The 71798-nt window shown below is 34.3% G+C and overlaps 1 protein-coding gene across 1 annotated transcript; it reads right to left on the bottom strand.

Annotated features, from left to right (window-relative positions):
• Positions 1-32997: 32997 nt before the first annotated feature.
• LOC120077111 (plant/protein (DUF789)) lies at positions 32998-36551 on the bottom strand. The gene is made up of 6 exons (XM_039030997.2): positions 35525-36551; positions 35243-35445; positions 34938-35169; positions 34555-34640; positions 34367-34458; positions 32998-33613 (listed from the first exon to the last, which is right to left on the bottom strand). Exons 1-6 carry the CDS (start codon positions 35591-35593, stop codon positions 33360-33362), a joined length of 936 nt encoding a protein of 311 aa, XP_038886925.1. The 5' UTR covers positions 35594-36551; the 3' UTR covers positions 32998-33359.
• Positions 36552-71798: the final 35247 nt, after the last annotated feature.

The following is a 71798-nucleotide window of genomic DNA, read 5'->3' as shown; positions in this document are numbered from 1 at the left end:
ACATTACAACCTAAAATGAAATACACCATCTAATCAGTGAGGCCTATCGGAGTGACAACAAAAATACAAGCTAAATAATACAATTCTAAGCATGCGAGACCTATTATAAGCAGATAAAGAACTTAAGTGTGCATGAAAAGAAAGAGAATTTTTTAAAAAGTCTAAAAAATCATGATTATTTCATCTCAAACATCATTTCATGCAAGTCAAAACACAAGGGAGTATGTCATCAACTAATCATAATACTGTACCACACAACATGAGCAAACATGCAATTAAACATACACAAATAGCCCAAGCTCAAATACTTAAGAGCTCCAGCCAGAACACAGACACTGCCCATCCTTAACTTAGAATCTAACATTGTCTTCAATGTGATAGACAATGAAAACAAGGGACAAAATGAAGAAATTTTCCCTGAAATTTTGGCACAAGGATGGCGATGATATCTGGCTCATCTAAAAATATAATTCTCTTCATCTTCTCATTGGGCTACGAAAACCTAAATATTAAGAAACATTGAAAGAATTAAGCTCAATAAGAAATAAAAACAGACATAAAAGAAACCTACACTAAGAAAGTAATAAAAATGTAAATCCTGGTTACTTCTAGGTAATGCAATTGTTTAAGGTTATTATACTCGACCGAACTAGACTTCATCAACCATATTCATCACAACTAGTGATCCACCATATCCCACCCCCGACTTAGGAGGTTGGCCACTATCCTGGAAAAGAATAGAACTAAAATATGCAGGATAAGTAATAGTGGGTACATAAACAAGATATAAATTAAAATTTATCTTCGTGCCTAAGGGTTAAGTCCCCTTATCAACATCAATATTAGCCCTAGCAGTCTTTAAGAGGGGCCAACCCAGATAATTCAGAAGAAAAAGAATCAACATTCATATTTATCACATAAAAATCAGAAGGAAAAGTTAGACCATTGACTTTAACCAACATATCTTTGACTAAACCAACTGACATAACAAGAGAATGGTTAGCTAACTACAACAAAATATCAGCGGGAGGCATGATGTGAGACTGAAAGTCAGCATACACAGGAGCAGGCATTATGTTTATTGTAGACTCTAGATTTAACATGGCATGTTCAAATTTATGGTGCCTATCAAATAGGGCATAGAAAACGTACCTGGGTTGTCATGCTTAACAGGAAGATTACCTGACAAAAATAACTCTTGTTTGACCATCTCTTCTTTCTTTTCCTCAACAGAGACCTCAACCCAAACTTTCTTGCCCTTTCCAGTAGGGTTATTGTCACCAAAAGACTGCATCGAGTGTATATCCTCCTTAGCAATAGAAAACCTGCTAAAGAAATGTGTAACAGGTATGTAAGAATTAAAATCTAGAGGTGGATCAAAACTTACCCCACATTTTCTAGGCGATCGGGTCATCTTTTTTTACAGAATCCTCATAATCCACAACCTTAACTGGCTCAATCTCTAGCTCTGAATCAAAAGTCGTGGAGCATTCAACATAGCTCACAACAGAGATGCCATTCACGTTACGCACATTGGACATGGGTTAGGAAGGAAGCTTCCCGTACTGAGTGTCCAGCGTGCTGACCACGTCTATCAGCTAGGAGATCTGGGTCACCATACTTTACATGTGAGTGGCAATGGTCTGTTATAACTGCTTTTAGCTTTGCTTGATTTACAAGATGGACTTCACCAAGCTCTTGACCATGTCCTCCAAAGGCATACTCGAACTGATCTTGTCATGGTTCCTCTAATTGTCTCAATAGTTGTAGTTGTACATCTATCCACCTTGTTGATTCTCAACATAATTCACCTCAGCTACTAGCTCTTGAGCTTGATAAGCCTTTGTAGAACAAACCTTTTTACAAGAGTAGATAATTCAGTAATTTCAGCTTTAAGTTCATTTACCTCTTGTGAAATTGAAGAAGAGTGAGAGATGCAATCTCGTTAGAAATAAAATTTGAAAATTAATCAAAGTAGTTCTAAATCATTTAAAACAAATTAATTAACCTTATCTTAATCGCATTAGGCTAGCATGCAATCGAAACATATACATTCTGCAGTACTATTAATTGAATATAAAAATTATAAACAAAGTAATAAAATCATATCTCATGCATATCACATTTATTAACATACACAATACAACTTTTGTATTAATTTTAATGAATAACTATATAATAAGCATGCTTTTTTATCAAACATTAAAACATACAATATAACTCTTATATTATAATTGTGCAAACTATATAGTATAATCATGCATGTACATATTTTAGAAATTAACCTAAACTTTAAATATAAAATTTATTAATTAATATAACTTTTATATTAAGACTAATGAAAACAATAACCATGCTAGCACATAATATAACACATATATTAAATAAATGTGTGACATGTTTATTAAAACAAGTAACCATATAATATAACATTTATATTAAATATGATGCATGTACATGCTTATTATATCATGCAACCATATAATATAACACTTATATTAAAAATGATGCATGAATATGTTTATCCTAAGGTAGATTTTAAACTATATGACATACATTATGCAACATATAATAAACATTAATTTAATCATACATCATATGCAAAAATTTAATTAATCAGCAAAAATAGACCGAATTTTAGCATCCTAAAACTTAATTAATATATCAAATTATATTAATTTAATTAAAAAATAAATAAAACAAAAGAAAAATGAAATTGCTGCAAAAAACCGTTCCACTTGAGGCTTGAACCTACCACCTGGCAATCGCTTGTACTCACATCTCAACCTCAGAACGTAGCAATGCTCTACGTTGGCTTTTTGTTGTCGTAGCGTACGTTACGTTGCCTCAAGTGTTTCTACGCTATAAATTTCCATGTCGGATAAACAATGATGGACAACAACAGCGTTGCTACGCTATCACCTACCATTGAAATGTTGCAACACTAGGCCATTTGTATTGCAACATAAAGCATAGTGTTGCAATGCTCTGCTTTACGCTCTAGCATAGAATGCTTTTCTCTGCTTCGTTCTTCACCTGTTTTTGCTCCATTTTCCACTAATCTTTTCAGCAACTCTTGCTCCTCAATCGATACAAAGTTATAGACTCGATTACAAAATCAAATGTCCAAAACAATGGGTCCTTACATCGATCTCATCAATGCAAAATTGTAATCTAAATGCCCTTTTTTGCAAACCCAAACATCAAATGAATAGAAAGCTACTCACCTCTTCTCTATTTATAGGTGAAAAAAAAAAAATTCAAAATCACAACATGTCTCTAATACCAATTGAAAGAATCGAATTCCTCAGCGAAAGCGCATTTACGTTTGTACTTTCGAAATTCATTTTGGAAACACGTGAAAATAGACAAACAAACAAACAATACAGGATAAACATACATTTATATAAATAAGCATGCGTTTATAGAGAACCATGTATTAGAAGAACTAAAATTTGAAAACCGTCTTCAAGCAATTCTTTTCTGCAACTTACGAAGAGCCATAAACTCCTCTGCACAAACTTCTCCTTCGAACTCAACATACAAGAACACCACCACCGGGCCTTCCTTGCTATTCTTCAAAACAAGAATCATGAATGTGTGGACCGCTTGATTTTGTTAAAGGAAAGAGTAATTAAGAGAGAGATTAGATGAGATAATTTTGCAGAGAGAGTTTTCATTCCAAAACAACACTTGTTCTTCTTATTCTTTCACTATTCTACAGAAAAATTTCATCAACCTTCAACACACGAGAGAGATAGAGGAGGAGTTACAACTGAAGGAACTCTTAACGAAGCGCATCCATTAGCGCGTTCGGATCTTTCCGATTTCATTGTGACTGGAATATAACACATACATTCTAACAGATAGTTATGCAAATTAATACTAATTAACGACATGCTTTGATAAATAAAATACATAGGAATGAGTTCTCATACTAGTTGAAGACTCTCTTCAAAAACAAACTCAAACGCAGCAGAAGAAACTCTATGAACTCTATCGCCCAGCAAATCAGTCGGTTGCGGTAGCACGATCGTCTAGATGAACGGCAGCAACACGACAAGCACGAACAAGTAAGCAGTGGGGACGACACCACCAGTTAGAGCCCTTGGTATTCTCGGAATGAGAATCCAAAGTGTGATCTTTGGTGAATTTGGTAGAGGTAGGAGGCAAGGCTGATCATGTAGACGATAAGCAAGTGGGAGAGAATGCTATTGTATAGCGGAGTGCTTATCATTTAGAAAAAGTTACACGATCGTGTATGTTTTACTAAGCGATCGTCTAATAAAAGGTATACGATCGTTTAGAAAACGTGGCACGCTAGGCGATCGTTTAGGAAAGCTAAACGATTGTTTAAAGAAAGACATGCAATCGTTTAGACGCGGGTGTGCGATTGTTTAGATGATGAGACTCTATCATATAGGCTCTCGAGTAAGCGACGGATACTTTTTCGCACCGATTGCGAATTTTTTTCGAACTTTTTGCCAAATGAAACAAATTTTCAGTTTATTCTTCAGTTACCATAACCGAACATGGCTGCTCCCACTAACGCACGATTGAGGAGAATATTTCAGTCAATTATCTCATAATTAACCAATTTAATAATAAATTAATATAATCATATTATATTCTTAACCTATAGTGTGATATCATATATCTACTATAGTAATTTCTCTTCCACTTGATATAAATAATATTTATATCTTCTTTCCTCCAAAAAATAATGTATCTCATACATTTAGCCAATTATATCATATATAATTAACCAGTTCAATTATATCATATATAATCAAACTCCCTCTTGTCAATTTGAACATTTCAAACTAACCCAAATACTGATTCTCGACTTTATCCAAGCTACCTAGGGGACCTAATAGACCTGTGGCTCGAAGCTCCAACGGTACGTGAATAGCTGACTAAACTCTTTAGCCATGAGATCCACCATCCGTTAACTGTCAAGCATTCCACTAGAGACCAATAACTAACTCTTCTTACCACAGATATATTTATGTGTCCATCGAATAAAACCAATCATGAGTACGATGACCCTTCACAGATGCTCGTAAGTATAGTTGGGCAAATTTACCGTTTTGCCCCTGTACTTACATCTCACTTCTTAAGTACCACTGATTCCTCTAATGAACAATACAACATAGTTCAACTATGTTTGAACACCTCTCGGGCCAAGAGAAGGTGTGTGGTGCCACATCGTTCAAGCCTTGGAATCAACCCTTAAGGGAGCTATCTATCTACTTACCCCTGCCTCGGGGAAGGAGTGAATTCCATCTTGTGTAGCTGAGTTTCCAGTTCCCAAATCAAACGAATCCCCAAAATGGTAGGTTTGAATTGGCGACCTGGTCATTCGTACCCATACAAATTAAAGGACAACCTTCAATGACGAGAATTCCCAACTCACTCAGGATTGAGGTCATGTTACCTATGGTCATCCTAATGAAGTGAAATGAAGTCTCTGTCATGAACGGTGTTATATAACGAGACGTTAACACTTCATGGTCAGGTCTTATACAAACTCTTTGTATAAGTCGCCGCCACTCACATGTCCCCTACTCGAATGATCAGGATTAGACCATTTGTGACAAATCACAATACTTGTGACCATTCCACAAAGCGGGCTGTATCTGTAGCATTACGAGGATAAGGTTTCTCTCCTATATCCATATACTACAGACCATTTTGGTTATCACTCAAGTCATGATCCACTTATATGTCACCACCCCAACAACTCCCCTTCATACATCGACAAAAAAAATATCTCCCTGTTGTGAGTTAATTTTTAAATTTATTTCATTTAGATATAGATTAAATCCTATTTAATATATAATAATATTAATTAATTAATTATTAAATATCACATATTTAATTTCATTTAAATCATATTCAAATCATATCCTCTCACATAATCTATAGTTTTAAATAAATCTTATTCATATTAATTGAACCTACAATTATAATATGAATCTTATTTATATTGTTTAATATTTGAATCTTATTCAAATACATTATTCTCTCATATAACTTATAGAATTAATATGAATCTCCACATTAATTTTAACCTATAATTTTATGGAATCTCATTCATATAAATAATATTTGAATCTTATTCAAATATTCATCTCTCTCATATAATAAAATATAATTTTGAATCTCATTCAAAATTAACTTTATATACATTATATTAATTGTATCTTATGCAATTAATTTTCTTATTTAGTTTGAAACATTTGAATTAATCCAATATTAATTATGTTGGGTTTGATGTCCTAAATCTCGTAGGATCCTGTAGTTTGTAAACACATGTATGAACAAGCATTTGTGATGTAATAATATGAGATATTTTATTCACTACAGTCTATGAAATATGAGATATTTTAGTTGCATTAACCACAAACTAATAAACTAAGATCCCTGGTTATTGTTGTAACTTAAGCATGTATGTGGAGACATACAAGTGGATCGTGCTTTAAGTGATAACCTAAATGGTTTGTAGTATACGAATAAAGGAGGAAAATCTTATCTTGGTGACGCTACGAGAGTGGCTTGCTTTGTAGGTGTTACAACTGTTGTAAAGTGCTACAAATGGTCTGATCTTAACCATTCGTGCATTAGACATGCGAGCAGGGATACTTTATACAAAGAAGTTTATATAAGACTAGACCATGAAATGTTTAGTCTCGTTATATAACGTCGTTCATGACAGAGACTTTCATTTCACTAGAATGAGCATAGGTAACATGACTTTAATCTTGAGTGGGTTGGGAACTTCTACCTATGAGGGCGGTCCTTTGATTTGCATGGGTGCGAGTGGCCAGATCACCGACTCAAACCTACCACTTTGGGAATTTGTCTGATTAGGGAGCTGGGAACTCAGCTACAAAAGATGGAATTCACTCTTTCCATGAAGCAGGCGTAAGTAGATAAATTGCTCCCTAAAGAGCTGATTCCGGGGCTTGAACAATGTGGCGCCACACTTTTTTATGGCCCAAGAAGTATTTACTCATAGTGGGACTATGATGTATTGTTCATTAGAGGAATCAATGGTACTTAAGGAGTTAGATGTAACTATATAGGCAAAACGGTAAATTGGTCCAGTTGTACTAATGAGCGATTTGTGAAGGGTCATCGTAGTGTTGATTGGTTAAATCCAATGGACACAGAAATATATCTGTAGTGTGAAGAGTGTAGTTGTCGGTCTTTAGTGAAGTATCCAATAGTTAACAGATGGTGGACATCGTGATTAAAGAGTTTAATAGTTATTCACATACCATTGGAATTTCTAAAGGAAATCAGAACTGAGATTTCTATGAGCAGCGGAACAAGATTATTCCAAATTACAATCATGAATAAACAATGCATTTACAGTCGACTTCAATACAAACGGTTATACAATTCATATAGAGAGATTACAGCATGAAAAACAAATGAACAAGGGAGACAAACTCTACGAACAATGGCAGATTTGTCTCCACGCTTTTATGTGCACGAATGCTCGAACAACAGCGACCACGAATGCTCGATCTACATGACCGCAACATTGCACGAACATATAGTTCTGGAATTGGAGGTCCATATACTCTCCACCACGATCAGATCGTAGTGTATTTATCTTCTTACCTAACAAGTTTTCAACTTCAGCCTGTATTTATCTTCTTACCTAACAAGTTTTCAACTTCAGCCTTACTCCTTGAACTTGTCAAGGGCTTCAGACTTACGTTGCATTAGGAAGAGATACCCAAACCTTGAATAATCATCTATGAAAGATATGAAGTATTCATACCCACCTCGAGCTCTAACCTTCATCGTACCAAGAAGGTCTGAATGTACAAGCTCCAAGGCTTCCTTGGCTCTGTAACCTTTTTCAGTAAAAGGGCGTTTGGTCATCTTGCCTTCGAGGCATGATTCACATATCGGCAAGGAGTTTTCTTCTAAACTCTTTAGAAGTCCATTTTTCATCAACTTCTCAATCCCATTGAGGTTGATATGACCTAACCTTAGATGCCAAAGATGGGCATTTTCCTTTGGAGAAACCTTTGGTCTTTTAGCTGCTATTGATGTACTGAACATTTCAATGTTAAACAAGGCTTTTATGACTAACGGCTTTAGTACATATAAGTTATTTTCCATTGAAGCATAACCAATCTCCATTCCATACTTGAAAATAAACACTTTATTCTCAAAAAAGGAGACAATGTAGCCTTGTTCAATGAGACAAGAAACCGAGATCAAGTTCCTCTTAATATGAGGAACTATAAAAACATTATCCACCAATAGATAACGTTTCTTGTCAACAAATAACTTCAGTCTCCCTACAACAACAACTAAAACAACCTCACCAGTACCGACTCGAAGAGTCATCTCTCCCTGTGGCAACGTTTTCCAGGAACTAAATCCTTGGTAAGAGGAACTAACATGATTGGTAGTACCTGAATCAAGGATCCAGGCAGAATCATCATTCTCTATCAGACATGTCTTCAAGACCAATAAATCATATTTACTATATTGTCTCCTCTTTTGAAGAGTGGTGGAATAGAGGTCGTTTGCCACGAAATTCGTTTCACACGATTCTTTTCACTATAAATGATCGGTCATTTTTAAAAGTTTTAAACGGAAATACTAATGAGTTCCTGAAATTAAAAACACATTGACCTACATTAGGTTTTAAGCAAATACCTGTTGTAAAATAATACAACATCCAATAAGGTTTTAGCAAAACTAACATGAACCCCGTGTGACATTTAGTTTCGCAATGATGCTTCAAAGGTTTAGGACAAAAGCCGCCCAAGGGAGGTCAGTTATCCCTCCTCTGAACTGAGAAGTTCTTAACCAGTCATTAATACCAGAACAACTCTTGTACCTGTAATGACAAGCCATCATTGATTTGGCCAAGAGATCATTAACTTACTTACAATCTCCCGTAAGTGTGACCTGCCATTTTAAGCCCTAAAGGTCCTTTCCAAAAGGCCAATACGAAGGGAAAAAATCCGATTGGGGCAGAACCTAAAGTGACCCTATCCATTTCTGAAGTTCACCTTGATATTGACCAACTACACAAAACCCATCCGAAGGGGGACACTCTAAAGGCGACACGAGGGCGTACAGAATGATCTCACGGTGTGAACCAATGACAAAGACCATACGACGTGTTGACACACACCCTTTACCCACTTACTATAAACACTCTCTCCATCCACCTTGATATTGACTCATGCAAACACCATTCGAAAGGGATACATCCTGGGCATCTCGAGGCCAAGCATGAATCTCACGGTGTGAACATACAGAGAGAAATGTGAGTGGAATCATAGACATATCTGATACGCCTCTTCCTCCCACTGAGTATTTTATGACCTAGGGTTTAGCTTACTTAGAAAAAAACACGGCTAAGGATTTTAATTAAGTGACTTTTAGGTTTTCTCAAGAGTAACTTTTACCTTGGTAGTAAAACAACTTTTGATCATCATCCATTAAACTCTTTAACGGAGTCTTTGACCAAAATGTCGCATGCTTGTTGAAAATCTATCTAATTCACCTTTCTAGGTAGGTTCCCAGGTAGGGGTGTTACATTTCCGTCAACTTAAGAACCCCAGCCTAGCCAGAACCCACCTTAGACAAAAGGTCCCTTATAGATAGGTATACAACAAATTTAATCTTTTATTCAACCAATTTAATCCTATTAAACCAATCTTAAAAGATTAATCTAGGTTACTAAACTCTTTAGAACCATTTGAACTTAGATCAATCTCAATCCAATTTTTAAAACCCTTTTAAAAACTTGAGTTCACCCTAAGTCTACATGCAACTCTAAATTATTGATTTTAGGTCTAATTTTCTTTATAACACTTATAAATGGAAACAACCACAATGCTAAGATAACACACACAAGGCATTCATAACGCTTATAAACAGCCTAAGTGTCATGCTCAATGCATTGTCCATTCATTGCTACTTCTTTTATGTAACACTTATATAAAACAGCAATGAAACAAGAAAAACATGCTTCCATTCACTTTTAGACTATAATAAAAGGATGATTCATGATAATGCTCACTGCATGAAAAATATAACTCTTATATTTCATGATGCATGCACATGCTTTCAAGTAATTTCTTCATGCAAGATTATAACATTTATAATACATGATGCATGAATAATTGCACAACCTAAGGTGGGTTTTTAACTATATGACAAACACTTTGACATATAAGTACCATACATCACATGTATAAGCAATAAGAGTTGATGAACCGGGTAAAATTGCCTTAAAACAGGCGAACCAGGTCTTGAACCGCTCGGCAAAGCATCACTTCTCCAACCATCCATCGCGTACTAAGCACCCCGTGGTTGCCTACACAATAAAACAAACTCTTTACTCTATCGCTTACCAGTGCTCCAGAGTTAAACGATCATTTAGCATTTACTATACGATCGTATAGAAAAATCCAAACGATCATTTAGCTAGTACTACATGATCGTGTACCTTTACTAAGCGACGGAGCCTGAAGTACACGATCGCTTAGCACGCTCGGCATAGCGCCCACCTTCCGCGATCGTTTAAGCGACTACGATGCCACGAAGCACCATCGCCTAAGCGATCACTTAGCTAGCATCTCCATATCGTATATGTGCGATCGCATAGGTAGTAACTAAGCGATGAAGCTTACTAACTATGCGATCGTCTAGTGCGTGCCTTCTACTAAACGATGAGCATTGCATGCTCCCACTACGATCGTCTACCTCCAGCGCCTACGTGATCGTGCAACCAACGCCACGCGATATGGTACACGATTTACCCCATCGCTTAGCATTAGCTAAAATATCGATTAGAAAATACTACACGATTGTCTAGAAAAAAAATACCTAAATGATCGCTTACTTAAATCCTAATACTCGTTTACCTGAGGCTACATGATTCGATCAACGCTTGGTCTTCTTCTTCTTTGAGAACGGCATCGCCATGTGTCGAAGCTTCATTATGAACGGCTATACGAACTCGAACTTTCAAAATACAGCTCGATTATATTGTTAATTTCGCCCAAAAACACAGGGGCCCTTAGAATTAACACTTTGTAATAACGAAAGCTTTAACAAAAAGGAAATTTAAACCCGAAATGTTCATTATATTCATCCACAAATGCAGAAACCCACCGCGACTAAAAAATGCGTTCAATTCAGATCTATAATTTGGAATATCAGAGAACCTGTCTCTGATACCAATTGAAGGAAATCAGAACTGAGATTTCCAGGAGCAATGGAACAAGATTATTCCAAATTACAATCATGAATAAACAATGCATTTACAGTCGACTTCAATACAAACGATTATACAATTCATATAGAGAAATTACAGCATGAACAACAAATGAACAAGGGAGACAAACTCTACGAACAATGGCAGACGTGTCTCCACGCTTCTATGTGCACGAACGCTCAAACAATAGCGACCACGAACGCTTGATCTACATGACCGCAACACCCACGAACACTTCGTGCTTGTTCTCAACGATATCCTTGGTCACGAACACCTCCGCAGCACGAACGACCTCTACAGCACCACGAACGGCTGCCAGAAAACCTCGACGATGTCGAGTTGAGTCTGACACCACCAACAAGGCGACCTTGGTATTCTTGGTGTGAGAATCCAGAGGGTGGGCTCTGTAAGGACTTGGTATGAGGCAGACGAATAGAGGAAACAACGATCACATACACGACTGGGCAAGTGGGAGATGGCGAAGACCTATCGTATAGGTCGATGCCCAATCGTTTAGATAAAGCTATGTGATCGTCTAGCAAAAGCTATACGATCGTTTAGTCCATCGTTTAGCTCGGTCTGTCATCTACAGACACTACACGATTGTGTATTTTAGGCCAGCGATCATCTAGCAAAGCTATACGATCGTTTAGCTCGCACATGCACGATCGTTTAGCTCGCCCAGTCATTGTTTAGTAAATACGAATTTACTTGACGACTTCGTGAGTTTCTTTTTGCACGAGATAAAACTCAAAACCTTTTTCAATCTTTTGTAAAATCTTCTTTTGAAAATAGGAAACCACTTTTCTTTTAAACTCACGGTTACCATGATTCAATAACCACCCACTACTTTGGTTATTTAAAAGAAAAAAAAATTAATTATCCAATAATTAATATTATTATAAATATAAATGATAACCAACTTATCATACTATATTTATAACCTATAGTTTTAATATTTCATCTCATGAAACATATAAACCATAGTTCTTTTTCTATTCCATGGTGCTTAATGTAAATCTCATTTACATCAATCCTCCACTAGATGTATCTCATACATCATATCGATTATATCATATATAATCAAAATACCTCTTGTCAATTTGAACATTTCAAATCAATAGCAAGAACTGATCCTCAACTGAACCATTGTGCTACCAAGGGGACCTCATGGACTTATAGCTTGAAGCTTCAATGGTACGTGAATAACTTACTAAACTCTTTAACCACGGGATCCACCATCCGTTAATTGCCAGGCACTCCACTAAGGACCGACAGCTGAACTCTCCTTACCATAGATATATTATGTGTCCATCTTAACCAATCAGCAGTGCGACAACCTTTCATAGATCACTCGTAAGTACAGCTAGGACAATAACCGTTATGCCCCTGTAGTTACATCTGTCTCCTTAAGTACCACTAATCCCTCTAATGACATAAGTCATAGTCTTACTATGATTGAGTCTTCTCTTCCAAAGAGAAGTTGTGACCACTATGTTCAAGCCCCGGAATCAGCCCTTAAGGGAGCAATCTCTCTACTTATCCTTTCTTTGGGAAAGGAGTGAATTCCATATTGTGGATTGAGTTCCCAGCTCCCAAATTAGGCAAGTCCCCAAAAAGGTAGGCATGTTGAGTTGGCAATTTGGCCACTCCCACCCATACTAATCAAAGGACCGCCCTCAAAGGCAGGAGTTCCCAAAACACTCAGGATTGAGGTCGTGTCACCTATGGTCGTTTAGGTGAGATGCAAGTCTCTAGTATCAACAGCGTTATACAATGTCTAATCATCTCGTGGTCCAGGTCTTATACAAACTCTTCGTATAGGACACCCTCGCTCCACTTCTCTACATGAATGGTTAGAATCTACCATCTGTAGTAGTTTATAACACTTGCAAACGTCTACAAAGCGGGACATATCCATAGTATCACCAGGATTAGGTATGTCACCTTAATCCTTATACTACAGACCTATTTAGGTTATCACTTAAGGCATGATCTACTTGTATATCACATATACATGCTTAAGTTCACATAAGATAACCAAGGTGCTTTGTTTATTGGATATGAGTAAATGCTAGAATTAAATAACAATTATTTTATTCATTGAAAAATGTACATATTTACAAAACAACGAGACTTCGGGAGAATTAGGACACCAATCCCAACAGTTTCAAGCTACAGGTCCATAAGGTCCCCTTGGTAGTTTAATGGATTTAAGCTGAGAATCAGTTTTTGGGTTAGTTTGAAGTGTTCAAATTAACAAGAGAGAATTTGATTATATATGATATAATTAAATTAATTCAATTATATGTGATATAATTGATTTGATGTATTAGATACATTAATTGGAGGAATTAATATAAATATGATTTATATTAAATACCATAAAGGAGAAAAAGAACTATGATTTATATATTGCATGAGATGTGATATTAAAACTATAGGTTATAAATATAATATGATAAATTAATTATTATATTTATTTATAACAAAATAATTATGAGATAATTGTTGTTAGTTATGTTTTTCTCTATTAGTCAATTTACTGGGAAGTTATATTTAGTTTTGATAATTGATGGATAAAATGAAAAATGTTTTCATTTTTTCATAATCAATCGAGCATAAGGCAGATTGATATACGATAGCCTTGAGAGTGTAAACGATCAAGCATCGAGTTTACTAGACGATAGATCCTCACTACTCAACGATCGAGTATCCAAGTCTATACGATAGACGTTCTCCCTTCTCCCACTTGTTTGATCGTTTACTCGATCATTTAGTTCCTTCTTCCCTCTACCAAATCCATATAGAGCCCACGCCTCCTGGGTTCTCACACCGAGAATACCAAGGTAGCCTCTTGGTAGTGTTGAGTTTATTGTTCGAGGGTCAAGTATAGAGTGTTATTCGATTGTATTCGAGGATATTCCAAAGCCATTGCATTCGTGTTGTTGGATTGATGACGTACGAGAAGAAAAAGTTCTTTAAAGGTATGATTCACTTGATCCCTTTGTTTTTAGTCCTTGAAGCATGCTGTAATTTATTTGATGCATAACTGTTCTGTGTTAGATTGTAAATGTTGATGTTCATTCATAATAGGATTTGGAATGATCTGCTTCCGCTCAATGGTTCTCTTGTTTAAGAATTCCTTTAAATTGATTCTTATTTTTACGTTAGTGAGCTAGCAAGAGGACTTAATGGACCTACATATTAGAAGCTCCAATGAATTTTAACGACCCGACCTTTCGAGTATTCTGAATAGGGTCGCTACGACATAATTTACATATAAATTCAAAACATTTTGACTATTAAGGAAAATAAAATGAAATTAAAATAATAAAGACAGTTTTTCAAAGTAAATAACAAATAAGTAAAACCTTAGTTTGGGGCCCCTAAAATAATTTTTTTAAAAAAAACTTAAATAGATAAAATTTTGACCAACATTGAGTTTCAAATAAAAATTTTTAAATAGCTTGAAAATGTAAACTGAGCGTAAGTGATTTACATGTCCCATATGGTACGATCACAGTTCTCTCTCATCACCCGTCGGTCCATTCCTATCCTTACCTGAAAATATAAATTAAGAAAGGTTGAGTATAAAAATACTCAATAAGTGATCCAATTATTGAAATCAAGCTATGCATTCACATGTAGCAAATGCGTGGGCTAGAGGGTCATGCAAACTGGAACTATTTCTGAATGGGAAACTAAGAGGATAACCTATCTCGAATTAACTCGCATATCTAGTGGCCTGATGGCACACCGTCAAACATGGAAAAAAAAACATGAACGTGAACCTATCAATTCACGCATGTCTAGCTATCCGAAGGCACACCGTCAATATAAAAAAGTAACATGAATATGAACCTATCAATTCACGCATGTCTAGCTACCCAAAGGTACACCGTCAAACATGAAACTGGACACGTCGGCCCCCTGTAATAAAACATGCATCAAGAAAAGATGGTATATCACCCCTATGTTGGGGTTGATGTCTTAAAGTCTCGTGTCCTGTAGTTTGTACAAACGCTTGTGTTGTATGATATATGATATTTTACTTCACATCTTGTATTTTACTCAATTGCTTGTTTTATTTGCTTTACCACAAACCAATAAACTTAAAATCTTTGGTTATCTGTATGTAACTCAAGCATGTATGTGGTGACATACAAGTGGATCATGTCTTGAGTGATAACCAAAATGGTCTGTAGTATATGGATATAGGAGGGAAACCTTATCTTGATAACACTATGGATGCGGCCCGCTTTGTGGAATATTCACAAGTGTTGTGACTTGTCACAGACGGTCTAATCTTGATCATTCGTGTAGGGGACATGCGAGCGGGGGCGTCCAATACAAAGAGTTTGTATAAGACCTGACCACGAAGTGTTAACGTCTCATTATATAACACCGTTCATGACAGAGACTTCACTTCACTAGGATGACCATAGGTAACATGACCTCAATCCTGAGTGAGTTGATAACTCCTATCATTGAGGGCGGTCCTTTGATTTGTATGGGTGCGAGTGGCCAGGTCGCCAATTCAAACCTACCATTTTGGGGATTCGTTTGATATGGGATCTGGGAACTCAGCTATACAAGATGGAATTCACTTCTTCCCCGAGGCAGGAGTGATTCCAAGGCTTGAACGATGTGGCGCTACACACCGTCTCTTGGCCCGAGAGTTGTTCACACATAGTTGACTATGATGTATTGTTCATTAGAGAAATCAGTGGTACTTAAGGAGTAAGATGTAACTACAGGGACAAAAAGGTAAATTGGCCTAGCTGTACTTACGAGCATCTGTGAAGGGTCATCGTACTCATGATTCATTATATCCGATGGACACAGAAATATATCTGTGGTAAGAAAAGTTCAGTTGTTGGTCTTTAGTAGAATGTCTGACAGTTTACGGATGGTGAATCTCGTGACTAAAGAGTTTAGTCAGCTATTCATGGACCGTTGGAGCTTCGAGCCACAAGTTCTCCCTAGGTAGCTTGGATAAAGTGAAGAATCAGTGTTTGGGTTATTTGAAATGTTCAAATTGACAAGAGAAAGTTCGATTATATATGATATAATTGGACTGGTTAATTATATATGATATAATTAGCTAAATGTATGAGATACATTATTTTGGAGGAAAGTAGATATAAATATGATTTATATCAAATAGAGGAGAAATTACTATAGTAGATATGTGATATCAAACTATAGGGTAAAAAATAATATGATTATATTTATTAATAATCTAATTGGTTAATTATATAATAATTAACCCAAAATCTCGCTCGGACGTGCGTTAGTGGGGAATAGCGTCAGTTATTGTAACCGATGAATAAAAATGAAAGTTGTTTCATTTTGAATGTTAGGAAAAATATCAGAAGGTTTGCGTTGGTGTGAAAACGTAATCGATCGATTAAACTCGAGAGCTTATACGATAGTTGCTCAGTGCCTAAACGATCACACACTAAGCTTGGTCAACAAATCACTTTCAAGATTTCAACTCCAAAATATCCCCTAAAATTAGGTTTAATTCAAACGTACAATGGCTTTGGACCTTCAAAATGCGAGAGTAAGCTAACATTTAATCCAAGAAGTTTCAAATCTTATAGGGGAATCAAGTTTGGCTCAAAATTCAGTGTGTACTAAAGAACCAGTCAAGAAATCTAAAAAAAACCATCAACAACTCACCAAATAAAAATCCGACGAGCGGTAGTGACCGACAAACATACAACGACGAATGGCTAAAAAATATGAAAGTAACAGGGTTTTTTTTTTATCTCTAATTGACCTCTCTTTGGAATGAAGTGAATGGTTTTGAATGAAGTGGATGGTTGTATTTATAGATGAAAAATAATCCTAATCCTAAATTGTTTGGGATTCTATAGTTTGAAGTAGTAGATAGATTAGATTTTCTTTCTGAGTAAGACATTTTCTCTAATTAAGAAATCCATATTTTAATTAATTAGAAAATCTATAATCTAATTAAATTGGGAATCCATATTCTAATTGAATTAGAAATTTCACCATCTAACTAAATTACAAATTCCATAATTTAATTAATTTAAATTAAATCCAAATTTCTCTTAACAACTCAATTAAATTAATTATCTTCTCTAATTTGGATCCAAACTCCAAAATTAAAGAGGGTCAAATTTAAAACCACAATGTTATTTTTCCTTCTTAAATTTCAAATTTTTTTTAATTTCCAAAATATTAATTCTTTTCCTTTTCTTTATTTTCAAATATTTATCTAAAATAATTCAAATATTCCGAATCTTTATCCAAAATAATCCAAAAATTCCAAATCTCTCATCAAAACTTTTCCAAAGCTTTTTCCTTTTCTTCATTTTCAAATCTTTATCCAAAAATTTCAAATCTCTTATTAAATCAATCTCAAACCAATTAACTTCTTCAAATAACTTCATTTTGGTACCAAAACCAAAATTAAAGGAACATACAATCCAATAATTAAGATAAATTACATACTTTCAAATATTTAATCAATTTAAAATCACACTTTTTCCCAAGTAAATTAATCCAATTTTTCGTTAAATTGAATTAAAATTTTAATTTTTTATAAATATCTTTTAAATTAATTATCTTGCCTTCCAAATTAAATTTTTTTATGCCCCAATATATCCAAAATAACACCCAAATATTTCAAGATAATTTAAAGAAAATTACATGAAAATTCGGGATGTTACATTCTCCCCCTCGTTAAGAAACTTTCATCCTCAAATGTTTTAAATCAAAACAAATCCTTGCAAGCTAAATCCTTACCTTGACCTTTCGTCCCCAACTACCTTCATCAAACAACAAAATATTTCTAAATACTTTCATTTTCCCTTACCCCTATCTTTTTTGGGGCCAATAAATCCAAGATGCTCTTTTCCACTTTTCTAGTGAAATATATATGTATCAAAACATGTGATTATTTGTAACCATTCTCAATCTACAGTCCAATTTTTAAATTCAACCTTTCTTCTTGGGTCAATTAATTAAACTTGAGCCTTTTCATTGCCACAAAACATAGTCCAAACCCAAGTACCCTAAAAACAATTCAATCCAACAACTCATTTTCTCCCATTTAAGCCAACTATAATTTCAACCATCTTGATCTTCCTTGACCAATTCATCTTACCTAGGTCTGTAAAGAGTTCCTCATACTATCACTTTATGTTCCAACTAGTAATTCTTCCTTTTAGGCACGTAACATGAAAAACCAAAATAACATACCTTATGCGGTCCATCAACTTCAACACAATGAAAGTGATCATGACCTATTGGTCTAATCATGCATCACATACATAAATTTCATGAGTAATCCCACAACTCTTATCATAACATATCCTAGAAGCTCAATCATGCTCACACCTATAATTGTCATGCAACAAGTGTATCACAGTCAAAATCATGCTTCTAAAATCCTTTAAATAACCTGGTAAATCTACTCTAGGGCGTCTGATACGAAGACACCGGTAATACTACCACTTACCTCAAATTGGTTACAAAAATGGTCCATGTAAATAATCTCCTTAAAGCTTTTGAGTAAACTTGAATCAACCCTAAAACATAAATTACCAAATTCAATTTAGCAACAAAGGCCTAACATAAATGAGTCCAAAATTTAAATTAATCCTTCGGGGCCTAAATCTAATTAACAAAAATGGTCCAAATACCCCCTATTTAACTTACCAAAAAACGAAGCTTGATCAACAAATCACTTTCAAGATTTCAACTCCAAAATATCCCCTAAAATTAGGTTTTAATTCCAACGGACAATGGCTTTGGGCCTTCAAAATACGAGAGTTAAGATAACATTTAATCCAAAAAGTTTCATAGTCTTAATTCACCAATTATGCGTTCCAAAGCTCCAGAACTTAATAGTACACTAATGACTTTCAAAAACTTGAATCGATGCTCCAAATCTTATAGGTAAATCAAGTTTGGTCCAAAATTAAGTGTGTACTAAAGGACCCGTCAAGAAATCTAAAAAAATCATCAAACACTCACCAAATAAAAATCCAACGAGCGGTAGTGACCGACAAATGCACAATGGCGAACGGCTAAAAAATATGAAAATAATAGGGATTTTTCTCTCTAATTGACCTCTTTTTGGAATGAAGTGAATGGTTTTGAATGAAGTGGATGGTTGTATTTATAGAGGAAAAATATTCTTAATCCTAAATTAATGGTTTTGAATGAAGTGGATGATTGTATTTATAGAGAAAAAATAATCTTAATCCTAAAGTATTTGCTAAATTATTTGGGCTTCTATAGTTTGAAGTAGTAGATAGATTAGGTTTTCTTTTTGAGTAAGACAGTTTCTCTAATTAGAAAATTCATATTTTAATTAATTAGACAATCCATAATCTAATTAAATTGGGAATCCATATTCTAATTGAATTAGAAATTTCACCATCTAACTAAATTACAAATTCCATAATTTAATTAATTTAAATTAAATCCAAATTTCTCTTAACAACTTAATTTAAATTAATTATCTTCTCTAATTTGGATCCAAACTCCAAAATTAAAGGTGATCAAATTTAAAACCACAATGTCATTTTTCCTTCTTAAATTTCAAATTTTTTTTAATTTTCAAAATCTTAATTCTTTTCATTTTCTTTATTTTCAAATATTTATCCAAAATAATCCAAATATTCCGAATCTTTATCGGAAATAACCCTTTTCCAAATCTCTTATCAAATATTTTCCAAAGCTTTTTCCTTCTCTTTATTTTCAAATCTTTATCCAAAAATTTCAAATCTCTTATTAAATTAATCTCAAACCAATTAACATCTTCAAATAACTTCATTTTGGTACCAAAACCAAAATTAAAGGAACATACAATCCAATAGTGAGATAAGTTACATACTTCCAAATATTTAATCAATTTAAAATCACACTTTTCCCTAAGTAAATTAATCTAATTTTCCCTTAAATTGAATTAAAGTTTCAATTCTTTACAAAAATCTTTTAAATTAATTATCTTGTCTTCTAAATTAAATTTTTTTATGCCCCAATATATCCAAAATAACACCCAAATATTTCAAGATAATTTAAAGAAAATTACATGAAAATTCGGGGTGTTACTGATATAAGATTAATTCATTAAACTCTTTAATTAAATTAATCAGTGTACATTAACTGCAAGTCACTCCACTAAAAACCCACAGTTGTACTCTTCACACCGTAGATATATTTTTGTGTCCATGGATATAACCAATCAATAGTAAGTCAACCTTTCACGAATTACTCATAACTACAGCTAGGTCAAATTACCATTTTACCCCTGTAGTTACATCTAACTTTTAAGTACCAATGACACTTTTAATGAACAAACAGTTTATAGTCCAATTATAAACTAATCCCTCTCGAGCCAATGAGAGGGTGAGACCTCATTGTTTAAGACCCGAAATTAATCTTTAGGGGAACAATTCATTTACTTACCCTAAAAACAGGAATTAGTGAATTCCATCTTGTGAAACTATGTTCCCAATTCTCTCCGCGAACAAATCCTCGAAATGGTAGGTTTATTGAGTAGACAAATCTAGTCATCCTCACCCATACAAATGAAAGGATTGCCCTCATAGACAGTAGTTCATAACTCACACAGGATTAAAAGAGAAATTTCTTGGTTCTCCAGCAACGACGCCAATTTAACGAATAGAAAGTTTTTGTGGCCCTATATGCTTTTATCTAATAAGGGGCATTATGCCTTTACGGCACCGAGCATGGTACCATAGAGCGTTGTGGCACCGTGAAGGTAGGAAAAAATTTATAATTTTTCATTCTTTCTTTCCAATTAATGCAATTTAGCTTAGTTTTAGCCCATTTTAGCTCCTTTTCATCACCAATGCCTGATCATACCCTTATTATGCTTGAAACCTATAAAATAGTCAAATAGAGATATAAAATGCAAGAACAATCTCGAATTAAGTAGGATAAAATAGCACATTTTAAATATTATCATTCATAATTTATGAATTTTAACAAATTTTAGATTTATTGTTGTTCTTCTTTGAAACCTTATCAATTTCGTATCATGCATATTCTTTATGATTATTGTAATGCATTTGAGAACTTTTTGTAAATGATCTTTGGAAACTTGTGAGAAGATAAAAAATACAACGCTTTTTCAAGTTTAAAGTTAAAGATTGCAACACTTATCTCTGGTGCATGGTGTTTGGTAGTGATGTAGTTGAAGAAGTGATTTAAGAGAGAAAAGAAAAGTATATTTGATTTTGCAAAACTGGTTTTCGTATCATCACGTTGATATTTGGTTTCAAACTTTTAAAAGTGATTTTAGAAACCAAATTATTAAAAGCACATTTCTATTTGAGAAATTATTTAGCTAGATAATTATGAATTAAGGAAAAATTATGGGGGTGATTCTACAACAATCAACTCCACTTACCTCCCGATTAGTTATTAAAAATCAATTTTAATATTTTTCATTTTTTTTCTGAAATAAATTTCAATATTTGGAAGGAAAATCGTTTGTTAAGGAATCAAAGTCCTATACAGAAGCGTGTGATCGCTTTTGCCCCAATTTTGTTACAGGAATTATCACAGAGAACATAGAAATAAGAACAAATTAAGCATGTTTTTCTATGTTATAAAAGAGCAGAAGATTTATACCTTTGTAGATCTAAGTCTTCAAGGTCTTCTCCTGGTTTTCTAAAAACAGCACATGTGATCTTGTACATGACCAAAGATCTTCTCTGCTATTTTCTATTGGAACAAGGTGGATTGTGGAATCCTTGTGAAAGTAGTAGGGAATTTTAATTTCATAGAGAACTCTTCTCTAGTCAGCTTTTTAGAGAGAATGAGAGATTTTTCTATTCTCATTTTCACGAAAATTGAGCATGGAAAAATCAATAACTCTTTTAGTGCATATCACATCTGCCTTAAATAATGCGTGAGAGAAGTTAACTCTCCTCACCCCACTCCTCCACACTACTGTAACTGTAGGGTAGTTATTTAATTAAAATATAATTAATATATTTAATTAAATATTAATTAGATCTTATTTAATTATCAATTAAATATCTTATATTTAATTTAGTGTATATATGAATCATATTCAAATATAAATATTCTCTCATAACCTATAGTTTTAATATGAATCTCATTCACATTAATTTGATTTATAGATTTAATATGAATCCAAATTCATATTGATTTAATATTTGATTCTAATTCAAATATTAACATTATCATATTATAAAGTTTAAATTTGAATCTAATTTAAAATTAATTTTATATTATAACGTATCTATATACATAATATTAATTATATCGTTAACAAAATTTCCCTTAAAATAATTTCAACACTTCAAATTCTTTCAACATTAAATATTCTTGTTTTAACCCTTTGTGAGCTAGCAGAGGAACCTGATGGTCCTACAGTTATAGGCTCTAATGATATAAGATTAATTAATTAAACTTTTTACTTGCATTAATTAACATTCATAACTATGGGGCATTCCACTAAAGTCTCATAGCTGCACTCTGTGAACTGTAAAATATTTATGTTTCCATTGATTTACCCATTTTACGTAAGTCGATCCTTCGTAAGTTGTTTGTAATTACAGTTGGGTAAAATTACCGTTTTTTCCCTGTAACTACCTCTTATTACCACTGATCCTCTAATGAACAATCTGTTTATGGTCCAACCATAAACAAAGTTCTTCTCGAGCTGGGAGGGTGAGACCTCATTGTTCAAATCTCAGAGTCAGCACTTAAGAGAATACTACAAGAAATTTGGGATTTAATGTCGGATGGAAAAAATAAAAATGGATGTGCAATGCCGATTTAAAAAAACTAGATCTTTAATGTCGTTTTTAAACTGACATTGTAGGCATAATTATAATGTCGGTTTAAAACTGACATTGTAGGTAACCTCCTCTTTTAATTTTCATACAATTTTTTTTTAGTCTCATCTTTTTGTTTCCCTCTTCTATTTTCATTTTCCTCTCAAATTTATTTCATTTTTAATTTAGATTTTGTATTTTTTAAAGAAAAGAAAGGAAAAGCAAAAAGGAAAAGTTAAACAAACCCTAGCCTCCCTCTCATTTTCCTAAAAACGAGAATGTCTTAATTTCTTCTTATGAAGCTATGTTCTTAGCTCTACACTCGATATCGTCCCTAAAATGGTGGACATATTGAGTCGACAACTACGGCCACTCTCAGTCATACAAATCAATAAACAACCCTCACGAGCAAAAGTTCATAACTCACTTAAGATTGAGATTGAGTTATATGGTTATCATTTGAAATATTAATCTCTTCAATTAACAGTGTTACAAAGAGAAATTATATATTTCGTGGTCCAATCGTACATAGACTCACTGTATAGGATACCCCCACTTACATATCTCCACATGAATGATTTAGATCAAATCGTCTGTAATACTTATAACATTTGTAACACTTACAAAGTGAGTCATATCCTTAGTATTACTAGGGTGAGGCACCCCAACCTTATCCATAGACTATAGACCTTAGGTTATTTTTTAAACACGATCAATTTGTATGTCAAATACATACTGTTCAAATTACATTAAATAACCTTGGATTTTACTTTATTGGATTTGAATTATGCAAATAATAAATAATACTTTATTTATTTGAAAATAAATAGTACTTTATTTATTCAATAATTTGTTACAAATTTAACAATGAGATTTAGGACATAAATTCCAACAACTTGGAGTCAAAATCACTCTAAAATATAGTTTAAGTTTGAAGTGCAATTTAATAAAACCTAATTTATACTTTTTTTGGTATAAAATTTGATAGGTTTAGGGCTAAAATTTATTTTAAAATAAAAGAAAAATACATTTTTGGTCCAAAGGTTTTGGGTTTAGTTTCTATTTAGTTCTTAGGTTTTCAAATGTCATACATTTGGTCCTTAAGTTTTGACCCTTGAGATTCAAAATGTTATAATTTTACCCTTGAGATTTGAGTTTTTTTTTTTTTTTTTTTTTTCAATTTGGTCATTGTGTTTCAAGATTTTACATTTTTAATCTCAATTTTTCATTAAATATTTACTTTGGATCATTGACACCAATTTCTATTAATTAATTAAAAATAATTATGAAGTGAAATTTTAAATTTAATTTTAAAGTGATAAATAGTGAAACTTAATTAATTATAGTTCTTTTAGTGACTTTTAATTTATTAACATAAATTAATATTAAAGATGGAAACGGAGTATTTAGTGAATAATCGAAGTTAAAAATATAAATCTTGGAACCTAGAGTCTAAATTAAAGCTAGACTCAAAACTTAATAACTAAATGTGTAACATTTAAAACCCATGAACTAAATAGAAACTATACCAAAAATCTATTAACCAAAAAGTATTTTTCCCTAAAATAAATAAATTTTTTAAAAAAAATAATTACCTTATTTCCAAAATTCCTATAGGAATTTGGGCTGGACTACGACCATAAGCCCAATTTTGAAGTGGGGGCCATGTCTCCTATGACAAATCGCTCTCATCAACGCCGAGGATTTTTTTTTTTAACCAAATAAATGTCCTACATTTTGATTTATTTCGCTAATCACTTTTAATTTTAATTTTTTTTAGATAAATTATTTTAAATAGTAAAATTATTGAAAATGTTTTTAAGTATATAATTTTTTTTACTATTTTGCTATATTTATAAATAAGTTGGTTGTCCTGTCTTTTGAAAATTATATCAAATAATTGAATTAGATGTCATAATTATCTGTTTAAAAAAAACCCATAATTGCCTAAATAATGAAAAGCCTAAATAATAGTTGTTTAAATTTACTTATTTATAATACTCAATAATTTGTAAATAATATTTTTAAAAAATAATTATTAATAGATAATACGCAAATAATAGGATGCCATTTATGTTATAATCACCTAAATAATTGTTATTTGAATTTTTTTTAGAATAATTAATAAACTATACTTAATATAAACCATATTTAGTACATACAGTATACACAACTAAATATTTTTTTTCCCAATAAACGGCTGATTTTAAAAATTAGATGCATATTTTTCTTCATAAGATTTATGCTAAAATATTGTTTTGTCCAATAGTTTGGAGTTCATCCAATTTTAGTTTGTGCACTTTCAAAAGCTCAATTTTAATATTTAAAATTAATTTTATAAAAGTTGTCCAAGACAAGACCCAAATCTCATAGATGGATCCAACTCCAAAGGATATCGAGAAATAGGGTTTGACACTCAAGAGAATTGTTGATGATGATGATTATTATTACTATTTAACAATATACCTGTGTAAAGAGGATCACTAATCTCCACTTTATAACATATTTGCTATCTAATTTTTCAAAATACACGGATACAAAATTTTAAATTTGAGTTCACTGATTACAAGTTAAAACTTAATTTAATTTTTAATTTTTTTTCACATATGTAAATATATTTATATACACATAATTTTTAATTTTTAATAATTTAGTTTTCGAAAATTGATGGTACGAAAACTTAATTTTATTTTTAAATTTATCAATAAATATGTAGGTGTTATTTTGTGCTTAAATATTTATCTGAATAATTTTATAAAGTTTATAATAAATTTTTAATTAATATTATTTAATCTAGTTATGATTGGCTGAACTTTGGAGGGAGTAATGGCCTAACTGATTTAATTGCTAAGAGTGCTCTATGGGAAAATATGGCTGGAGTTTGGTTAGAGACCTTTCTAAGTGTCGATTTTGTATTTATTAAATCTCATAAAATATTTAAAAGGTTTAAAAACCAATTGTTTTGTTAGATAATTTTTTTTTTTTTGTTTCTAATTAAACCTTTATTTTTAATTTAGTAGGCAATCGATACATTATTTAAAAAAAAAGAAAAATCAGTAGCGCATATTAAACATACAAACTGAATTCAAAACCTATTATATATTTTTTAAAAGTTCAAGAGCTATATATGGACACAATTTTAGAAGTTGGGCTAAAATTTTAACCTTATATATAATTGTACTTGTAACCTTAAATTCTGGATATATCGCTGTCACGAAAGAACATAGGGGAGCACATGTCCCAAGAGGAAAATATCAATGCCTTAGAGTTTGAGCCAACCAACCGAGTTGGTAAATATATACCAATCAGAAAATCAATAAGTCGAGACTATATTGGCACACTACAACCTCAAGCGCCAGAAACGTCCCTGACACCCCTACCGTCACATGATCACTCTAAAGAGGGGAGTAAGAAACCTCCAAAGAAGAGACCCGATCTTATATCTTTTCATGTTTCGTTGAATTAGCCACTCCTAGTATTAATTTAAGCATCTGAGTAATGGGTTCGATACTACTTTCGTGCAAGGATCTCTTATGCAGGTAAGCTCAACCAAGATCAAGACTAGATTAGAGGGAAGTGAGTCGAAGCTCAAGGACACCGAGCACCCATAACAAAATTCAATGCGAATGAGATTCGAACGTAGACAATTTTCATAAAAAAGGTACAATATGTGAATATATAGTAAAAATGTCAATATATCTTTTTGTTTTTTTTTTTTAAAAAAAATCAGTAATAAACTTGTAGTTGGGACTATATTTTAGTTTATTAAAAAATTGTGCTGAAAATTGAAAAATTTCAAAATAAATTAACCAAAATAATATTTTAACAACTTTTATGTAAATAAACAATATATGACAGTATTTATAAATTATAATTTAATAATGTACACCAATCATTATATTGTATGCAATAGTTTGAAAAAATTGCCTGCCCTTAATATACTAAAAACAAATAGTTACAAAAAGTATGTCAGAAGTAAAATTCAACAATCATTGAAAACTATTAGGTGATTGTTAGGTACATTCTCCAGTACACCATTGAAAAAGTACATATTAAACAAACACTTTATTATTGGCCTTCAAATTTTGAAGAAACAAACATATATAATATGTGAAAAATGCATTTTTTTTTTTTTTTTGTTAAGTACAACAACTAAAAAGAGGAAAGATCCCACCTTTAACCTTTTAAAAAAGAAAAGAATGTCTTTCAATATATCTTCAAATTACTTTAAATGGTTTACTGAATTGAGAAATGTATTTATGATTAAATTTTAGATTAAATTACACCCAGTAGATTTAAACTATATCTAAATATAGATTCTGAAATGTTTATTTTATTATCCTTAAATCTTGAAATAAAATTTTAAAAAAATAATCTTGAAACTTTGTAATTATTCTAGATTTCTTTTTTGTTAAAATAAAGTTAATAAACGTTAAATGTTGATGTTATAGCTAATGTGCAAAGATTGAAAAGTGTATACGATAATATATTCATTTAGATATAGGAGATTATGATTGTTGTTACATTTTATTTTATCTCAAAAGATATCGTTAAAATCATTTACACAATTAATTTTTATACATCAACTGTTAATTTACATTAAACAATGTTATGAATAATGTCACATGATATCTTTTAATTTTTATATATCCTCAGTTACTGTGATAGTTTTTTCTAATCTGATTTCAATAAAAAAAAATAATAAATAATAAAAATAAAAATAAAACTCACCAATGATATATGGTTAGAAACAAATTTTGAGTTAAAAAGAAAAATTAAAGTAAATCTCTCAATAAAGTTGATACTCAATCTCTCAAAAAATTACCACACCTGACCAAAAATGTCTCACTGTTTGTTCACCATATATGCTCTCAACCCTCAAATTTCTCTTGGAATGTTTTGTAAATCTCTATTTTTCCTAGTTGGGATCATCAGTAATGGTAACTCCCATGTGACATCTCTTTTTATTACTTAATTAAATTTAGCTTTCAAACTATATCATTGATACAAAAAATAAACCAAGTTCTTCATATTGGTTTTTTAATTCTCTTTTTACTTTATATATATGGTTTTTTCTTTTGTAATTTACATTTTTTTTAGACAAAAAGATAAATTCTAGTCGTAATCCTTGAAATTGTGGTTAAGTTACTATTTAATTCTTAAAATTTCAAAACTAACAATTTAGCCCTTGAATAATTCGATAACTAAAAAGTTGCAAAGAGCATTTATGTCGAATGTGAGTGTTCTGTATTAGTTTTACGTGATTGGCGTGATAACAAGTACAAAAAAGAAAAAAGTAAGGGAAAAGGTGAATGAGAGAAGACGGGAGAAAAAAAAAAGTCAGTTTAAATTAAAATTAATAAAATATATCACTTGTCAATTCAATTATGTCATATCATTTTTCTTATCATCTGGTATAAGAAATAGGAACGATACTTCTATGGTTAAAAATGTAAATTAACCAAATTTATGATCAACCTAACATGTTGATATGATCATCATGGAGGAATTGGGTTTTCAATTTGTCAAAAATTCTATAGAAGCCACTAGCTACCATCACTATCATTTCTTAATCTAGACAATAAAAGTGAACACAACTTTATACTATTAGCATTTGTCACTCTAACGATTATTAGGGTGACAAATGCTAAAGTGTTGATATAGGATTAAATTTATCTTCATCTCTTTACTTAAATTTTTGAATCGATTGATGATTTATAGTATGATAGCTATTTGAATTAGTAGTTTGTTGTTTAATAGTTTTTTTATTTTTTTATTTTTTTATTTTTTTAAAAAAACATGTTGTGGAGTTGATTTCTTGCCAAATATAGAACACTATGTCCTCAACTACTTAAAAAAAATTAATGTTCATACTAATAATGGTAGAAAAGTATATGAATGCAATTTATGATTTTTGGGTTGAGATTTACTTTTCAATTTACATTGAATATAGAAATTTAAGTTGTGGAATAGGTAACTAGTTAGGTTTTGGCTGCATAGGTTAAAAATTATGGAAGAACTATCCAAACAAGTTGAGTAATTATGCTAAGTCCAATGAATAAAATTCTATATAAATTGGAGAATACGATGCACATCTTAGAGAATTAATTATGGCCTATATGAATGGTTAATTTTTGAAATGTATAAAATACAAGTATATGGTTGTGTTTGTGTTTGATAATCCTTTACACCTTAGTAATCATTTCGTTTTTTTATTTTTTATTTAAAAGCATATTTTCTCTTCTTTTCTTACAATGATTTGCATCTTTTTTAATTAAAATGGTCGAAATCTTAGCCAAATTCTAAAAACAAAATCATATTTTTAAAATTTATTTTTTTATTTCCAAAATTTGGCTTTATTTTTTAAACCGTTGGTAAAAAGTAGATTACAAAGAAATAAATTTGGAGGTAGAAATAGTATCTAAAAGCTTAATTTTAAATAAAAGCAAAATGATTATCAAACGAAATCCTAATTTTTTTTACCATTAATATTATAAAGACTAATTTTACCTACTTTTTTTTATCCATTTGTACATATGCTTCCAGAATACACTACGTGTACAAATGCTTTTAAAGTACAAGTCAGATTTTAAAAACTACCTTTTTTTTATCCATTTGATCATATGCTTCCAGAATACACTGCTTACCAAGTCAGATTTTAAAAATTAATAATAATAAAAATATAATTTTTAAAAAGTAGTTTTTATTTTTGAAATTTAAGAAAGAATTTAATGTTTTTCAAAGAGATGGAACATATAGTAAAAAGAAATGATTATCCAACCCGACCGATTATATTAATAACTTTATTGGTGGTTGAATAAAAAAAAGTAAAAAAAAAAAAAAACATAGTTTAAAAATACTTTTGGTCCCTTAAATTATCGTAAAAGTTATGATTTAATTTCTGAATTTTGGTTTGTAATGATTTAGTTCATTTACTTCTAATTTATAATAATTTAGTTCGGAAGCTTTATTATATAACAACTTAGTTCTTGTATTTTCAAACGTGCAACAATTTAGTCCCTAATATAAAAATAAAAAAGAAAAATCACCAAAATTAGATGTCAATTTTTTATTATTTTATGATATAGATTTTATATTTTATAATATTGAGTTTCTAATTAGTTTATTGGTTTATTAATGCAAAAAATGTCATTAAATCTTAACATTAAGTTCTATGATAGGGATTAAATTGTTATAAAATTTAAAGTATAATGATCAAATTATTAACAATAAAGTTCAAGAGCTAAATTATTACAAAATAAAAAGTAGATGAATTAAATCTTTATGGTTCAAAGACTATATTGTTACTTCTACGAAAATTTAGAAACTAAATGTGATATTTAATCAAATAATATTTACTTAATAGTTGGTTGACTATGGGAATTCAAAGTTGACCTTGTGTTCTCACATAAAAGAAACTAATTTTATGCCGATTATTACCTTCTATTGTTATTCATAACTATTTATTAGGCATTATTCTTTTAAGTTGATTATTCTTTTGTTCATCTTTAAGCAAAATTAATTAGTTAAATTTGTGGCAAATTGGAGATGCAAATTGTATATAAAAATGAGTGAATTTAATTAATTACTGGACCTCCATCATTCATATACTATGGTGGTAGGTTTTGATATTACCTCTAATTCATAGTCAACTATATAAACATTTATGAGAAATCCATAATGTGATTAAATGAAACAATAGTATTAAAAAATTATTTATGAAGAAAAATTCATAGGGTAAATAAATGGAATAATACTACTACTATAAGAATAATATAATTTTTTGTGGATATTATTATAAAACATAAGCTAGTTTTCATAAAAGCAACCTAAAGTAAAAAACCACCACGAACTATTTATCATGTGAATTAACTTAAACCACCATGAACTTAATTTCCATAATTTGTAACAATTTTATAACAATTTAATTTCTATCATAAAATTTATATTAATGAGAATACGTACACATATAGACCAATAAGTTGATTATAGATCAAATGCGTTTAACTATAAGAACTTAAATTGTTACATAATAAAAATTGATACATGATTATTTATGACATTTTCACGGTAGAAATTAAATTATTATAAGTTTTAAGTACACAACTAAATTATTACTACTAAAGTGTAAGGACTAAAATTGTTACAAGTAAAAAATAGTTTGGTAAACTATTTGATTTTTAATTTTTAGTTTTTAGTTTTTAAAACTTAGACCTACAAGCATTTCTTCCACCTCTAAAGTTCATGCTTAGTTATATACTTTTTACCAATATTTTTAAAAACCAAACCAAGTTTTGAAAATTAAAAAAAAAAAATAGTTTTTAAAAGTTTATTTTTTGTTTTTAGAAATGGGCTAAGAGTACTAACTCGTTTACCCAAGAAAGGCAAAAAGAAATTTAGAGGAAATAAACGCAATTTCAAAAATAAGAAACCAGAGACCGAGGCTCCGTTTGGTAGCAATTTGGTTTTGGTTTTTATTTTATACAAATTAAGCATATTTCCTCATAATTTCTTACAATGATTTGCATCTCACTTAAGTACAAGAGTTATATTCTCAATCAAACTCCAAAAACAAAAACAAGTTTTTAAAAACTATTTTTTTAGTTTTCAAATTTGGTTTAGTTTTTTAAAATATTTGTTGCGAATGCAACCAAAGTCCCACATTGGTTAGATAAGAGGAGGATGACTATCCCCATTGGTATGAGACCTTTTGGAGTGAAATAAAAAACAAAGTCATGAGGGTTTAGTAGACAATATCATACCATTGTGGAGATAGTTTGAGGGTCTTGTCCTAAAAATAGTTTTTCTCCATCCATCGAGATTATGTGCATCTTGGTGCTAATCCTGGACAAAGTAGTTTGAGGGTCTTGTCCTAAAAATAGTTTTTCTCCATCCACCGAGATTATGTGATCCAATTTGGAAAATCTATTTTGATAATTGGAAAATTTGAAAATAATATAAGATTTGTTATGAGTTTTGAGAAGATTACATAAAAGAATTAGCAAATCTCAGTGTGTAATCAGGTGAGAGGAACCGAGAAGGCCCAAAATAATCGATAAGTAATAAAAAGTTGATTTTTTAACTAATTCTTGGTGGTCAATCTTGTCCGAATGGACCGAAAAAAACTATTTTTATGATTTTTCAAAATACGTGCTAATTTTGTAAGGTGAAAACCTTTTGTAAGGTAAAAACCTAACCTATTATTTTTGACAATTTCTCTAGATCTTACCATCATATAGGTTAGGATTAAACCAACCATTATAGGATATAATATAAATTATTTTATACTAAACCCCAATTATCTTGTATATAAAAGTCAATATTTCAAAAAGCATTTGTTTGGAGTCATGTTTAGTTAGTGTCAATATCACCTGCATCTCAAACATGGCAATGCATTCTTACCATATCCTTGTCACTTCAACTTAGAATAATAAAATTACAATTGAATTATAAATTTGATTCTTATGATTTAGAAAAAGTTAGAATTTAGTCTTTATAGTTTATAATAAGAATATTTAGTCCTTATTTGTGATAATTTTATCAAATCATAAGGATTAAATTCTAACTTTCTCCAAATCATAGGAACAAAACTTGTAATTTGACCTAAAATTGTAGTCATCATATGTTAAGCAACAACTATCAGTTCACTAAGAAATTAATTTGATTATAATGAACATTATTCATCTTAACGCATCTTAATGATTCAAAAGAATTTTTTAGAACTCTCTTCCATTATTGATATCTTCGTTGACATCAATCATAAAACAATATTTATTCTCTTGCTAGTACAATATTCAATTTTGAAGGGAAAAAACGTTTAGAATTAGTTCTCAATTAAAACTTTCTTTAGTTAAAATTACACGTGAAATATATGGGTTTATATATATTCTTCAAATAATCACAACCTTTCTATAATCCAAACCAAACCATCGTTATATATGATTTATAACTTTGATTCATTAAGAACAATATCTAAGAGTATGAAATTGTTGGGATGAAATAATATGTTAGCCCACTTTGATAGAGTAGACCATTGGAGCCATTTTCCATGGCTACAAACCATAGCTTTTCCACAACAATTCCTATTAGTCTCGCTTTCTTTCTTTCTTTTTCTTTTTATGTTCGATATATCTCAACCAAAGTTTCTTAAGCATTTTGAAGGACCCAATGAAGAAGAAAGGAAGAAAAGGGGAAAAAAAGCTTCAACTTTTCAAAAAAAACTAGAGGGTTGTATTGTGGTGGATGACAATGATATGTGTGATTGATTCATTGAGTTAGCCACGGCGAAGACCTGTGAAGTAATTGAAGTCATGGTGTTGGACCCTCAACTGCTTTAGCCATGATTCCGCCACGCTCGACAACGACACCAACCTCTCCTGGTCCCGACCACCATTGCCCGCCACCCATAGGCTCCCCTGCATCTTGTACGTCACCACCCCGAATGCTGTCACCGATATCCCTTCCCCTACTTCCCTCCTTTGTCGCCTCTTCATTCCTCCCCCCTTCTCCTCCTCCTCCATCTCCATATCTACGATATACATACTTCCTCCGTGTTAATATTATGAATAAATGATTAAAGTTATGACCCTATTTGGTAATCCTTTTGTTTTTTGTCTTTGAAAATGAAGCCTATTCCATCCACATTTCTTACAATGATGTGCATCTTTCTTAGGTACAACAGTAGAATTCTTTGCCAAATTTTAAAGACAACACTTTTTGAAAGCGACTTTTTTTTAGTTCTCAAAATTTGGCTTAGATTTTTAAACAATTGGTGAAAAGTAGATAACAAATGAAGAAAATTGAAGGTGAAAGTCATATTCATAAACTTAATTTTAAAAAAAAAAAAAAATTACCAAACAGAACCTATACTTTTAGCTTTCTATTTTTGAAATTTATGTCGGTTTTTCTCAATTTTTTTAATGAGAGGTTTTTGCTAATCAAATTCTAGAGAAATATATATTTTTTTTAAAATTTTCAAACTTATTTGATTTCTTAAAATATTAGTAGAGAATCGATAACAAAATAAAGAGTGAAAAACTTTTATTAGGAAAGAAAAATGTTCGTCAAAAGATGATCTAAATATCTAGTGATTTGTTCTTGATTTTTTTTTTTTTGTTTTTTGTATTTATTGATTAATTAGAATGTATCAAAGCGAGAAATCATATCTAATTCATCATTTCCCCTCCAATTAATAACGATATGATATTTTTGTGCTAATTTTCATCAACTCAAGACATTTCAATTGGATCATAATTTAGAGTGGGGGAGAAAAACAGAGTACCTTGAAATGAAGATGAGAGAGTGTGATAAGTGAGGAAACAAGTGGACAAGTCCTTGATGGTTCTTCCCATGGGAATATGATAAATTGGGTACCTAAAAAATGGTCTCAAATCATCAGAAAATTATTTATTCTCTTTACAAAAAAGCAACACTCCACAAACGAAGAAAGCAGAGTAGAATAAATAATACCATGACACAGCCATCCAGCTTGCTGGCGACAGATCCACACTTCTAAGTGTCATCAAACCTGGGAATCTTCGAGCTAATCCATTGATCTGAAAAGGGTCGAATAATTCTTTCAAATCAAAGAATCTCTAAATTCTTATTCCTTCTTTTACAGTTTTGATGGACAAGACAGAACACAAGGCAAGAACCACAACATAAACAAAACAATATTAAAATTCCCCAAAACAAAGCGATACTATTCAGCACAAAAAAGGAGAAAGATTGTCAAGTTGCTTAGTTTAGTCCAATACCAAAGTTTTAAAATATTCTGTTTTCTACTACTTTATCTCTTTTTTTATCGTCAAGTTTGTCTGAGAAAAGAACAAATTAAAGAATTTAGAGGCTACCTTATCCAGTAAAGGGACTCTTCCATATGGAGTTGATTTCTCAAAGAACTGAAAGTAAAGGTACCCTAATCGATCATTTAGATGCAAAAGTGCTTCTTGTTCAGATCCTCCATCTTCAGAAGAAGTACTTCCAGTTCCATCCCATCTCCATAGTTTATCACTATCACTCTCTTCACTACAACAATCACTATAGAAATCCCTTGTATCTCCATCACCAGACTCTGTTTCCACCCTGAAAAACAGAGCAACTCTTAAAAATCATCAATTTTTCATTTTAGATTGAGAGAAAGAGATGAAGAGATTACCTAAAACCAGTGAAGATTTGAATAGCGGAGAGATAGGGGACATAATATTGAGTTAATGTCTCTCCATTGTTTAAAGTGATTGGAACTTTGGCTCCATAAGCACTCCATTCATCGAAGCATTTCCAGAGATCACCTAGAGTGAAATATTCTACTTTTTCTCTCTCCCATGGATGCCATAGACGATTGAGATTCCTGATTTCTGTCTGGAAATTGTGAAATTCAATGAAAACCCATTAAATATGATGAAATGAATTGAAGAATAAGAGGTCAAAAACTTTGTACCTTTGGGAGGAATTGGGATTGAACCACTGGTGTTGTACAATGGAGAAAACAATCCAAATTGGACTCCATTTTTACCCCTTTTGGAGATTGTGAAAAATCCAGGAAACAGAATAGGAAGCTAATGAGAGAAAAAACAAAAATGGCAGAGAGAAAAAGAGAGAGACTGTCGGGATTTGAGAGAAACAAGGAGTGAGAGATAATAATAATAAAAAGGGGAAAAAAATGCTAAATGGCAGTGAGAGAAATTTCTGTTCTTTGACGTTTAAGACAGAAATTTGACAGAGAGTATCAAAAAAAAGAAAAAAGAAAAAAAAGAAAAAAAAGAAGAAAATGAAATCTCCTTCTTCTTTCTGTTTCTTTTCTGCTTCTTCCTTTATTCACTTGGATTCTTTGCTGGTTATAATCCCAAAACCCACAAACGCTTTCAGCTATTAAAAAAAGAAAATCCAAAATTGTTTCTTCAATCCTACAAAATCTCAGCCAACCCCAGAAGAATTAAACCCTTTTTCATTCAAAAACGAAACAACCCAGAATGAAAAATTGCCAAATCAGAGAAACCACCCAAATACAGAAAGGATTTCAATGGGAAAACGAAGGCTAAAACTAAAAAAGGAGGAAATGAGGAAGAATACGCTACGAAACCATGAATGGATTATTTAACTTTAATTTTTTTTCAACAGAAACCCATAATTTCTGGACTTATGATTAGTTTTTTCCGGTAAAGAAAATGACGAAATGAAGGCAGTAAAATTAACAGGAAAAAAGGAGGAAAAAGAAACAGCAAAAACAGAGTATGGTGAGAGACAGAAAAACAGGGGAGGGAAAACTGCAAAAACAGATCCTTCTTTTCTCTATTATTGTTTCAGAAGAGAGAATTATGAAGCTAAAATGAAGAACAAGAAGAAGAATTATAATTGGGTTTAAAGATTTTCCATTTATGTTGTGAATTTTAATCCGATGAAAGGGGGGAAATGTCTTTGTCCTCTGTTCCTCTGAAGAGAAGGGTGCGCATTATAAATTTGTTCATGACGTCCCTTTCATTTATTGACTTTTTTATTACTTTTTTTTTAAAAGAAAATTACAATAAATACATTGAGTTCATATGGGAGACAATTACATGGCTTTATTTTTAGAAAAATTAATTATTGTGGCTATCATATGATATTTATTAAATATATTGACTTACTTGAGAGATTGTTCAATAGTTTTTTGGGATAATTTAGCATGAACTCGAAGATCTTTGAATATTCAATAAAATGATTAATTATTTTGACGCAAAAAAAAAAAAAATACTTTCATGAGATAATTTACTAAATTCTCCAAAATTTTATGGTAAACAAAAATATTCACCATTTTCTAAATAAATATTTATGAATGTACATCTACTTTCGGTGTGCTCAAAGTTTAAATCTGTTTACATTTATCACCATTTTTCAAAAATTAAAACGTAATGTTTTAAGTACCCTCAATAATATGAAAGATCGTTAAGATGTTTGAAGGTAAATAAGTGTTCATCAAATACATATTAAATACATACCCTCAATCTATTTCTATTATTTGTTTTAGTTAGTTCGAACTTCTTTATAATAATATATGTTTTAATCAATTGAGTTATATTTGAGTTGATCAACTGACACTAATTTTAATATAGAAAAGTGAGACGTTGGATTTTTTTATATTACATAAGGATTAGAGAATTAAAGGTGATATATACACTTATTATAAACAAATATTTAATGTTGTGTTATCCTTCCTCACCCACCTTGATTAATAATAATAATAATAATAATAATAATAATATAAGTTATCAATTTTACATGTATTAATGTACGTGGCGGATTGGTTGGGTGTGAAAGAATATTATATATTATCATATTGGAGTATATATTCAAAATGAAGCATCATATCATACAATATATCCATATTGCTATGTAATTAATCAAGAGAGAGGTAATGTAACATCAAATAATGGAAGGAAAATCTCAGATGGGGTCTATGATTAAATCTACAAGAGAATGGCAGTGAGAGATTAAAGAAATTTACATAAATATAAGATCCCCTAAATATTAAATGGGTTTTTGTTAGGGAGTTTCTTTAATTTGCCTTTTGGACCCTAAATTCTCACATATTTAGTCATGAAGGATTGTATTGTATGTGATATAAAGCAAATCGATGAATGCCATGTGGTTTGCCCTTTAATTTCACTTCCCCCTCTACATCAAAGCTCTTGTTTCTTCTTCAAGGGTAGTTGGGGGATATGGGACACAATAAAGTATTTAAATACCTTTCTCTTTTCTTTTCTTTCTTTATTTATTTTCCATCCATATTTTAAGAATCAGTCAAATAAATTCTCTCTCTTTTCGAAGTTAGATCCCATACAGGTTTATTCCAATACCTATCTCTGCCCAAAAGAACCAATAAAATAAAATTCTTTCAACCAAGACGTCATTCTAAGTAGAAATTTTTCAATGAAGACAAAATTCCAATGAGCATTTTAAATCCTCCTATATCCAGATTATCTTCGTTGTCTCTAATACAAACCCGGCCAAAAATGGCTTAATTAAGTTAATTAGTCCTATTGAATTTTATTGAACATTTTTGCTAATTTTTTGAAATTTCAAGAAGGCTTGACTTTTGTCAATAATATTTAATAGGTATTGCTCCCTTCCTAAAAAGAAAAGAAAAAAAAAAAACAAATCAATGTTTGGTAACCTCATCTTGTTCTATATATATATATATATGGTGTTATCTTGATTTTAAATTGAACAAAAATCTCTGATATTTTTCTATTACCATCTTGAAAATTTGTCTTTCGGGAAGAAGATTCGACGAAAATGACAATAAATAGAAATATTAAAATGTTACATCATTATATAAATAATATATTCAAAAACCACATAGTAAGGACGAAATCATTACATGTGTTAAAAGAGAATGCGAATCTCCTTTTTTTTTTCTTCCTTTTTTAAACATTATAAAACATCAATATCTGAAAATGAAAAAAAGTGATAATTAAAAATATTTATCGATATATTGATATATCTGTAAATTAAAAATTCCTACGTCAGTAATAAATTTATACGATAAAATATCCATCTATTAATTCTAATAATAACTGAATCTATAACTTTATTTAGAAGCAAAATAACTTACTAATAAAAATATATGTCGATACGATGATATCCATATGTGTTATCAATATATCCATAAAATGAAACCTCATTGATATATTTCAATAATTGTGTAGATAGAGTATATAAAAGGTTAAATCACAAAGTTGGTCCCTACGGTTCATAGAAAGTTAAAGTTTAGTCCCTATAGTTTTAAAGGGTCGTTTGTTTTTTGGAAAGGTAGATAATCAAAATCTTAGATGCCCAAAATTAAGTAGATATACAAAATTATAGATGTCTAGCATCTTTAGATTACCGTGTTTGGAATATTTTTATAGATATTTTGGAATATTTTGATAACTGTATTTATTTCGTAGGACTTCTGCTCGAGAATATTTATCTTAAATTTACATAATGTTCTAAGGATGCCCTTACAACTATGTATTAATTTATAATTAATTTTATATAATTTGAAGTTAACATATTTGTTTTTATCAATTTGAATTTCTTTTTAAATTAATACAATTTATATTATTTTTATATGTTATTTTTCTCAACAAGATAACGTATCATAATTTAAGATTTTTTATAATGTAGTCCTTATGTTTTGATAAAATCCCAAAAACAGTCTCTATGGTTAGTTTAATAAAACCCTCAACCTCATAAATAGTTTCTATTGTAAGAATTATTTATGAAGATTTTTATCTAATTATAGGGACAAAATTCTAATTTTTATAAATTATAGAAACCGAATTTATAATTTAACTGACATAAAATTGTAGTGATAAAAAAAAAAAAGGTTTTATTTAGATGTGAATATTTGGTTTTCCTGATGGAATGGTGGAAAATTGTGTTTCACAGATTCGTCGGTCCATTTAAAGATACAAAGCAAAGTTGCTGAAAGCATTTGGACTTTAAAGTCCTCAAAGTTCCATAAAAAGGAAAGGTCATAACTCATATCTCTTATCACTAATTATTTTTTAGAGAAAACCAACAAAAGTGAAACAAAAAAGGGCTTAATCTAATTAATATGCAACTGATCACCATATTTGGGAAACAGATGAGGTTCAAATTTTAAAAATAATTTATTTTTTCCTTTCAATATATAGGTTAAAATTTCTGTGTCATATAATTTTATATATATAAAAAAAAAAAGGTGAGAAAGATTTTAACGGAAGTTTTTGCGAGCTTGAGGCATTTCGAGTCAAACCAAAAAACATATTGGATATTATCATTCATTGAAAAACATATGTAGAAATCCTTTTGTTCAACAATCTAATGAATAATTTTTGTAGTTGTTGAAACATGTGGTTCTATCAAATTTGATAAGTTGTTTGTTTTTATTTTGTTTCTTTGATTTCAAAGTTAGTAATATTTTAAGTTTGTGATAGGTTTTAGTTTTTTCTCCTCTAACTTTTCTATTTGGTTCGCAGATTGAAAATATTTAGATTCAATCAAAGTTGTAATGAAATATAAGATAAAAATTTAGGTACTGTACTTAGACGTGTGTATTGTGCCACTAAACTCTCAACACAAAAGTATTAAATAAAAAGGTGGGGTATTTTGTCCTAATTAACCTCTTATCACACGTTGTATATCCACTCTCTTCTATCTATTATATTGTATATGGAACGTTGTGTCCCATTCTATCATTTTTCTCATCTATGAACTCTCAAATATGTTATGAGTAGTTGCTCATTGTCACTAATTACAATATCTCAATTTCATTCACGTCGTCCCTTCTCATCTCGTTCATCATTTGAGCTACTCATTCTTTTTTATAATTCAATATCTTCATCTCATTTATGCTAAGTTGTTGATGCCGATGCTCCTTATCTCATTCATTGTCGACATCTTCATCGTTGTCATTGTCACCCCAATTTCTATAGACATGCCTACATTTCTTAATTGATCTATTGGTGCTTTGAAATAAAGCTTCCATTTCGTGTTATTTTTCTGTATTATTCTTTCTTTTCAGAATAAAGTCTGTAACTTTAGAATTTATAGATTGATTGATTGATTTTTATTTGTATTGAGATAAATGTTACCTCTCTATATTTTGTGATGTATGGGTTAAATAGAAAGAATAAATATTTTTAAATTTTAAAAAAAATTAACAACCTGACAATCCAACCCAACTTGAAATATGAGGGAATTGGACGTCGTGTTCCATTTTATCGTGTACACAAATCAAATTTCGTCTAAAAAAAATTTCTCAACCTAATTTATTTACATCAATAATATACTTAACAATGTCAAACTAGGCTCATTTCTTATTAAGCTCTTAATTTTTAAAAAAGAAAAGTATAAAATTGAGATAAAAGAACGCAACTATAAAAGAAAGTAGAGAGTAATTATAATTCTCCGTTGATTATTTGTATTTTTTCCAAAAAAGCCTATTGTGCTTTGGTGTTGTACATCTCAAAAGCTTAAAACAAGTACTATGCAACGTATATAAATATACAATCATAAATATGGGCCCAAATGGAGTTATAAGGTTAATGAGACGAGTTAATAGAATATGCAACGTATAGGAGTTGTAGGACAACTTTTTATTTGAACTTTGGACTCCTGCTCAAAGATGTAATATCTCGAATTTTTCAAGTAATTTTTATTAAATCATCTTGAAATATTTAAGTATTATTTTGATAAATTGGGGCTAAAAGTTTAATTTAAGAGGTAAGATAATTAATTTAAAAATATTTGTAAAAATGTGGAATTTAAAATTGAATTAATTTACTTTGGGGAAAGTGTGACTTTAAATTCATTAAATATTTGAAATGATTCTCAGCTATTGGATAAAGTTAATTGGAGAAGTTAATTGGTTTGAAATTAATTTGAAAAGAGATTTGAATTTTTTTTTTATCATTTTGGATTTAATTTAAATTAATTAGATAGTGTAATTTCTAGTTAGTTAAATTGTGAAATTTTTAATTCAATTAAATATAGATTACTAAATTAATTAGATTATGGATTTCCTAATTAGAGAAAAAGTTTGGTTCAAAAAGTAAATCTAATATATCTACTACTTCAAGTTGTGGAATCCCAAACAATTTAGGATTGAGATTATTTTCCTTTCCAAATCATTCACTCCATTCTAAAGGGACGACAATTAGAGAGAAAAATCTTTGTTACTTTCATATTTTTTTTAGTCATTCGCCATTGTACGTATGTCGGTCACCGCCACTCGCTAGATTTTTATTTGATGAGTATTAAGACTATAGAACTTTTTGGATTAGTTATAAATGTTGAGAATTGGATTTTAAATCCTAAAATGTGGTTTATGTGTAGAATTGAATCTTTGAGTGAAGTTTGGAATAAATCTGAAACAAAACGTTAATTTAAGTTTTTGTTGGAGATTGATTTCTTGGATTAATTTTAGAATTTCAATTCGAGGCAAGTGACTTTCTATTGGTTAACCTTCGAATCAGTCGTCCCTACCACTTAGATTGTTAACTTAAGATTACTTGGGCATTATTTTTATAAATTATCTTGAAATATTTGGGTGTTATTTTTGATAAATTTGGGCTAACAGTTGAATTTGAGAGGCAAGATAATTAATTTAAACGATATTTATAAAAAAATAGAATCTTAATTCAATTTAAGAAAAAATTGGATTAATTTACTTGGAGAAAGTGTGATTTTAAATTCATTAAATATTTGGAAAGATATAATTTATCTCAACTATTGGATTGTATATTCTTTTAATTTTGGTTTGAGCCAAAATTGAGTTAATTGGAGAAGTTAAATGGTTTGAGATTAATTTGAAAAGAGATTTGAAATTTTTGGATTATTTTGGATAAATATTTTTTTAAAAAAAGAAAAATATTTGATAAGAGATTTGAAAATTTTGAATTATTTTGGATTTAATTTAAATTAATTAGATTATGGAATTTCTAATTTAGTTAAATTGTGAAATTTTTAATTTAATTAGAATATGGATTCCTAAATTAATTAGATTATGGATTTTCTAATTAATTAAAATATGAATTTCCTAATTAGATAAAATGTCTTATTCCAAAAAGAAATCTAATCTATCTACTATTTCAAGTTATGGAATCCCAAATAATTTAGGATTATAATTACTTTTCCTCTCTAAATACGACCATCTACTTCATTCCAAAGGGAGGAAAATTAGAGAGAAAAGTCCATATTACTTTCATATTTTTTTAGCTGTTCGCCATTGTTCATCCATCGGTCACCGCCACTCGCCGGATTTTTATTTGGTGAGTATTAATACTATGAAACTTTTTGGATTCACTACAAGAATTTGGGTTTATTCCGATGCTGAGGGTCGTTGGCATAAACTAAGAACACCGTTGGGATAACTTTTCCTGACGATTTAAACGTCGTCGGCCGAACCGTCGAGGAAGCTTCGTTGGGAAAACCTTTCCCGACGGTTTGGAAGCCTTGTCGTAGGGGAAAAGAATTATCTCGACGGAGAAGGATGGGGACTTTCCCCCAACCTTGAAGAAAGTCGTAGGGGAAAAGAATTATCTCGACGGAGAAGGATGGGGACTTTCCCCCAACCTTGAAGAAAGTCGTCGAGAAAAAGACACTGGTATACCGTCGGGATTGTACTATTAGTCTGATGGTCTTTGAATTGTCGGAATTAGGTAATTTATCTCAACGTTGAGGGTGTCGTCGGGTATTTTACTTTTTCCTGACGGTGACGTGGACCGTCAAGATATATCTATCGCCCGATGGTTGAGAACCGTCAGGCTATATCCTTAACCCCGACGGTCTCCAGCCACTATCGGGATATCTTTAAAGTCCGAAGGTATCTAGTCACCATCGGGAGTTCTTTGCCTGATCCCTCTACCGTCGAGAGGCCGTCAAAATTTCTTTAAATAAATAAAAAGATTTAAATACCTATTTAAATCTGTTTATTTATTTTCTTTTTTTAGATCTGTTTTTTTTTTTTCCAAATGTCATACATGTTTGAATCTTACATATATCAATCAAACTAAAATAAGATTGCCAAAATGAAGTAAATGTCTATAATAGAGTAATAATATATAGAAAACGCGTTTGAATCTACAACCTTAATTCAAGAGTTTCTATAACATCCACAATTTCTTAATCGAAAAAAACATTTCATGATAACAAAGTACATATTGGGAGATGCACAATTCCTAAATCCAAAATAACATTAATAAAAGTCTACAACCTAAATACGCTTACCAAGAGATGCATTCATAAAAAATCTCCAGATACCTACAAAATACAAATTTATATAAGTTTAATGCTTGATATACTATATACCAATCTCAACTAAACAAACCAACTTACCTCAATCATAAACAAACCAAAAAACCAAGAAACCAACTAAGAACATTAATGAATTGAACTCAATCATAAACAAACCAACATACCTAAATCATAAACAAACCAAGAAACCAACTTACCTCAATCGTAAACCCAACAAACAAACAAACCAACATACCTAAATCATAAACAAACCAAGAAACCAACTTACCTCAATCGTAAACCCAACAAACAAACAAACCAACTCAATCATAACTTAAACTTAATTATACTTGTATTTAAATATAGATATGCAATCAATTGAAACTAACTAATAACTAAAACAAACTAACTTACATAATCAACTGAAATCCCCCCCCCCCCCCCCCACCTCCCTCCAAAAAAAAAATAATAATAATTTTCAATTGTAATAAACAAACTAACTTACACAATCAATTGAAACCACTCTCCCTCCCCCCACCCCCAAAATTATTCTCAATCGTAATAAACAAACTAACTTACACAATCAACTGAAACAAACTTATTTACACAATCAAACTAACTAACTTACACACTCAACTGAAACACCCCTCCCCCTCCCCCCAAATTATTCTCAATCGTAATATATAAACCAACTAAAACACATATTTATACGTTTTTGTTGTTACTGTTGGGGTTGATGCCCTAAAGTCTCGTGACATGTAGTTTGTAAACAATTTGTATGAACGCTTGTGTTGTATAATATATGATATTTACTTCACATCTTGTATTTTGCTCAGTTGCTTGTTTTATTTGCTTTACCACAAACCAATAAACATAAAATCTCTGATTATCTGTATGTGACTCAAGCATATATGTGGTGACATACAAGTGGATCAGTCTTGAGTGATAACCAAAATGGTTTGTGATAACTTGTAGAAATACAAGTTATTTATACTGCTTTATTTAGATATTGCGGCTAAAAGAAAGGAAAGTTGCATTAATTGTAGAGAAATTAGCTAAGAAATGCAAGAATTATAAATTGTCGTCAATACACTCACTGACACCATTGCGATGGTAGAAAAGAATATTTCAAGTCTGTTTTGCAGGAAATCAAGTCACTGCATGCGTTCATGGCTCGAGATAAAAAGAACAATGCATCTACGTCGCATTGCGCCAATCATTCAGAAATGAATAGACGATCAACGTAATGATGGCGCATGCGACAATCGATCAAGAGCTAAGCGATTAACGCAATCTCAACCGCATGCGGTAATAAAAAAAAACACCGCATGCGGTAATAAAAAACAACACCACATGCGGGCACACGATCGAAGATGTAAAAGAGCAACGCAATTGCAGAGGATCCAGACACGTGTACAGTTGACCGTTGTGCATTTCTGACGGGATTGATCGCGTAACAGAAGGAATATTCACTCCACCATTTCCGGAATTGCCATAACAATAAAGTAGGGTCCACACTGCAGAGAGTCAAAGATGAGCCTATAAATAGCCTCTAAAATTCTATTGGAAAATATACTTGATACAGGCATATTTTGATATTTGTATATTGAGAGAGAAACTGATCTGAAGAGCCTGATCGGAGAAGATCCGAGAAGATTTAAGAGACAAGGCCAAGAGGTGAGTCTCAGAGCAAATCCTTTCAATCCCCGTCGTTGAAACTTTGTTCCAAAGTCACTTCTACCGGACGAGCAAGCCTGAGAGGGAAGCTCTTCTCTTCAATCAATCCATACACTAGCAAGCAAATCTACCGTCCAGATCTGTGTCAAGACGTTGGCACTTTTCTGTATTTGTTTCTATCTCTTTATCATCAATTGTATTCATCTTCTTAATCTCTATCATTCACACCATGTATCAGACGCTAAATATTAGTATTGAATGTCATGATCATTGTCATCTTCATCTTTCTGTCTATTTTCGTTCCTCCATTATCGCTTTCTCCATGATGTTTTCTTAATCCCTTGGTAATTAGCATGAATCTAACAAGTAAATTAATCTGTGCTAATGAGATAAATATGTTTAGCTAAAGCATGATAGATGGCATCTTCACCTATGAGAGCAAAAGTGAAGATGTCATTCCTCCTGTCGAGAGAAGGTTAGAAGAATGCGTTAACTAAAGCGAGAAGTACTTCCAGAGATGGAAGCAACCTTGTGTTCATTACGTTCGTCCCTGTTTCACCACAGAGATGTGGGAACGCGGCCGATCACCGAGAGGTGTATGCCAAGGGAAAGTGAAACCATAGTTATATCTTTAACGCAATTAATGAACTTGTGATGTTTATATTAATTACCCTTTCTATTTCCGTTTCATACATAAAGACTTGTCACTGCATAACACGACCCTTTGTATAATCTTCATAGTCAGTCTCAAATTCAGTATCATGTATCATGTATCCTGTATCTTGTATCATGATAGCTTAGGTTACTTTTATCGCACTTTATTTTATTATCGCAACTTTACTTTACCGCAATATTTTACTTTACTGCAATTTAAATACTTGTACACACACACTTTTTTATTAATTGAAAAACCCCTGGTCGCATATATCATGAACGTAACGCATTAATTACGCAATCCCTGTGTTCGACTTCGGATCACTCCGAGAAACTTGTGGTGGAATTATACTTGGTTTCAATGCAAGGAAACTTGTGACATCGTATAGCATACTACAAACATTCCATTAATAACGCATACATCTAGAAGCAGTATCGCATAAAGTCTGAATAAGCACAACACAGCATCTACATTCCATTTCCATCTTTCAAGTTATCAAGTTTTAGCATGAGCTTGTATGGTCCATCATTCATCACTGTCCACATGCTTATTCATAATCATTGCATCATTATATGCCTGTCAGTCTGTAGTATATGGATATAGGAGGGAAACCTTATCCTAGTAATGCTATGGATGCGGCCCGCTTTGTGGAATGGTCACAAGTGTTGTGACTTGTCACAGATGGTCTGATCCTGATCATTCGTGTTGGGGACATGCGAGCGGGGGCGTCTTATACAAAGAGTTTGTATAAGACCCGACCACGAAGTTTTAACATCTCGTTATATAACACCGTTCATGACAGAGACTTCACTTCACTAAGATGACCATAGGTAACATGACCTCAATCCTGAATGAGTTGGGAACTCCTACCATTGAGGGCGGTCCTTTGATTTTTATGGGTGCGAGTGGCCAAGTCGCCGATTCAAACCTACCATTTTGGGGATTCGTCTGATTTGGGAGCTGGGAACTCAGCTACACAAGATGGAATTCACTCTTTCCCGGAGGCAAGGCTAAGTAGATAGATAGCTCCCTTAAGTGTTGATTCCAAGGCTTGAACGATGTGGTCACACACTTTCCTTGGCCTGAGAGGTGTTCACACATAATTGGACTGTGTTGTATTGTTCATTAAAGGAATCAGTGGTACTTAAGGAGTGAGATGTAATTACATAGGCAAAACGGTAATTTAGCCCAGTTGTACTTACGAGCATCTGTGAAGGGCCATCGTACTCATGATTGGTTATATCCGATAGAAATGGAAATATATATATGGTAAGAAGCGTTCAGCTATTGGTCTTTAGTGGAATGTCTGACAGTTAACGGATGGTGGATCTTGTGGCTAAAGAGTTTAGTCAGCTATTCACGCACTGTTGGAGCTTCGAGCCATAGTTCCATTAGGTCCCTTGGGTAGCTTGGATAAAGTCGATAATCAGTGTTTGTGTTAACTTGAAATGTTCAAATTGACAAAAGGAAGTTGATAACGAGCAGAAATGCACATTATTACAGTGCTAAGTTATTAAACAATGAAGGTTTGTGTTGATAAAATATGTTAGATTGCGTCCAAAAAGCATTAAGTTCATAATATTGCGGTCGCATGCGTTCATCGCATTAGAACAGTTAACTGTGGTATTTTTATGCAGAATATGCGTTAACGCAAGGCGAAAAGCGCAATCTCAAAAATTCAACGGTCGAACGCAGCATTACCGCAAGACTTTGCGGTGATTTGTGTTCGCAAAAATCTCAAGAAAGATTTACGCATAGAGCCAGCGCAACTTGGTGGGCGCATCTGGGTAAAAGGCATAATTAATCACGATGGGACAGAAAGCTGATGACGATCGAATCCGAATTAAGTTGACAAGCCGCTAACGATAACAAGTACACTCAGCTTTTCGGTGACAAATATTCGGCGCATCAGTCAGAGAATTAAAGCCATCTCATCTGTGCTATCATAAGAGAGAAGCCATCTTTCACCCAGGAAGCTCTATAAATACCGAAGGCATCCTTAAGAAAAGGGGTTCACCTGCTCACGAATTCACAAGTTCTGTTCATAGTTTAGCCAGTTCTTAGGTTTTCTTTTACCTTAAGGTGGAAGCGAGAGAATGAGGTTGTGTCGATAGATCGTTCCGGTGGCTTGGGAGAGCGCCAGAAGCTTCAAGATCAACGAGAGGGCTAGCTCCTGTGGAAGCAGGAATATCTTTTGAACCGAATAGAGTTGCCAGTGTAAAAGCCTTGGGCAGTAAGGGATTGCTACCAATCTCTCTACCTTTATCTTCCATTGTTATTGTGTATTCAAACTCATTTATAGAAATGGAATTTACTTCTCTATATCTGTTCACTCTCTGTTTATCACGCATGAGTAGCTAAATCTGTTGAATGGGTTGAGAAGCATTTAACTAGCACAACTGGGGATCTTCATTCTATGCAATTATCTTGTATTGTGTATGCTTCATTCGCCCATTAGAGATATTCGGGAGGGCAGTCTAAGGAATGGATCTAGGCTTGAAAAAGTCAGGTTAGAATCTAGACTCGGGAGAGTCAGATTAGAACATATAATCAAGAGATAGAAGCTTAGGAATAAGCACTGTTTGCTATTAACGCATCGCATGCATCCTAGAGATAGGATATGATTGTGTGCGGTCACCTTGCCTTTGTGTGCACTTGCATCATCACATAGGAAAAGAGTAGAGACTTAGGAATCAGCTCTATGGACACTTTTGCATTCAACACATGCGTCGTAGACTTAGGAGCACCGCATTTGCATTGGAAAATGACTTGTTGTGCATGGGTGTAGCATGATCGCATAGTCGGATGCATTCCCAAGTAACGCTAGCTAAAGACCTTCTCAATCCATTCATTCGCATACTCAGTGCATCTATCACACAATCAATCGTTTCTCAAATCTATCGCATTTATTTATTCCATTACCGTAACAGATAAAACCAACAACTATTTGAGTTCCCGGTTATCACAAAGTTTTCCTGAAAAATACCACTGCAACCTTTTCTCCCAAGTCCCTGAGTTTGATCCTAAACTTACCAGGAAACTCAGTGGGGTTTACACTTGGATTCCACTAAGAAAACTTGAGTGCTCAATGCATCTTCGTCATCGCATTTCATCCATAATTCTACCTCATAAAATAACGCATCAGAAGTTCGATTATATATGATATTATTGGTCTGATTAATTATATATGATATAATTGGCTAAATGTATGAGATACATTATTTTAGAGAAAATTAGATATAAATATGATTTATATCAAGTAGAGGAGAAAATACTATAATAGATATGTGATATCAAATTATAAGATAAAAATATAATATGATTATATTTATTAATATTTTAATTGGTTAATTATATGATAATTAAGCCAAAAAATCACGTTCGGATGTGCGTTAGTGGGAATGTGTCTGTTATTGTAACCGATGAATAAAAATGAAATTGGTTTCATTTTGAATGGTTCGAAATCGTCCGAAAAGAGATCAAAGAAGAGCACGTTGGTGAAAATGTAATCGATCGCTTAATTTCAAGAGCCTATACGATAGTTGCTTTATGCCTAAACGATTGTCCATCTCGCGCCTAAACGATTGCACGCTAGTTTCTAAACAATCAGATAGCTTCTGTAAATGATCGTATAATGCCAAGTTTGCTAAACGATCGTATAACTTTTCCTAAATGATTATTCAGTAAAAACCTACACGATCGTGTAGTTTCTCCTAAACGATAAGCATCTTACTATACAATAGCATCTCCTAAACGTATACCTTGTCCTATGAGCACATCATTCATCATTTAGGTATACTTGAGAGAGTAGTCTAAAACCCAAATCTAAGACTCGAGAGAGCGGATTGGAATGCATAGGTAAGAATGGGGATCTTAGAGATAAGCTCTGTTTGCTTTACACAGCATATGCACCCTACAGAATGGATTTGCATGCGTCCATGAAGTAGGATAAAGGGTTATGCGGCAGCACGCTCATGCGGCGAAAGCTAGTAAGCGGGTTATAAAGGTCTAGGCAAGCATAGGCTTCTCGGCAATATCATAGATACACCGTATACGTCCTAAAGTTAGGTTCACGTGTGTGTAACATGATTGCATGGATTGCGTTGACTAGGGTTGCCCTTGGGATCACTCTTAAGTTTTGCGATGAAAACATCTCCGCATTTTATCTACTTTTCCATACATTTATTTCATGTCAAGGTTTGTCGCATCTCTACCTTTCATGCATATTCTTATTGCATTGTCTTATAGATAGGAGTAGGAGTAGGATTAACTTAGTAACATCCCTTTATTCTTTTATTCAACTGTCGTATGCACATCACCGCAAACATATAGTTACAAGTCCCTGTGTTCGATCTTGGATTACCTGAGAAACTTGCGTTCATGTTATAATTGGCGTGAACGTAAGAAAACTTGTGGCAAGACGCATGGTCATCGCATACATTTGTTAACGCAATTTTCATTCCAACGCATGACCATCGACGCATGACTATCAACGCATATCTTAGGAACATGCATCGTATAATGCGTCTACGAGATTTTGGTTGTCGAGTAAAAATTGACTTACAATTTTCGCGCACCAAGTTTTTGGCTCCGTTGCCGTGGACTTGACAACTAAATGTTTGTTAAGTTTTGTGTCTCTACGAGCAAACGTTTTATCTTGGGTGTATTGCAGCTTGTGCGACCAAGTTGCAAATAATATTAAAGTGTAGGCAATGAGCTAAAAGTCAGTATTAACCCCAAGGTAGGAGGGCAATCAGTCGCAAAAGAACCGAAGCCAGTTCTAAGCTCATGGTGGTCAACATGCACCCAACAATTGCCGAAGTTCCAATGGTCAAGGCAACTTGACCCAAGCAGTTGAGAGCCATCTCCTGCATAGAAGACTCCTTGCGGTAACAACACGCCTATTTTTTTTCAGGGACATCTTTTGCTCTATCTTTACTTTGCTTTCTTAGTATATGTTATTTTTATTTTTATTGTTATTTTGGATATATGGTTGCTTCCTTGGTTGTGGTACGTTTGCTTTTGCAGGTAAAACAATAAGTCTCCTCGGTTCGTGGTCCAACGGAAGAATTCCTTTCACCCTTCAATGCATGACTTCAATCGCATGGATTCCAACGTATGAGCGCATGCGTTGTTCCACCTAAGGTCTTTTCTTGTTATCTTATATGCCTTATCCTCTTGAAATCCTTTCTTTCCCGATTGCGTTGTTTTGCAATGTTTCTATGATGGTATGTATAGTTCACCGCATTTTCTAACTAATCAACACAAGGCATTCGTTACTTTTATTAGCTTCCTCAAGTTTTGAAAGTCTTATTTTGCACAAACCTTTGTTCAAACATCTATTATCGCATTCTTGTAATTTTATTTTTTAGCTTTGTAGTGAGAACGCTGCCAACCTCTAAGTTTGGGGGTGGCAGCAGTCTCGGAGAATTACGTTCATTATATTGCGATCATTTGAAAAAAAAAATTAAAAATTTTTTAAGTGAAATTTTGAGAATAATAACTCCACTGTCAATGCAATGGGGAAACCCTTGTTGATAAGAGTTAAGTTATGGAAGGAACTTGCTCGTAGTTGGATGTCTGCATGACACACGTGAGGGCAAGCCAAAACGAAGGCAAGTCATCAAGATCAGTGCATTAGCGCAACTCCTCTGTCCGGCGCAAGCCAAAACAAACGAGACAAGAGTTGAGTTGAATATGGAATGCAACCAAAGTTGGATGCCCGCATGACACACGTGGGGGTAAGCCAAAATGAAGGGCGTAACCAGGTTCAACGCCGCATTTGAATAAGTCATCGCAAAGTTTTGAAGTACTTTTTTGAATGAACGCAATCTCAGAAGCGAAACACAAAATTGCGGTGAATGAATAAAAGTTTTTGAGCAAAGGCTTGCCGTATCTAAACTTAAAAAGGATCTTTTTGAAGAAGCAGCCAAAGTTGAGGAGAGCATTGCGGTGATGTTCAAAGGTTTGTGTAAATTATATTCTGAGAAGCTGGTCATCGCAAAGGAAAGCATGAAAGTTAGTTAGAATTTCTTGAGTATAACGCATGCTTTAGGACAAGCATGATTTTAAGTTTGGGGGTGTGATGACATGCAGAAATGCATGCCATCTTAGTCCTTTTACTTAGAATTATGAAGGTTGTTAGGCAGAAATTGCGTCAATCGTGCTAGGAATTCATGAGAAAAAGAGTTTGCATCGAGCATGTCGAATCTCAGCTAACCTATTACTTTACATTAATTATGCGTTCAATATTCTATTTTTGTAGCCAATGCAAGAAATGAATGTAAATGCGGAAACTGGACCATTGCATAGATGACCGCATGCGGAGAAACACTCCATCGCAAGGCAAATGCATCGATCAATGCATGGATGTTGCGGTAATCAGCCTATGCGTCCATTGCATGGGAGTTGCACTCGTCAAGCAATTGCAGTCATCATGTAGAGTTGTGGTGTTAAGCAAATGTGGCCATTGAATGATTGCGGCTACGCGACAATGTATTCTAATGGGATCAACGTAAGGTAGGTGGAATGAACGCATCAACGCATCTACCTCGAGAAAATCTAAAGTTGATGTTGACATTTCACCTACCACGCCGTTGGTGACAAAGGTTCAGAAAGGATGAATGCGCCGAACGTCAGACTTAGAGTAGTCTAATTAATGCTGTCAGTGGCCAAGCTCTATAAATAGAAGCCGATGAGCTCAAATTCATTTTATCCAAGGTTTTCGCTTGAGGTTCACCTGGGGTGGATCCTTGTGATCTAGACAAAATGCATGAGAAGACGCTGAGAGTTCTTCACCTCCTTCATCCATTCCGAGTGACGACCGGAGCCTTCGATCGGAGCTAGATCTCGAGAGAGTCAGCTCCTCCGCCCATCCATGGCACCACCGATAGCCTTGACGCGCATCCACTAGAAGCAAAGTTTTGCTTCTAACCGATCATTTCTTTTTCCTTTCTTTTCCTATATTGTATTGTATGACATTTTGAATTAAGAAATTAATACAATGTATTTTCAATGCATTTCTCTATTCCTTCGACTCCATCTCCATCTTCTTTGCTTAGCATTTTTACTTTCATTGCAACACTTAGTGAGATTGCTTAGGTATTGCATACTTAGTCATGTGGATTAGGGATATGAAGCATGTAGCAACCTACCGAGAGGTATGCGTTGCTTGAGTGTGTGAGTAACCTTATTTGCTTAGTGTGAAGATACGACAATGCCTGTCTATAGGCTAACGCAATGCTTGTCTATAAGTAAAGTCAGCAACAACCAACTGCTCGGGAGGGTAAGTGGTTTGTCGCATTAAGCAATGTTTGCGTTGTTCACTAGGGATAGTAACAACCTTGCGTCAATCAAATTCATATGGTTACCTTGTTCTATGAGTGCATCATTCATCATTTGGGCATACTTGAGAGACTAGTCTAAAACTCAAATCAAAGACTCGAGAGAGCGGATTGGAACGCATAGGTAAGAATGGGGATCTTAGAGATAAGCTCAGTTTGCTTTACACAGCGTATGCACCCTACATAATGGATTTGCATGCGTCTAGGAAGTAGGATAAGGGGTTATGCGGCAGCACGCTCATACTGCTAGAGCTAGTGAATGGGTTATGGAGGTCTAGGTAGACATAGGCTTCTCGGCAATATCACAGATACACCGCATACGTCCTAAAGTTAGGTTCACGTGTGTATAACATGATTGCATGGATTGCATTGACTAGGGTTGCCCTCGCGATCACTCTTAAGTTTTGCGATGAAAAAATCTCCGCATTTTATCTACTTTCCCATACATTTATTTCATGTCAAGGTTTATCGCATCTCTACCTTTCATGCATATTCTCATTGCATTGTCTGATAGATAAGAGTAGGAGTAGGATTAACTTAGCAACATCCCTTTTATTCTTTTATTCAACCGCCGCATGCACATCACTGTAAACATATAGTTACAAGTCCCTGTATTCGACCTTAGATTACCCGAGAAACTTACGTTTATCTTATACTTGGCGTGAACGCAAGAAAATTTGTGGCAGGACGCATGGTCATCGCATACATTCGTTAACGCAATTTTCATCCAACGCATGACCATCGACGTATGACTATCAATGCATATCTTAGGAACATGCATCGCATAATGCGTCCACAGGATTTTGGTGGTTGAGTAAAAATTGACTTCCAATTTCTGTGCACCACCTCACTGCGTACGTGAGTTTGTGGTTGTTCGTGCTGCTGCAGTAGATGCATCTACTGGGCATTGGTTGATCGGGTAGAGGTTTCCGCATCTGCTGGTATGGCAACTCTCTCCCTCGTTTATTTTTGTTCAAAGCATGCCTTTAATTGACTGTTCGTTTGTATAAATGTGTGTTTGAACGTATTTGATGTTTTTCGGTCACTATGAAATTGGAGCAATCCGAACGCGCTCATGGAACTCTTCCGTAAGAGATTGATAACGGACAGAAATGCACATTATCATAGTGCTAAATTCTTAAACAATGTTGGCTTGTGTTGATAGAACATGTTAAATTACGTCCAAAAAGCATCAAATTCATAATATTGCGGTCGCATGCGTTCATCGCATAGGAATAGTTGATTTTTGTATTTTTATGCAGAAAATGCATTGACGCAAGACGAAAATTACGATCATAGGAAATCATTGGTTGAGCGCAGCATTACCGCAAGGCTTTGAATGATTGTATTCGCAAACATTTGCTCAAGAAGGATTGCCACAACTTGGTCAGCGTAACATGGTGGGCGCATCTGGGTGAAAGGCATAATTAATCACGATGGGACAGAAAGCTGATGACAGTCAAATCCGAATTAAGTTGACAATCGCTAACGATAACAAGTATATTCAGCTTTTTGGTGACAAATATTCGGCATATCAGTCAGGAATTAAGGTCGTCCTATCTGTGCAATTGTAAGAGAAAAGCCACCTTTCACCCTGGAAGTTCTATAAATACCAAAGGAATCCTTCAGAAAAGTGGTTCAACTATTTTATGAGTTCACAGTTCTGTTCATAGTTTAGCCTTGTTCTTAGATTTTCTTTTACCTTAAGGCGGACGCGAGAGAAGGTTGTGCCGACAGATCGTTCCGGTAAGCTTGGGAGAGCGCCGGAAGCTTCAAGAATAGAGAGACGGCCGACGCCTGTGGAAGCAAGAATATCTTTTGAACCGAATAGAGATTTACCATGTAAAAGCCTTGGTCAGCAAGGAATTGTTACCAGGCTCTCTACCTTTATCTTCCATAGTTATTTTGTACTCAACTCATTTCTAAAAATGGAATTTACTTCTCTATATTTGTTCACTCTCTGTTATTTACGCATGAGTAGCTAAATCTGTTGAATGGGTTGAGAAGCACTTAGCTAGCACAACTGGGAATCTTGACGCATTCCTAAGTAACGCTAGCTAAAGACCTTCTCGACTCGTTCATCCGCATACTCGGTGCATCTATCACACAATCCGATTTTTCTCAAATCCACCCCATTTGTTTATTTTACATTACCGTAATCAACAACAAACCAACAATTAATTGAGTTACCGGTTATCGCAAAGTTTTCTAAAAATTACCATCGCAACCTATTTTCACAAGTCCCTGAGTTCGACCCTGGACTTACTAGGAAACTCAGTGGAGTTTACACTTGGATTTCACTGAGGAAACTTGAGTGCTCAATGCATTTTTTACCATTGCATTTCATACACAATTTCACTTCATAAAATAACGCATCAGAGATTCTTCAGTTACCATAACTGCAGGATAACAACATACACATGAAGGATCTCATACCGAGAGTTCCATGAGCGAGCTTAGATCGCTCCGATTTCACAGTGACCAAAACATAAACGATATACATTCCATACTAATAGTTATGCATATTAAACTCATCAACGGCATGCTCAGAATACATTAAAACATAGGAAAAAGAGGTTCATATCAAAGGAAGACAATCTTCGTATGTGTGAACCCAAAGCAACGGAAAACTCCCATCGATCTACCAGCACCCGGCGAGTTTGTCAACTGTTACTGCACGATCCGAGCGTACACGAATAAGGCCACGGAGACAACACCACCATAAAGGAAGCCCGAGTATCCTTGGCGTCAAAAACCCAAAGAGTGGGCTCTTGTGAGTTTGATAGAGGATGGAGGACAAGACTTTGTGTAGACGATAAGCGCGGGCGAGAAGAACTCTGCTATCGTATAGCAGAGACACTTATCGTATAGTAGAACTACATGATCGTTTAGGAAAAACTGAACGATCGTTTAGGAAAGAGGTATACGATCGTTTAGAGAACGTGTGAACTAGACGATCGTTTAGACGAATGAAATTCTATCGTATAGGCTTTCGCGATCGCTCTTTCACAGTTTCTTTTTGGGCGCGGGTGAAGAGAATGCACGATTGAATTATTTTTTTTCAAAATGAAAATGATTTTCAAACTTTAACCCGCCAGTTACCTTACCTTTTCGGCCCCTTCTTCCCACGTTCAAACGTGAATTAATTGGTTAATTATTAAATAATTAATCAATTAATTTAATTAATAAATATAATCATATTATATTTATATCCTATAGTTTGATATCATATATCTACTATAGTATTTTTCTTCTACTTGATATAAATCATATTTATATCTAATTTCCTCCAAAATAATGTATCTCATATATTTAGCCATTTATATCATATATAATTAACCAGTCCAATTATATCATATATAATTGAACTTCCTCTTGTCAATTTGAACATTTCAAATTAACCTAAACACTGGTTTTCGACTTTATCCAAGCTACCCAGGTGACCTAATGAACCTGTGGCTCGAAGCTCCAATGGTATGTGAATAGCTGACTAAACTCTTTAACCATGAGATTCACCATCCGTTAATTGTCAGTAATTCCACTAAAGACCAACAGTTGAACTCTTCTTACCACAGATATATTTCTGTGTCCATTGGATATAACCAATCATGAGTATAATGATCTTTCACAGATGCTTGTAAGTACAACTGGGCCAATTTACCATTTTGCCCCTGTAGTTACATCTCACTCCTTAAGTACCACTGATTCCTCTAATAAACAATACAACATCATTCAAGCCCCGGAATCAGCCCTTAAGGGAGCCATTTATCTACTTACCCCTGCCTCGGGGAATGAGTGAATTCCATCTTGTATAGTTGAGTTCCCAACTCCCAAATCAGACGAATCCCCAAAATGGTAGGTTTGAATCGGCGACTTGGCCACTCGCACCCATACAAATCAAAGGATCGCCCTCAATGGCAGGAGTTCCCAACTCACTCAAGATTGAGGTCATGTTACCTATGGTCATCCTAGTGAAGTGAAGTTTCTATCATGAACAATGTTATATAACGAGACATTAACACTTCGCAGTCAGGTCTTATACAAACTCTTTGTATAGGACGCCCCCGCTCGCATGTCCCCAACACGAATGTTCAGGATCAGACCATCTGTGGCAAATCACAACACTTGTTTTCATTCCACAAAGTGGGCCATTTCCGTAGCATTACCAGGATAAGGTTTCCCTCCTATATCCATATACTGTAGACCATTTTGGTTATCACTCAAGACATGATCCATTTGTATGTCACCACATACATGCTTGAGTCACATACAGATAACCAGGGATTTTATGTTTATTGGTTTGTGATAAAGCAAATAAAACAAATAACCGAGCAAAACAACAAGATGTTAAGTAAATATCATATATTAATAATCACAGATGTTTGTATATACTGTTTATAAACTACAGGACACGAGACTTTAGGGCATCAACCCGAATAACACAATCATCTAATTTAGCATAAATTGAAATTCAAACTCAACTTCAGAACATTAACTATACTTTATATAGCTACACGTTTATGTTGTGACCATAACTGCAGGATAACAACATACACAATCTTATAATTAAGTTTACTACAAAAGTCGAAGAGCTCATACCTAGTTCGATCTATCTTTCATGAGCTGTAAGAGCATAGCTTTCATATCCTCCATCTCAGATTGTCTCCTGGCATTCTGTTTGTCCAATCTAGTCAATCTAGCTTGAAGAACTCTATCTCTTATTATTGCTCCTCTATAATTCTTGATGAAGATGCACTGGACGATGACCCCCTAGATTTTTTCACTTTTTTACCCTTCGATGTCCTACCAAGGCCCACTTCTGCGCCCAACACCTGCTCGCATATTTCTTCCTCCGATATTAGTTCAGACCCTTCTTGGGTGGAGGATTCTTTCAGCTCAACCATTTGACTCTACATCAATAATTAAGACTAATTATTGTATGACAATTGTATATGAATAAAGTTACATTGAGGAATAAAAACTTACATATGCATCATTTGCAGCCTGATTAACAAATGTGTTATCACTCCTATAGTGTGTTTACGCAAATAAGTCCACTAGGTCCATTATTTGACCGTCAGGTCCTTTTTGTAAAATAATTCACAAGAAAATGAGATATTTATTGGGATTGGTGTCCTAATTCTCCCGGAGTCTCGTAGTTTGTAAATTGTACACATTGTTATGACTAAAATAAGAGTTATTTTATTTGACATTTACTCATATCCAATAAACAAAGCTCCATGGTTATTGTATGTAAACTTAAACATGTATATGAGATATACAAATGGATCATGCCTTAAGTGATAACCTAAAAAGGTTTGTAGTATAAGGATTAAGGAGGGATACCTGATCCTAGTGACACTACGAATATAGCCCACTTTGTAGAGGTTTATAAGTGTTGTGAACTACTACAGATGGTAGATCCTGACCATTCATGTGGAGACATGCAGCGAGGATGTCCTATACAAAGAGTTTGTATAAGACCGGACCACGAGATGACTAGTCTCTTTATATAACGTCGTTGATACTTGAGACTTACATCTCACCTAAATGATCAAAGGTGACATGACCTCAATCCTGAGTGTTTTGGGAACTTTTGCCTTTGAAGGCGGTCATTTGATTAGTATGGGTGAGAGTGGCCAGATTGCCAACTCAACATGCCTACCTTTTTGGGGATTTGTCTGATTTCGGAGCTAGGAACTCAATTACACAAGATGAAATTCACTCCTACCCTGAAATAGAGGTAAGTAGACAGATTGCTCCCTTAAGGGCTGATTTCGGGTCTTGAACATAGTGGCCACAGCTTCTCTTTAGAAGAGAGGACTCAGTCATAGTAGGACTATGACTTATGTTCATTAGAGGGATCATTGGTATTGAAGAAGTTAGATGTAACTACAAAGGCATAACGATTATTAGCCCAGCTGTACTTATAAGTGATCTATGAAGGGTTATCGCACTATTGATTGGTTGATATAGACACAAAGTATATCTGTAGTAAGAAGAGTGCAGCTGTCGGTCTTTAGTGGAGTGTCTAGCAGTTAACGAATGGTGGATCCTGTGACTAAAGAGTTTAGTCAGTTATTCACGTACCATTGGAGCTTCAAGCTACAGGTCTATAAGGTCCCTTTGGTAGCTCAATGGATTCAAGTTGAGAATCAGTTCTTGGTGTTGATTTGAAATGTTCAAATTGACAAGAGAAAATTCGATTATATATGAAAGTAGAGGATTAATGTAAATGAGATTTACATTAAGTACAATAAAATAGAAAAAGAGCTATAGTTTATATGTTTCATGAGATGAAATATTAAAACGATAGGTTATAAATATAATATGGTAAGTTGGTTTTCATATATATATTTATAATAATATTAATTACTGGATAATTATCTCTTTTTCTCTAATAACCAATTGAATCGGAGGCTATTGGTGGTTTTATGATAACCGTGAGATAAAAGGAAAAATGTTTTCCTAAATTTAGAGCTATTCTCGAAAAAGACTCGTGTAATTGTTGTCAAGTGAATTGGATTCACTAAATGATAGCTGAAAGATACATTAAACATTTTGGAGTGTTACTATACGATAGTTCACTCAGCTGGTCATAGCTAAAAGATCGCAGGCCTTTTTCTATACGATAGATAGCTTTCTTCTAAACGATTGAGCATTTGTCTATGATGCGTTATTTTATGAGGTGGAATTATGGATGAATTGCGATGATGAAAATGCGTTGAGCACTCAATTTTTCTCAATGGAATCCAAGTGTAAACCCTACTGAGTTTTCTGGTAAGTCCAGGGTTGAACTCAGAGACTTGGGAAAACAATATGCGGTGGTAATTTTCTGGAAAACTTTGCAGTAACTGGTAACTCAAATAGTTGTGGTTTGTTTGTTGTGGTAATGAAAATAAACAAATGTGGTAGAGTTCGAAAAGAGTTGACAAACGGAAGATGCAATGAGTATGTGGTGAATGGGTTGAGAAGAGTTTCGGCTAACACTCCCTAGAATGCCTTTTTTAAAGGATGTCTTTGGTATTTATAGAGCTTCGAGGTGAAGGGCGGCTTCTCTCTTATGATTGCACAGATGGGATGGCTTTAATTCCCTGATTGATACATCGAATATTTGTCACTGAAATGCTGAATGTACTTATTATCGTTAGCGGCTGTTAACTTAATTCGGATTCGACCGTTATTAGCTTTCTGTCCCATCGTGAATAATTATGCCTTTCACCCATTCGACCGTCAATGTTAACTGATTGCAGTAATTGGTGTGTGGAAGATTGGAAGTCAATTTTACTCGACAACCAAAATCCCATGGATGCGGTATGCGATGCATATTCATAAGATATGCGTTGATAGTTATGCGCCGATGGTCATGCGTTGGAATGAAAATGCGCCAACAAATGTATGCGATAACCATGCATCCTGCCACAAGTTTTCTTGCGCTCACGCCAAGTATAACATGAACGCAAGTTTCTCGAGTAATCTGAGGTCAAACACAGGGACTTGTAACTATATGTTTGCAGTGATGTGTATGCGACAGTATAAATAAAAGAATGGAGGGGATATTGCTAAGTTAATCCTACTCCTACTCCTATCTAATAGACAACGCAATGAGAATATGCATGAGAGGTAGAGATACGAAAAACCTTGACATGAAATAAATGTATGGGAAAATAGATGAAAGCGGAGATGAAATTGCAACCCTTAAGAGTGACTGCATGGGCAACCCTAGTCAATGCAAGCCAATGCGATCATGCAACACATATACAATAGTAAACCACCTCTCGGTGCGAATGCTACGGCTTCTATTGCTAGAACGCATTCGATATATGCGCTAAATCTCAAGGCCTACATATAAGCCTCTATTCCTATTTATGCGATGACAAAATGAAATTCACACAAATATGCGACCACATAATATCATTCCTATTCCTAGGGTGCATGCGATGCAGTGTTGACAAACAGAGCTTATCTCTAAGTCCCTATCTCTTGCTTATGCTAATCTAATCTTGCTCTCTCGAGTCTAGATTCTAACCCAGCTCTCTCGAGTCATTAGGTTCTTTCTTTAGACTCTCTCTCGAGTATCTCTAAAGTGGTGTTGGGCACAACATAAATCAAGACAAACGCATGAACTTGGTTGATGCAAGGTTGTTACTATCCCTAGTGAACAATGCATACATTGCTTAGCGACAAACCACTTACCTTCTCGGACAGTTTGTTGCTGACTTTACTCATAGACAAGCAATGCGTTAGCCTATAGACAGGCGTTGCCGCAGCTTCACACTAAGCAAATAAGGTTACTCACACACTCACGCAATGCATACCTTTCGGTAGGTTCCTACATGCTTCATATTCCTAATCCACATGACTAAGTATGCAATACCCAAGCGATCTCACTAAGTGTTACAATGAAAGTAAAGATGCTAAGCAAGAAGATGGAAATGGAGTCGAAGGAATAGAGAAATGCATTGAAAACACATTGTATTAATTTCTTAATTCCAAAATGTCGTACAATACAATATGAGAAAAGAAAGGAAAAGGAAATAACCGACTGGAAGCAAGGATTTGCTTCCTGTGGATGTGCGTCAGGGCTGCCGATAGTGTCATGGATGGGTGGAGGAGCTGACTCTCTCGAGATTTAGTTCCGATCATCACTCGGAATGGATGAAAGAGGTGAAGAACTCTCAGCCATCTTCTCATGCAATTTGTCTAGATCGTGGGGAAAATCCCTAGTTCACAAGGATCGTCCCCGGATGATTTTGAATTTTGCTCATCGGCTTCTATTTATAGAGTTTGGACCATCGACAGTATTAATTGGACTGCTCTGAGTTTGACGTTTGGCGCATCAGTGCTTTCTGAACCTCTGCCACCAACGGCGCGGTAGGTAAAATGTCAGCATCAGCTTTAGATTTTCTCGAGGTAGATGCGTTGATGCGTTCATTCCACCTACCTTGCGTTGATCCCATTAGAATGCATTATCGCATAGCCACAATCATTTAATGGCCGCATTTGCTTAACACCACAACTCTACATGATGACCGCAATCGCTTGATGAGCGCAACTTCCATGCGATGGATGCATATGGCTGATTACCGCAGCATCCATGCGTTGATTGATGCGTTTGCCTTTGCGATAGAGTGTTTTTCTGCATGTGGCCGTCTATGCAATGGTTTGATTTCCGCTTTTGCGTTCATTTCCTGCATTAGTTACAAAAATAGAACATTGAATGCATAATTAATGGGTTAGCTGAGATTAAACATGCTGATCGACGCAAACTCATATTCTCATGAATTCCTATCATGATCGACGCAATTTCTGCCTAAGATGGCATGTGTAAGGGCATAAAATGATGATGCGGTGATATGCGATACTACTTCTAGATGTATGCGTTATTAATGGAATGCTTGTAGTATGCTATGCGTTATCACAAGTTTCCTTGTGTTGAAACCAAGTATAATTTCAACGCAAATTTCTCGGAGTGATCCGAGGTCGAACACAGGGATTGTGTAGTTAATGCATTACGTTCGTGATATATGCGACCGGGGGTTTTTCAATTAATAAAAGATTGGTTTATACAGGTATTTAAAATTGCAGTAAAGTAAAATATGTGGTAAAGTAAAGTTGCGATAATACAATAAAAGTGCATAAAAGTAAACCTAAGCTAATATGATACAAGATATAGGATACTGATACATGATACTGAGATTGAGACTGATTGTGAAGATTATACAAAGAGTTGTGTTATGCGGTGGCAAGTTTTTATGTATGAAACAGAGATAGAAAGGGTAATTAATATAAACATCACAAGTTCATTAATTGCGTTAAAGATATAACTACAGTTCCGCTTTCCCTTGGTGTACACCTCTCGATGATCGGCCGTGTTCCCATATCTCTGTGGTTAAACAGGGATGAATGTAATGAACGCAAGGTTGCTTCCATCTCTGGAAGTACTTCTCGCTTTAGTTAACGCATTCTTCTAACCTTCTCTCGACAGGCAGAATGGCATCTTCACTTCTGCTCTCATAAGTGAAGATGTCGTCTAGCATGCTTTAGCTAAACATCTTTATTTCTTTAGCACAGATTAATTTACTTGTTTAATTCATTCTAATTACCAAGGGTTTAAGAAAACATAATGGAGAAAGCGATTAATGGAAGAATGGAAATCGACAGAAAGATGGAGATGAAAATGATCATGATATTCAATACTAATATTTAGCATCTTATATATGGTGTGAATGATAGAGATTAAGAAGATGAATACAATTGATGAAAAGAGATAGAAACAAATACAGAAAAGTGCCAACGACTTGATACAGATTTGGACGGTGGATTTGCTTGCCAGCGAATGGAGTGGATATAGAGAAGAGCTTCCCTCTTAGGCTTACTCGTCCGATAGAAGTGACCTTGGTACAGAGCTTCCATGGCAGGGATTGAAAGGATTTGCCCTAAGACTCACCTCTCGGCCTTGTCTCTTAAATCTTCCCGGATCTTCTTCGATCAGCACTCAGACCAGTCTCTCTCTCAATATACAAATATCAAAATATGCCAGTATTAAGTATATCTTCGCATAGAATTTCAGAGGCTATTTAAAGGCTAAGCTTTGACTCTTTGCAGTGTGGACCTCACTTTATTGTTATGGCAATTTTGGAAATGGTGGAGTGAATATTCCTTCTGTTGTGCAATAAATCCCGTCAGAAATGCACAACGGTCAGCTGTACATGTGTCTGGATCATCTGCAATTGCATTGCTCTTTTTCATCTTCGATCGTTTGCCCGCATGTGGTGTTGTTTTTTATTACCGCATGCAGTTGAAGTTACGTTAATCATTTAGCTCTTGATCGATTGTCGCACGCGCCGTCATTGCATTGATCGTCTATTCATTCCTGAATGATGGGTGCAATGCGACGTAGATGCGTTGATCTTTTTCTCTTGAGCATTGAACGTATACGGTGACTTCATTTCCTGCAAAACAGACTTGAAATATTCTTTTCTACCATTGCGAGGGTGTCAGTGGGTGTATTGACGACAAATTATAATTCTTGTATTTCTTAGTAATTTCTATACAATTGACGTAACTTTCCTTTCTTTTGACCGCAATATCTAAATAAAGCAGTATAAATAACTTGTATTTCAACAAGTTATCAGCATGCATTTCTGCATATCATCAGTAATCAAAGAGGATGCGGCGATAAAACTTTCAAAAGTAAAATGCGATGCGATAGTGCAAAATTTAAAATAAAGATAAAAAAGAATACAAGCCCCAAATTGGTGCTGTCACCCGCTTTGTGTGTTGATGCATCCTTCTTTGCAGCGATCTATCTTCTTTGGATTGCGGTGACAGAATAAGATAAGTTGCTTCTTTGTGTAACACCTCTGCAATCTTACGCCTCGATCGTTGCAAGAAAAATAGTGAGAGGGTCAAATAATTTTAAACAAAAAAAATTCTTTTACCTTTTTTTTTTTTGAATAAGAATAGATAAGGAGCTGAAAAGATATAGTGGAATGAAAATTCAGAGTAGTAGAGAAAAGTTGAAGATTTCATGATTTAACTTCCGTCCCTAAAGAATTTCGATCGTCTGATAGCTTAGGGACCACATACTTCCTTCTTCATTCAAAGTTCCTCAGTTCCACGGAGTCAACTTGGTGAAGTCAGCCTTCTCCGTGATACGCTTTTACTTGCTGCCCATTAACTTTGAATATGTGGGTTCCGTCATCATTTGATAATTCAACCGCGCCATGCAGAAATACTTCTCTAACTATGAATGGTCCGGACCAACGTGATTTTAAATTTTTCAGGGAAGATCCGTAATCATGAGTTGAATAGTAAGACCCTCTACCCGACTTGAAGGTTCTTGCCACATATGTGTTTGTCGTGCCGGTGCTTGGTGCGCTCCATGTAAATCTTTGCGTTCTCATATGCGTTAATCCTCCATTCTTCTAGCTCGACCAGTTGAAGTTTTCGCTGCTCCTCCTGCTTTCTTCAAATCAAAGTTTAGTTTCTTCACCGCCCATAGTGCCTTGTATTCCAGCTCCATAAGCAAATGACGTGCCTTATCGAATACCAACGCATACGGGGACATACCTATGGGTGTTTTAAATGCAGTCCGGTATGCCCACAACGCATCATCGAGCTTTGTTGCCCAATCCTTCCGCGAAGGCCTTACTACCTTCTCAAGTATTAGCTTGATTTCTCGATTGGACACCTCGGCTTGACCATTTGTTTGCGGATGGTATGCGGTGTCTACTTTGTGGAGAATGTTATATTTGCACAGTAGCTCCTTAACAGTATGATTGACAAAGTGGGACACTTCGTCACTTATTATGGCACGTGGAGTGCCAAAACGAGTGAAAATGCTTTTCTTCTGGAATTGAGAGACTACCATCGCATCGCTTGCGGCGCATGCCACTGCCTCTACCCACTTGGATATATAGTCGATGGCTAATAAAATATAATGTTTACCATTCAAGGGAGGGAATGGTCCCATGAAGTCAATACCCCATACATCGAAAAACTCAAGCTCCAAGATGATGTTCATCGACATTGCATGTTTCCATGAAATGTTACCTGTGCGTTGGCACCGATCACATTTCATGGCGTAGTCAGCTGCATCATTAAACAATGTTGGCCAAAAGAATCCACTCTGTAAAACCTTAGCTGCGGTGCGTTATCCTCCAAAGTGCCCACCATATGGTGAGTCGTGACATTGCGATAATATGCATTATTGAGTAGCATTTGGTATGCATAGTCGCAGAATCTGGTCTGCCCGCCTTTTGTACAGATTTGGCTCATCCGAGAAATATGATCTGCATTCGTGCTTGAGCCTCCTCTTCTGGTGGTCAGTATAATCTTCTGGAAATTGCTCGCAAACCAGATAGTTGACTATGTCAGCATACCATGGTAGTTCTTTAATATGGAACAGCTCCTCATTTGGAAACATCGTACTCATCTCTGACTCATTGCGGTCAACCTCAGGTTTTCCAATCTAGACAAGTGATCTGCAACTTGGTTCTCCATCCCCTTTCGATCAATTATTTCTATGTCAAATTCTTGAAGGAGAAGAACCCATTTGATCAACCTCGACTTTGCGTCCTTCTTTGCCATTAAGTACTTTATCGCCGAATGATCCATATGGATTAGTATCTTCATTCCCAACAGATATGCTCGAAATTTTTCCAACGCAAAAATTACCGCAAGTAACTCTTTCCCTATGGTGGTGTAATTGGTCCGAGCAGGATTTAATGTCTTACTCGCATATGCGATGGGATGTAAGATTGTTTTTCTCTTTTGTGCCAAAGCTGCTCCTATCGCATACCTACTTGCATCGCACATTAATTCAAAAGGAAGTGTCCAATCAGGTGCAATTAACACGGGAGCGATAATCAGTGCATTCTTCAAAATTTTGAATGCGTTGAGGCAATTATCGTCAAAATCAAATTTTCTATCAGCCTTCAACAACACATTCAGTGGACATGCTATTTTCGAAAAGTCTTTGACAAAGCGTCTGTAGAATCCAGCATGCCCTAGGAAACTTCGTACAGCCTTCATAATTGTTGGAGGTGAAAATTTCTCAATTGCTTCTATTTTTGCTTTATCCACCTCCAACCTATCCCGGGAAACCTTATGCCTCAACACGATGCCTTCCTTTACTATAAAATGGCATTTTCCCAGTTAAGAACGAGATTTGTCTCCTCGCATCTTTTCAGTATCTTCTCCAGGTTGGCTAGACAGACTTCATAGGTGTGCCCATAGGCAGAGAAGTCGTCCATGAAGATTTCAACAAAGTTCTCAAGATATTTTGAAAAGATGGCCATCATGCACCTTTGGAACATGCTTGGCGCATTGCAGAGACCGAACGGCATGCGACAAAAAGCAAAGGTCCCATATGGGCAGGTGAATGTGGTCTTGTCTTGGTCTTCTGAAGCAATCATAATCTGGTTATACCCGACATAGCCATCCAGAAAGCAGTAGAAGTCATTTCTAGCTAGACGGTCTAGCATCTGGTTAATGAACAATAGAGGGAAATGATCTTTCTTTGTTGCTGCATTCAGCTTGCGGTAGTCCATGCAAATACGCCACCCGGTGACTGTCTTTTGCGGTATTAGTTCATTATTTACATTTGGGACTACCGTCATGCCACCCTTTTTAGGCACACACTGCACGGGGCTGACCCACTGCTATCTGCTATCGGATAAATAATGCTCGCATCTAACCATTTAATGATCTCCTTTTTAACGACCTTTTTCATCGCAGGGTTGAGTCTGCGCTAATGTTCGATTGTTGCCTTGTGATTTTCTTTAAGACGAATTCAGTGCATACAGTACGCTGGGCTAAGTCCTCGAATGTCGACGAGCGTCCATCCAATTTCTCGCACATGTTTCCTCAAAATGCTCATCAACGCATTCTTCTAGTCTTCATTAAGTTCCAAGGAAATTATTATTGTCAGTTTCTCATTCTGCCCCAAAAATGCATACTTTAAGTGGTTCGGCAGGGTCTTTAATTCCATCGTTGGTGGTTCTACAAGGGACGGTTGCGTTGCTTTTCTTTCTTTTTTTTCTATTGGCTCTTCTTCTTGGGCTGCGATCATCTCTTCTTCCTTGCTTGTTTTTGTTATGATCGCATTACAAGCAGCAATGGATGTGCTTGCATCCTCTTCTTCATTTTCTTCGTCAAACTTTTCTTCTTCAATCAAATTCTAGTCGTCGTCTGAGTCATGCAGGTCTTCTTCGTCAGGAAACTTCATGGCACGGATGATGTTGAACTTGAGCTTCTATCCATTTGTACTCAAAGTGATCTCCCCTTTATGCACATCAATCTGAGCACGACCTGTTGATAAAAATGGTCGCCTCAGGATGATGGGCACATCTTTTTTGGCTTCGTAATCTAAGATGATGAAGTCGACTGGTAGGATAAATTTGTCAATGGTAATCAGCACGTCCTTCACCTTCCCCTCTGGATGCACCAGAGATCTATCTGCAAGTTGGAGAGTCACGGTTGTAGACGCAAGTTACCCCACATTCAGCTGCTTGAAGATTGACAAAGGCATCAAGTTGATGTTGGCTCCAAGTTCACCAAGGCTTGCTTGATGTACAGTCCTCATATGGAGTAAGGTATAGTAAAGCTCCCAGGATCACTCATCTTCGATGGAATTATTGATTTCGAACTCTGTGTTAAAGCCACCGTGGCAAACTTACCAGTACCCTTCTTCTTGGTTACCATTTCCTTCAGAAACTTCGCGTATGTAACCATCTCCTCAATCGCTTCACTGAATGGAATATTAATGTGTAATTGTTTTAACATAGTCAGAAAATGTTGGTACTGTACCTCTTCATTCTTTTTCTTTCTGAGTCTCTGCGGGAAAGGTGGTAACTGCACTTTCACGGCCCCCTTCTCTGCTGGCTTTGAGGTTGATGCAACCTCTGGCTTTATTGCTTCTTTTTCTCCTTCTTCTTCTTGTGTCACCGAAATTTCAGGTTCTACCGTAATGGGAGCAATCTGGCTAGGCTCCTTTCTTTCTCCGTCCACAGTTTTTCCACTTCGCAATGTCACGACTTGACATTGCTCTTTACCTGATCCCCCCAAGTTGCGTGCGAGTTCTGTTGAACTCGAAAGAGCCCCTTGCGATCTATTCTTTAGCTCACTTACAATCTGGCCCATCTGTAATTTTAGATTGCGAATGGACGTAGCCTGACCTTGAAGCACAGTTTCGTTTTTCTCGATATACTGCTTCAATAGGCTTTCCAAAGATGATGATTGCGACGGTTGCAAGTTACTAGCTTGAATGCTTGTCTAACCGTTATTGCGTGGGAAGAATCCAGGTGGCCCATCTTTCTGCACCACAGATTGGAAATTTTGCTGCTGATTCTTCCATGCAAAATTGGGGTGGTTTCTCCACCCGGGGTTATAGGTATCGAAAAGGGATTATTTTTTATAAAGTAAACAGACTGTGGATTTTTCAGGCATTCTTCCATTGCATGCCCATCACCACAAGTCGCACACCTTGCGGTGTTTTGACTAATTGTGTTGACTTGTCCATTTGGCGGTGTTGGGCTGCTGATCGCAATTCTCTAAATTAAGTTCATCATTGCGGTCATCTAATTCTTTAGTGAAGCAATAGCACCATTACTTGCATCATTATCCTTGATTCTCAGTCTCTGATCACTCTCTATATAATCCTCCTGGTTTTTAGAGATACGATCCAAGATATTCTTAGCCTCGTCATACGTTTTGTCAAGCAGACCACCAGCGGCTGCCGCATTGGTAGCGATCTACGAAGCGGGATTTAAACCATGATAAAAGATTTCCATCTGAAGGCAGTCTGGCAATTCATTGTGTGGACAGTGGATCAACCTTTTAAACCTCGCCTAGGCATCGCTGAGCGATTCGTCCATGTCTTGTTCAAAATTCGTGATTAGTTTCCTTCGTCTAGCATTCTCAGTAGGTGGTAAATATTTCTTCATGAACTTCTCTACGTCCTGTTCCCATGAAGTGATCTCTCCCGGCTCGAGGGAATACACCAATTTTCTTGCCTAATCACAAAGAGAAAATGGAAACAAAGTTAGTCGAACTTCTTCGGCAGAGATGTTCAGGAACACAAAAGTATTGCAGATTTCTATAAAGCTACGGAGGTGGGTGTGCGGGTCCTCACCACGCTGTCCTCCGAATTGTCCTGCAGTCTGGATCATCTACAGCATCACCAGCTTCATTTCGAATCTGCTTCCATCGAGGGTGGGCCTCATGATTCCTGGAGATAAATCATAGAGGTTTGGCGATGCATAGTCCCTAATGGGTCTATTGCGATCGTTAGCCAGAAGGATTGGATTCGTCATGACATTGTTTTCGTTTGGTGCTTCGTTTCTAGGCTGCTCCGCCATGTTTTCTTTATCTGACTGTTGTTGTTGGCGGTCTCTTAATCTTCTTCTAAACGTCCTTTCAATCTTTAGGTCATAATTCGCCAGAGATTTAAGAGTCTGCAAAGAAATCAGAAAAATTACCGTTAGCACATTGTTTTGCCGAAGTCCCCAGCAACGACGCCAAAAACTTGATGCGTTATTTTATGAGGTGGAATTATGGATGAATTGCGATGATGAAAATGCGTTGAACACTCAAGTTTTCTCAGTGGAATCCAAGTGTAAACCCCACTGAGTTTCCTGGTAAGTCCAGGGTCGAACTCAGGGACTTGGGAAAACAATATGCGATGGTAATTTTTAGGAAACGCGGTAAATGGTAACTCAAATAGTTGTGGTTTGTTTGTTGCGGTAATGAAAATAAACAAATGTGGCAGAGTTTGAAAAGAGTTGACAAACAAAAGATGCGATGAGTATGCGGTGAACGGGTTGAAAAGGGTTTCGGCTAACACTCCCTAAGATGCGTTCATGCTATGCGATCATGCAACACACATACAATAGTAAACCATCTCTCAATGCGAATGCTACGGCTTCTAATGTTTGAATGCATGTGATATATGCGATAAGTCTATAGGACCTACATAAGCCTTTATTCTTATTTATGCGATGAAGAAATGACACACACACAAATAAGGCGACCACATAATATCATACCTATCTCTAGGGTGCATGCGATGCAGGTTGGCAAACAGAGCTTATCTCTAAGTCCCCATCTTTTGTTTATGCAGTTCTAATCATGCACTCTCGAGTCTAGATTCTAACCTAGCTCTCTCAAGTCTTAGGTTCTTTCTTTAGACTCTCTCTCGAGTAGCTCTAAAGGGATGTTTGACACAACATAAAACAAGATAATAACAAGCAATGAACATCCTAGGTCAGGTTAGCTTAGTTCTTCTCAACCCATTCGATAAGTTTAGCTACTCATGCATGCTAAGAGAGTAAACAGATGTTGAATAAGAACTTCCATTGTATGAATATAAAGTTGAAGTACAAAATAACAATACAAGAATAGAATAAAGAGTCTGGTAGCAATCTCTTACTTTTCAGGCTTTTTCACTGTCTTTTCTACTCGTATTCAAAAGATAATCTCGCTCTCGCGAGAGTCGGCCCGCTCTCTACTTCTACGCCTCTGGGTTCTCTCTCGATTTGCCCTGAGTGATCTTCGACGTCTCTACTCTTCTCTTGCTTCGCCTAAAAATAAAAAGGAAAACTTTAGACAAAGACGTGCTGAGCTAACTGATCCGAACCCCTTTTCTGAAGGATGCCTTTGGTATTTATAGAGCTTCAGGGTGAAGGGCGGCTTCTCTCATATGATTGCACAGATGGGATGGCTTTAATTCCTTGACTGGTGCGTTGAATATTTGTCACCGAAAAGCTGAATGTACTTGTTATCGTTAGCGGCTG

The sequence above is a fragment of the Benincasa hispida genome, chromosome 5 (assembly GCF_027475165.1).
Source record: "Benincasa hispida cultivar pf3 chromosome 5, pf3_genome.v1.1, whole genome shotgun sequence".
Classification (NCBI taxonomy): domain Eukaryota; kingdom Viridiplantae; phylum Streptophyta; class Magnoliopsida; order Cucurbitales; family Cucurbitaceae; genus Benincasa; species Benincasa hispida.
Note: the sequence above shows the minus strand (reverse complement) of the source record. Positions and strands in the feature narration are given on the sequence as shown.

What these genes read in the sequence shown, in the direction of transcription:
- LOC120077111 (XM_039030997.2), bottom strand. Translation starts at nt 35,593, where the DNA reads ATGGAGTCCAATTTGGATTGTTTTCTCCATTGTACAACACCAGTGGTT. An exon ending in GAGTCCCTTTACTGGATAAG is followed by an intron (nt 34,641 to 34,937) that starts GTAGCCTCTAAA and finishes GACCCTTTTCAG; the next exon opens with ATCAATGGATTAGCTCGAAG. An exon ending in TCTCTCATCTTCATTTCAAG is followed by an intron (nt 33,614 to 34,366) that starts GTACTCTGTTTT and finishes TGTATATCGTAG; the next exon opens with ATATGGAGATGGAGGAGGAG.